This window comes from Cryptomeria japonica, chromosome 3 (genome assembly GCF_030272615.1).
Source record: "Cryptomeria japonica chromosome 3, Sugi_1.0, whole genome shotgun sequence".
Lineage (NCBI taxonomy): Eukaryota > Viridiplantae > Streptophyta > Pinopsida > Cupressales > Cupressaceae > Cryptomeria > Cryptomeria japonica.
The window spans coordinates 394,451,721-394,523,809 of NC_081407.1; the positions used below are offsets into that span (position 1 = coordinate 394,451,721).

The following is a 72,089-nucleotide window of genomic DNA, read 5'->3' on the forward strand; positions in this document are numbered from 1 at the left end:
CTTTGATAAATTTCTACTTTCTACCCTATAACCTTTTTTTTGTGAAGCTCATTTGGCTAGCGCCAAATATGCCGCTAGCCAAATGACTTCCATTGAAATTTTTTAACCTTTGATAAATTTCTACTCTATACCCTATAATTTGATAGCCACGACCATAAAAATTAAACCATATGACTCTTTAGGACATAATATGGTGTCTTAGGACACCATATGATCCCTTAGGTGTCGTTATGGGTTGTATAGTGTCCTAAGGGGTCATATGGTGTCCTATGACCACTTAGGACACCATATGACCCCTTAGGACACAATATGGTGTCGTTATGGGTCGTATGGACACCATATGACCCCTTAGGTGTCCTATGGGGCCATAGGACACCATATGACCCCTTAGGTGTCATTATGGGTCGTATGGTGTTGTAAGGGGTCATATGGTGTCCTATGACCCCTTAGGGCACCATATGACCCCTTAGGACACAATATGGTGTCATTATGGGTCGTATGGTTTCCTAAGGGGTCATATGGTGTCCTATGACCCCTTACGACACCATATGACCCCCTAGGACACAATACGGTGTCCTAGGGGGTCATATGGTGTCCTAAGGGGTCATATGGTGTCCTATGACCCCTTAGGACACCATATGACCCCATAGAACACAATACGGTGTTGTTATGGGTCGTATGGTGTCCTAAGGGGTCATATGGTGTCCTATGACCCCTTAGGACACCATATGACCCCTTAGGACACAATATGGTGTCTTTATGGGTCGTATGGACACCTAAGGGGTCATATGGTGTCCTATGGGGCCATAGGACACCATATGACCCCTTAGATGTCGTTATGGGTCATATGGTGTCGTAAGGGGTCATATGGTGTCCTATGACCCTTAGGACACCATATGACCCCCTAGGACACAATACAGTGTCGTTATGGATCGTATAGTGTCCTAAGGGGTCATATGGTGTCTTATGACCCCTTAGGACACCATATGACCCCTTAGGACACCATACGACCCATAACGACACCGAATGGACACCTAAGGGGTCATATGGTGTCCTATGGGGCCATAGGACACCATATGACCCCTTCTGTATCGTTATGGGTAGTATGCTGTCGTAAGGGGTCATATGGTGTCCTATGACACCTTAGGACACCATATGACCCCCTAGGACACAATATGGTGTCTTTATGGGTCGTATGGTGTCCTCTGACCCCTAGGACACCATATGACCCCATAGGACACAATACGGTGTCGTTATGGGTCATATGGTGTCCTAAGGGATCATATGGTGTCTTATGACCCCTTAAGACACCATATGACCCTTTAGGACACCATACGACCCATAACGACACCATATGGACAACTAAGGGGTCATACGGTGTCCTATGGGGCCATAGGACACCAAATGACCCCTTATGTGTCGTTATGGGTAGTATGGCGTCGTAAGGGGTTATATGGTGTCCTATGACCCCTTAAGACACCATATGACCCCTAGGACATAATACGGTGTCGTTATGGGTTGTATGGTGTCCTAAGGGGTCATATGGTGTCTTATGACCCCTTAGGACACCATACGACCCATAACGACACCGTATGGACACCTAAGGGGTCATATGGTGTCCTATGGGGCCATGGGACACCATATGACCCCTTATGTGTCGTTATGGGTAGTATGGTGTCGTAAGGGGTCATATGGTGTCATATGACCCCTTAGGACACCATATGACCCCCTAGGACACAATATGGTGTCGTTATGGGCGTATGGTGTCGTAAGGGGTCATATGGTGTCCTATGACCCCTAGGACACCATATGACCCCCTAGGACAGAATACGGTGTTGTTTTGGGTCATATGGTGTCCTAAGGGGTCATATGGTGTCTTATGATCCCTTAGGACACAATATGGTGTCGTTATGGGTTGTATGGTGTCCTAAGGGGTCATATGGTGTCCCTCTTAGGACACCATATGACCCCTTAGGACACAATATGGTGTCTTTATGGGTCATATGGATACCTAAGGGGTCATATGGTGTCCTATGGGGCCATAGGACACCATATGACCCCTTAGGTGTTGTTATGGGTCGTATGGTAACCTATGGTGTTGTTATGGGTCCTATGGTAACCTAAGAGGTCATATGGTGTCCTATGACCCCTTAGGACACCATATGACCCCTTAGGTGTCGTTAGGGGTCATTTTGTGTCCTAAGGGGTCATATGGTGTCCTATGCCCCTTAGGACCTAGAGAGAGGAGGGAGTGAGGAAAAAACCGAGGGAAAGAGGTGAGAGCTAGAGAGGGTAGGGATAAAGAAGAGTCTGTATCTATTCCACATTTGGCACGCGCCAAATAGGGGGAGTGCCAAATGTGTACATAGAACCCCCATCTCACCTCTCCCTTCTTTATCTCCCTTCCCTCATAGTTCCATCTCTCTCTATGAACTAGATCTCATATTCTCTCTCTCCCCTTACCTCTTCTCGAGCTCTTCATTCTTATAGATGCATACTCTTTTTTGTCCCTCCCCTTTCTAGCTCTCACAATTCCTTTATTCTACTATCCCTCGAGCTATCTCCCTCTTCATCCTTATTTGGCATGTGCCAAATGTGGAATATGGACCACATTTGGTGCGCGCCAAATGGAATATCCATTCATCACATTTGGCACATGCTAAATAGGGCGCTCACCATATTCAACGAGCGCCAAATGGCCCGCTTTGGGAAACACCAAACCTATGGTTTAGATTTGCCTTGGGCATCCAACCCAAAGGTTTGGACGACCATTTCAGGCTAGAGACGTGTTTTTGTCAGAACATTGAAAATTTTGACATATTTTTGGTCATGCTCTCCATCAGGTTTGCACGTGTTTCAATGAAGTTAAAAAAAAATATCGTGATAATCTTGAGCTCCCTCTTAGCTATCCAAAAATGTAATTTATTTCAAATTTTGATTTCGTTATGTCTTTCATCTATAATTTCTTTTGTTAGTGTGTCCATTTTCTGTCAAAAACCAACATGCACTATTTTGGGTATAGATTTTTACACGTTCATCAGATTTTGAAAAAAATTACATTTTTAGAAACCAGACTCCATTCTACACAATTTTTTTTAAAAAAGTTTTAATTTTTTATTTGTTTTCAATGATTTTAGGGGGGAGCACGCTCAAATTTCTATTTTTCAGGATGTGTCCACTTCGAAAATTAGTAAAAAATCATATACTCGTTAAAAATTAGCTGAAAATTCGGGCATAAACTACAAGGTGTTAGCTAATTTCTCACTGAAGCGATTTTAAAAATTCAAAAAAAAAAGTTAACATTTTAGGGGGGCTACAATAGACGCTATGTTAAGTTTTTTGCATAAATACAGGACCACTTTTTGTGGCCCCCCTTTTTGAAGCCCTTAATCTCCACCATTTTAAAAAAAATTTAGTAGTTTAGAAAGTAGACTCGAAGCACTCTGACTCTTGTTTTCGTTGCATCTTCAAATTTGGAGTGTAACTATCTTCAATTTGTCGTTGAAGTTCAAACTTTGTTGATTTCAGAAAAAAAGTGGCATCTTAAGACCCCCTTTTGGTACCACAACTTGGTGCACATACCCCAATATAGATTAAAAATATTAATTGTGTAATAATTTTGATGTAAAGTAGGATAAACTTTTAGAAAATTATAAAATATTAAGTTGTTTCTCTTTTTATTTTGAGATATATTTAAGATATCTATATTAGTTTATCATCCAATGCACTCATGATTTAATTGATTTAATTTTTTAGGTTCATTGATTCTCAATTTTGTATTTATATAACATAATAAAATGACATGATACATTACATCGATAAAGAGTTAAAATAGTTGCAATTCTCATTTTGACAAACTCAAATTTAACTGCATATTAAACTTAAAATCAATCAATCAATTACGAATTGGACACATATTGTATTTATATAACATTTTAAAATGACACGATACATTATATCAATAAAAAATCAAAATTGTTGCAATTCTCATTTTGACAAACTCAACTTTAACTACACCAAGATATTTGGCTATCAAGCTTAGAATCAATCGATTATTTTGTTGAAGTAACAAACTCAACTGATCATAATTGCACCTAGTACAAAACAAACCCTAGGGTCAAGGTCAACCCAAACAACAATGATCTTCATGTACCAAGTTACATTAGAACGTGTTCAACTTGTAAAAGCCTAGCAATCTCAAACTATTATTTAAGCTACGTCTAAATCACTAATTCATGCAAGCTCATAGAATGCATTCAACTTGTAAGAGTCTATTGAACTCAAACTATTATTCAATCTACCTTTAAATTACTAATTCATGTAAGCCCATAGAATGCATTCAATTTGTAAGAGTCTATTGATCTCAAACCATTATTCATTCTACCTCTGAATCACTAAATCATGTAAGCCCGTAGAATGCTTTCAACTTGTAAGAGTTTTGATCTCAAACTATTATTCAACCTACCTATAAATCACCAATTCATGTACATTTATACAATGCATTCAACATTTAAGAATCTATCGATCTCAAACTATTATTCAACCTATCTCGAAACCACCATTAGTACATGTCAGCTCATCTATTGACTAGACATCAAATACTTTACCTACCTATAAATTGTTGTGTAATGACTCGACTAGATACCCACTTTTATTCTAATATGAAAAACAAAAACTCCCCACTACACACAACACTTATCCTACAATATTCCATATAACCACATACTTGCAAAAGAAGCCAACAAGACTACTAATACAGACTGTCGCAGCGGACCAGAGCGCAGCAGCGAGATAAATCCTTATTTTCTGCCTAAACAAGTTCCCCTGTTTCACCCGCCCTTTTTCAACCAAATTCATGGCTAAAGAAACCCTAGAAGGGCTACCCAGATTCAGTGCTCTGTATCACCTTTTCAGGACTGAAAGCACTTTCATGTCCGCATTTTGTTTTGAATCGCTCCATTCTGAGCAGGCCCTGCACAGGCTGAACTCCGCTCTCAGGCAAGCCCCGCAAATGGCCGTGCGGGGTTGTCCATGGCATCGGCAACACAGAACAATACTCAAATGCCTTGCAACACAGAAATTTGCTGAATGCACATTCGCATCGCATTCCCAGCTCAGATTTGCAGAGTCTGCCTCGCAGCGCAAAGCGCTTTCTTTACTGCACAGCTCGCATCGCCTCCTGTTCTTTCTCCCCACCGCCATCGAAACCGGGCCTCCCTGCGCAGGGATTTTTGCAGTAAAGGGGGCCTGTGGAATGAATTTCAAGGCTTAAGGATGAAGAAATCGTGTGTCCTCGTTGAGTAAATATTTGAGAAACCCAATTGGTGTGGCTAGGAATTGAGCAGGTGGAGGAAATGGAAAGAAAATTATGAACTTGGTACCAAATGTATCGTACATTGACAGATCTGGTGTGAAAACAGATGTCACTAAAAGCACAAATTCCACATTTTGTGTGGCTTTCCTTAATCCCCGAAATTGCGTGACAGCGTGTGGGAATATCTCAGAGATGGAAGAGTGGTGAAGCCATAGGGTGAGGACATGTCGGCACCATATATTTCTTCTACTCCAAATGAGAGGCTGTGTTTTGATTCTGCTCCTAAAATATCTCTGCTATATACGGCCTGCCTGGTTTTAAATATTTAAAAGGCCTCTTCCAACCACAAGATTTTTTGGGATCTATTCTTCGGCCGCAGCTAATAAACGGATCTTTCGTATAGCATGATAGCAATGCATTAGTCAATCATAGTCGTTTATTACAAAATCGACGGTATAAAACGCTCGACTAACACGTGTGCTAGTCAATCTGTAATGTCTCTATAATGTAATTGATTCATTAGTTCATTATATCAAATTCATAATTGTTTTAATTATTCAGTATTGAATATGAGTTATAGGTTAAAAGTTCTTAGTGAAGACTTAAGGATTGAGGTGTATACATTCTATCAAATTAGTCCAAGGTACTATCCTTGTCTCGTCTTTTGTGATATTGGGGTCTCTCACTCAATAAGATTTGAATCTTGGTAGACTCATTCAAAACTATTCAACTTGTGATATATCTTTTTGAGGTTAGTTTTGGTCTTATAATTTTTTTTAATTTTACAAAGATCTTAAAAACAATTTATTTATTCATTTAATATTTTCTAATTAATTTATTTCGTTTAATAGAGAGAGGCACAACTTTTATCTAGTTTTAATAATCGTTGTTTATATGTAGCAAGGGGCCTTTTTTTTTTTTTTTTAACTTTTACATTAGAACAAAGATTGTTTATTAAAAAATACACATAAAGAATCGTTTCTCATAAGTCATATCAAAGAAACAACCAATCATATAATGACACATAAGATATTAAGATGTGTAATAACATATCACTGATGCACATGTTTTTGTCTAGTTTTCATTTGGGTGTTGTTGGACAACTCAACAAAGACATAGTTGATGTGGTTACATCATTGATGACTTGATTGCAAAGGATAGCTTCAAACACACAACTTGCCAATGGAGGTATAGTAAAAAAATTTGTGAAAAATTGACTTACCATTTAAAAGCTTGAAGGTGCAAAGTTAGCATGCAAGTTGATTAGATCCTCTCCTCTAGTGTAAAGGAGAAAAGTCTCATAATTATAATACATAATTTGGTTGTTTTGACATGTTTATTAACCTCAAGCTTGAACTTAACATTCATATATGTAATATACCTTTGTTCATAATTCAATTTATATCAATTTTTTCATCATGGATGAAATCATAACTATGATTATGTCTAAAGGTTGGATCATATGCATGATTTGGCCCCTAGTTTTCAAAATTCAAATTCTTGCTTTCGAAAGCTAATTTTTTTTAGATTATGTTGATGTAAGTCTAAAACATTTAAATTGCGTGTCATTTAAATGAATAATACAATTATTTTTTTCACAACAAGAATTAAGAGGATAATATACCATAAAGTAACACAATCATTTATCCTCTCACAAGAATTATACATCAATCTTCATCTATTAACATCCAACTTGAGTTATTTAAATCAAATTGATATTAATTGTGAACTTTGCAATAGAATCTCAACAAAGACATCTATCAAATATAGTTACACATATGCTTGTATCAAAGTCAAACAACACTCCGTGATAAATTAATTGCCTCTACTACCTCTTTTCAATATTATTAACTTAACCTAGAGGTTTGATCATGATAAATTAATTGCCTTTACTACCTCTTTTCAATATTATTAACTTAACCTAAAGGTTTGATTAAGTATAAAATAAGTTTCACACTTCAACACTCGCATGATAATTTCTAATCAGATTCTTTAACTATACATTAGCTAAACAATTATTACAAATATATATTTTTAAAATGAATAGAACCACATGAACTTAACCAAATCATAGGTGTGGTTCTATCCTAGACCAAGCTCAAACTCTTAGGTCTTAGTCATTGAAGATTTCTCATCATAATCTACATCAAGTCATAGATATAATTAAAATTACTTTATTATATATAATAATATATTATATATTTCTTCAAATAGAAGGAATTTCATTTAAAAATTAATTATTTTTTTATTTTTAAATTATTTCATTTTACAAAATAAATTATTTTCAAATAGTTGTAAAGTAAAATAAAATAGCTATAAATAAATTAAAATTAAATATTTCTTAAATAGTTATAAACTAAAATGAAGTGCGTATATTTATAATAATTAATAATACATTTATGATTTTTTATATAGATGTATTTAAACACGAAGGTTATAAAAAATTTAGACAAAAATTTCACATTTTAGTAGTAAATAAATAATCTAGGAAAAAAAAATTCATGAAGAATCACTTAATATCAAATCAAATCATGACAAGATAAAAACATTATTCAACAAGTACCATATCTAAGATATTAATTTTTTTAATTATTATCTAATAATAATTGTTGTTTGAATTAGTTGATTATTAATCTATTAGTAAAGCTCTATGGAAGTGAAAGTAAAATAGAAATAGTCAATGTAATTTGAATTATAATTGTAACCTTCAATTATATATATTGTGGGTTAAAATTATATGGTGTAATTTAAATTTAATTTTGATTTTGAGAAATGAAATTGTATTAAAAATAGTAAGATAAATTGTAATATTATTTAATTATCTTATAAGTAACAACTTATTAAATTAATGACGATGACCTAATTTAATTAAAAAAATTATTTTAATACGCTGCAAACAGACAAGAAGTTGGTGCCCTTTTTGGGCAAAGTATCAGATAAACAAATGCAAGGACTGTTCTAGTTTAAGGAGGAGAAGTTGTGGGCGGCAGCTCGACTCATGCTTGCGGAGGAGGTGGCTTATATCCGTCACCGATATCGAACTAACATGGAGGTATACTCTCTGCTTCTGGCGTGGGCCTGTGAGTTCGAACCGGAGGTGGAAAAGGTAAAACTCACATTGATCAAATTGATCGATGGGGAGTTTTTGATTAACCTAGATTCAATCTTGGAATGGGTGGTACAGCGAGTTGGCATTCGAATCAAGGAAGGGGACGACCAGGAGGAATTGCTTCCTTTTGTTCGTGGCCCGAAGGATGAAATCAAATACCAGTGTCGTAAACGTGCTCGTGTAGGGTGGGAAGCGATGAAACTCTTTGTGAAATTAACTAGAGTGGATGAAGTCCTGAAGGCTCTACATGTGGTGGCAAGGATGGATGTTGGTAGGGAATTGAGAGATAGACTTGAAGAAGGAAGGGCCATACAGCTACTGGCAAGCTTGGAGGGCAACCCTGACTTCGGGTGCCTAGACTGCATTCCAAAAATGAAAGCTGAAGCGGAAAAAGGGAAAGCATCGACCTCCGAGGAGGGAAGGAAGGAGGCAGCCCAGGGGGATAGTGAGTGAGCGGCCTATCGGCCAGTTTTTTTAAATTTGCTTCCAAATGATTTCATCTATTAGTTTTAATTCCAAAACTTTTATTACTACTGGAACATTTGGTTTGGATAACCAGCAAAGAACTAGTTATTCGTTTGTTGATATAAGTTGTAGGGTAGGGTAATTTACAAGTTTGGACTATGGGTAGTATGGGTTTCTACTTTTCTGCAGTTATGCATGGTGAATGACTGCAAATTTTGTATTTTGAAATCTCCGAAGCAATAGAATAAAAAAATATTTACCAATAAAAAAAAAATATTAATATTATAATAGCTAAAATATTATTATTGTAAAAATTATATTATTATTATAATACTAATAATATTATTTTAAAGTAAAATAAAGTAACTTAAAATAAATTAAAACTAGCAGTTGCAGGAGAAGTGCTTGCAACAAGTCGCCGATAGGGGCTGCTGAAATGCGGGAGCTTCTTTTGAAGGGAGTAGAGAAATTGTAAATAACAATTAAAATGAGGAAATTCAATGTATAATTGTGGAAAAGACAAGGAGGAACATAGTTTGGGAACAATAATGTTGTTGATGATTTGAATTATATTTTGTAAATATTTACAAGAGGCTGACAAGTATATCTTGAAGAACATATGAAGAGCAATCCGTCCGATGTGTAATCAATAACAGGAAGATGATGAGATTTGAAGATTAAAGCTTGCAGGGGGAAGAAACAAAATGAAGTGAGCGAAAGATATAAATAAAATGTTTTATTTGTGGTAAATTATTGAAAGTTGAAGTGCAAAGAGAGAGGAAAGGTTGTCGTTACCTTTCTTTTGTTTGTGGTGAGGAATGGGTGGTGGAAGTCTGGTTTGTTGTGGTGGAGATGGCTGCAAGTTGAACCTATCTGGTAGAAAGAACATATTAAAAAATTATTTGAAAGTAAACATATTTATCCATATTGGCAAGGCAATTGTGAAAAGCAAAGCACATGGATATGGCGAGGGTAGTTGGTCCAGCTATGCAGTTCAAACCATACAACGTGTGAAGGTAGGAAATCACTAAAAACTCTGGAGTAATAATATAAGAATATATATAGAAGTAACTGTTTTGTGGAATGAGCAATGCCTATTTGTATAAGAAAAGAAGCCAAACAATGCAAGCAATCTAAGTGTGCAATTTAAACTGCACAACCTGAAATTAGGGAGTTATATACTTACGAAAGTGAAGAGCTTGGACATCTTTGTTCCCTTTTATTTTCCTTCTACAATGGTGGTTGAATTAGAACCTTGATTGTTGCATGGATGAGAACTTTAATACTCCCAAAAAGTAGAAAATTAGCGATGTAGAAGGGGTTCATTATTAGAAAAACATTGATTGTAAAGAGACAATGCAGTTTTTGAAAATGTGTAGGGAAAAGGTAGGTTGAACTTACAAATTTGAAGGTAACTTTGTTGCTCTCCAATTAATTATATTTATAGTTTGATGGTAAGTTAACTTATAAAACTGAATAGCTTCCACGTGTTTGTTTTGTTTTGTTTTGCTTCTACATTGGTGGTTGAATTACAATGTTTATTTGGTGCATGGAAGACAAGTTTAATATTGTAAAAGAGTAGAAAATTAGAGATGTAGAAATGCTACATTATTGGAAAAACATTGATTGTAAACAAGGTGTGTTGTTTTTGAAAACGAGCATGTGAAAGCCAAGCTGAATTGATAACAATGCTGAGGTAGTGAACATATAAATGAATAGAGGAAGATTAGTGATGATATAGGTTTGAATCCCATTACTTGCTGTGTTTTTTTAGTTGCATTGTATACATGGAGCAGCTTGAATCTGTTTGTTTAGCTCGTCTCTATAATAGCAAACAGACGAGGTTAAAGATCATTGGTGAGACATTCTACAACGTAAGAGAGAAATTGGTTGGATCTGAAAAAAATAGTAAGGAATATACTTACAGTATTTGTAGAGATTAGAATAACTGATACAACATCTTTATAAGGAAAAAACTTTAAAATTTAGCATACCTTATTTTTGCTGCAACCAAAAGGAGTGGCAGAGGAGGAGTATAATGTTGCAACTTAGTTACCCAGTACAGGGAAAGGTAATGATGAACACTTTGTATTAAACTATTTCTTACAGTTGAAATGAAGACTAAACTAAAAATCGTCAAATGGATATTTAACCAGAATGGACAGCCTAACAGAAATAGATAGCTATACCTTTTTTGGAGACATTATAGGGAAATTGGATGGTGTAATTGTTAAATGTGGAACGAGTATGCAAAGAGAATGACAACATAGAAAATTGTTGGCATACCTGATAAGAGGAGGCAAAGGTTGAATGTTGTTGTGTGCAGAAATTGCAGGTGGATGAAGAAAAGTAGTGAGACAATAATTAAGATGGACCCTGCAAGAAAAGAAGCCACATTATTAATGAGATGCATAGTAAAAATGAAGAGACTGTAGAAATTTAAAAGGAAAAGGGAGGAGTGGAAGTGAAAGTGTGGAGTGGCATACCTGATGTTGTTGTTGATTAGAGTTGTTGGCTGGGGGGTGATGTAGAAATCTGATTGGAGAGAGCAACCAATCTATTTTCTTCTTTCTTTCTGATAGTTGTATAAGCATTGCTTTGTAATTTTGAGTACCTTCCAAAAGTGAAAGGCGGGTCTATTCTTAGATCATGAAGAGATTTCACTTGTGACAGTGCAGTGAAGGTCAGCCCTTGTTTTTCTGTCTTTCCAATATCGTCTATTGCTTTGTCCAAAGTGAGGCCTTGGGATTTGTAAATAGTAAGAGCCCAAGCCATTGAAATGGGGAGTTGAGTGCGGCTACCTCGAGTAATAGGAGGTATAGGCACAAACTTTGGATTTGCATTGTCTCAATGAGGTCCTATATAATTTTTGAACTCAACGACCATGTACTTTGGGAAGTCAGGAGGTTTAGAATTTGTATCATAGACAATGGATTTGATTTGTCCTAATGAGCCATTGACCAAACCAACTTGTATCCATAGATTAGCAATTAACATTACTTGTTCATTCACGGAGAGGAGTATTTCTGAAGGGAGCTGCTCATCATTATCATATGCAATTTTCGTTTGCCTTGGAACTTGGGTGAGACATCGTGCAATAGGCAAGTGCAATTGTTTTAACATTTTAGTATTGTGTGTTTGGCTGATGCATTTGTTGCAAATAAATGAATTGAACTGTCAAAGTGTTTGTTATGATCATCAACTAGTTTACTAGAGGATCGAGACATAAGAGCTTCCCAATTTGTTTGGAGCGCATTGGCATTTCTAATGTTCTGCAAGATTGCACAAAATTGTTGTTGGATATATGAGGCACCTTGTTGTCGGAAACTTGTATCTAAGGTAACCACAGTTTGGAAGGAGCGCCATAATGCAAGGGTTGTAGAATGTGATGCATACAAAGGCTTATCCATTACAGGAGGTAGTTGGTCAAGGTCCCCTACAAGGCTCATTGAGATACCTCCAAATGGTTCGTGTTGCTAGTGAGGGAATGCCTGACGCAATCTATTGTCAATTCTCAAAAGCAATTTAGGACCCAAAAAGCTCATCTCATCAATTAGTATATATTGTAATTCTTTGTATTGTTCTTGGAAGAACGTCAAAGATTGTCCTGTCAAAGGTTGCATATCTCTAAGGGGGGTGTGCAGGGCAGCATGGATTGTTGTTGCTTGGATATTATATGCAGAAACTCCGGTTGGGGCAAGTACAAGTAAAGGATTGTGCTCTAGATTTGCGGAAAGGTTAAGTCTGTTTCCAATGCATTGTATCAAATATGATTTGTCAGTGCCTACAGTCCATTGTATAATCATACAGAGAGGTGGTATGGGTTGATGAGATGCATAATGGGTAAGAATGAGGTCAAGTGCAAGTTTTTGTTTTGCCGCCAAGGGGAATGTAGCAGTGGTAGAAGAAGCTGGTTGGAGAAGGGTAGGCTGGCAATTTATTTCATTTGTGGAAATGAAGGTAACAGCAGTAAGATGAAGTGGATCAGTGGGATGAGGTTCAGTCCGATCAAAGTTAATATCGTAATCGCGTCTACCCAACATTTGGAGATCATTTATGTTGATTTTGTTAGAAGCGCCCATTTGTGAAAGGTACTCCCATTCATACTAGTCTTCATTGTGTGAATGCAAGAAATCATTATCATCAGAGTCTGCATCATTCTTTGTTGCGCATTCTTGTTCTATTCCATAAATATGCCAACGTGTGTAACCATGCATGTATAATAGCTTCCAATTTGTAATGATTTGGTCTGGTGATATACCTATATCTGTTGGAATATGACGAAAGGGTTTGTACAAGAGTAGCTCACTCCAACAATAGGATTCAAAGTTGTCATCAACCTCATTTGGAGAGGTTTTAAATTGTGGGTAAACATTGACAATTGCTTGTTTTTGCAGTTTTTGCCATTTATGCTTCTTACGTTGGTTGTTGTATGAAAATTGTTGTGTTGATTGTATCAACGAGACTTTTTCCAATTCAATAGGTCTTTTCATATAAGCAGAAATATAAGATTTGCAAAGTTCAGCATTGTCATTTTGATCAGTAATACGATGGAGGACCTTCCTGCAAACATTAAGGGAGACAAAATGACAACTACAACTGATCAATGGTAGTTTTTGCAACATATGGCAAGTTTCCTGTGCACTGATGTCTCGATCAGCAACTATCCCCATCATGAATTTTTGGTATGCTAGCAAGATGGTATCTTGCGTATTAGTTGTAGCAACTATTTTCTTTAGCATGTCAACATAGCCTTCCGATTTTTGTTCTGTTTTTGAAGCATATTTGGAGATATATTGCAAAACAACCATTTTGGAACAAACAGGCTGGCAATCAACATTTTCATGCCATATTGCCAGCATGATTGAGCTGTGAATATTTAAATGACTGTCATTTCTTGTTGGTTGATAACATGGCTTGCAGTCAGTATCAATAATCAGTGTTGAAAAATATTGCTCGGGCCAAGGGGCTCTATATCGACAATGGAGGGCTCGACCTCTTTTTTTAAGCAAGTATGAGTAGAGCATTTTGTATGCCGCTGAACAACATTGACGAGTTCCTCATAATCAGAGAGAGGGTTAGCAAATAGAATTTGGTTTGTATCAGCCATGCATGGATGAAACAGTGAAGTAGTGTGTAGTCTATTGTCTCGGGAAACTTGGTTGCAAGGATTCCATGTTGTAACATACCTATCAAAAAAGGACTTAGCTGATTGCACAACATCATAGTTAGACCAGTCTAAATTGTCCATATCAGGTGCATTCGACAACCACAAAAAGCCATGTATATGTGCGGAGCCACGATGTTGCCATTCGTACCTATACCAATGGTCTTTTGATTTCAAAACTTTGTCAATAATCTCCTCACGAAATATTGTGAATCTAAAATGTAAGAACAACGTTGTAGCGTGTGGATTGTGGAAAATATTTTGTATAAATTTTTTCTTTGTGGATTGGAATTCTGAAGAGGAGTTAGCTGGAAACAATTTATGTAGCTCTAGCCATTTTGTATCAATTGCACTCAATGTGAAGAACAATGTAGGTGCTCCCAATTGGTGTACCATTGTAGTGAGATCCTTGTGGGATCTATTACAATAAGCTCTTGTGCCTCGCAATGAAGCTGCAAAATACATTAATTGGTTTGGCAATTGATCGGAAGGTGTAGACTGCAACTGTTCACACAAAGCTTGCAATGTAGTTTGGATGGAGTCTTCTAAGTTGGTCCGTAGGAAAACTGAAGCTGACTGTTGGGAACGGTGTCTCATAATTAGATTGTAAAGATAATATCTGAACCTAACATGTTGTCCAAATCTTTGGTCATGATATCTTATCAAGTGCAAAGCATATTCGTGCAAGTGAACATGTTTTGTCCTTGGTTGGAGTGGCAGTGCAGATCCGCTTGGGAACAATGTTGGGAAAGCCATAGAAAACAAGCCTTCAGTGTTGTATTCATTAATGGGTGAGAAACTTATTTCAAGCCAAGCAGCAACATTTTGATCATCCTTATCTAGGTGCAATATCTTTTTAATGGCATCTAGTTCAGGGGTTGAACATGGCAACTTTGGGATGAACGATGATGTGGCCTGTAATTCAACTTCATCATCATTATAGAGTGGCTCTTGTGTTGGTGAAGGAGGATGTAGATCAAAGGAATTTGGAAGGGTATATAAAAAATTAGATATATCGGCAGATGTTTGTGGCAATAAATCAACAACTGCAGCGTCAATGATAACATCACTGTAGTACTGGTCATGTTGAATTTTGTAATTCAATGCGACCATAACATGGAACTTGTTTACATAACAGTCATATTGTTTCCCTTCGAGATTTGTCCTTCGAATAATCACAATCTCCAAATGTTGGAATTTGCATGGCAAAGTAGTTGCTATTTCTGAAATGTCTTGTGGGAAATTAATGGTGTGCCCTATATATTTGTATTGATCACCCCTGGCATGGCTAACTTGCAAAACAGGAGCACTCCTTGCTATAAGCATTTCTTCTACTTGTGAAAGCCATTTTAAAACCATGGGTTGTTCGCCAGGGTCCATATTGTTTGCAATAGAGAATCGATGAACACCCTTTTCGTTATAGCATCTTGAGAAAATGACATCAGGTTGAGTTAATTTGACATGCATACCAACATACTTTTCTTTGCAGATTGTACATATGTGTAGATGCGACAAGTCATCTATTCTTGTCTGGAAAGAAGCCAATGCATGTGTAAATGCAGAAGATCTAAAATGTTCCAAGATTGGTGTCATTGTAGCAATAGAAGTTGCATGTGTCTACTGATCAATTGGCAAAGGTTGCTTGTAGGGTTGTTCATATTGTGCAACTGACTGGGTGAGCACAGTTGAATGTGGCTGGAGCATATCTGAAGGATGGGTTGTAGATGAGCCTGGAAATATGTAAGGTATGGGAATACCTGTAGAGTGGGTTGCAACCAGATTTGGCAATGGCTACAAATAATTGGAATTCATGTTTTGATTAAGGTGTTTGTATCGCCGCTTTATAGAAATTTCTTCTCTATGTTTTGCATAGTAGAGCCTATTTTGTTCTTTGTTTCTAGCTTTTTTGAAATCAGATATTTGTGGAGCAGGCTCTTTGGAGATCTAAGAGAAATACAAGAATGGTGGTGTGTTAGAATGAGAAGCAATAAAGGGAAAAGAACAGGTGGAGGGATATTGAGTGTGCGACACATATGGTTGGAAGCATATTTGTGATGCAAGAATCTGAAATGCAGTGTAGAGTCTTCAATCGGTAGAACCCCACTTCCCTTCCAATGGTTCTAAACCCTCCTCCGCCAATTGAAGATGAAGGGAATTCTATTGTATGGATAGCCTAATGAGAAGGGGCATAGTCCGGTGAAGAGTGTTTGTGGAAGGGTGTATACGGGTGTGGTTGCATACTTATATGAATAGAAATGGTATACAAGGGCACACGTAAATGGTACAGTGCATTTATGGAAGGGAAGATATAAATGGGGTTGTTTAGATAAGTGGAAGGACATATGGACATACTTTTCTATGTATATACATATATATGCAGTGTAAAATAGTATATAGTTACATGTGTGCATATGTAAATACATAGATAGAGGAGCATATATATGTATATGCACATACACGCATGCATATATACCTACATAGATAGATATATAGATAAATAGGTAAATAGTCACATATATGTAGTTTAGGACAGTATATACTTACATATGTGAATATGCAGATAGATAAGTATGTTAACACATATATGTATATGCATATACACATATGTATATATACCAACATGCATATATGTGTGTGTGTGTGTGTGTGTGTGTGTACACAAAGAGATAGATATATATGTACAATGATTTATTTCAAGAAGGTAGTATACATGCAGTTTAGAATGCCAATCTCATGCCATTTGACGGGCAGGTTATAATAACAACCATTATTAAGCAACAACAATAATTTAACATAGGATGTTGCACAATACATATAACAGAGTTATCAGTATGGATAGAAGACAATCAAATCAATGCCTCTGTGAACAGTGGATTGGGGAGATTTTAAAAAAACTGAAAGAATTACATAATGGTGGGAAACCAGGATATAGACCACCAAATGTTTGAAGAAAGTAACCAATCTAAGATATATATAAACAAAGCTAAATAACAAGAAAATAATTTTTTTTTTGCCAAAACACTCAACACAGATGTTGATTCCTTAAGCAAACGTAAATAAAAACTATAAAATTTGTAGGGCTCATAAAAAACAACAACAACCTATCGGAGGGATTGAGGACTTCTTAGAACTAATAAGTTGAAAATAGATGGTAGCAAACACGGATGTGGGCAACCGTGTTTTTAATTTCCGTTTTTTTCCCTAAAATCCCATATGTCTACACCAAATTAGTAATTCACTATTTCACAAGGAAGTTAATTTTCCAACAAGTGCTTACAATATAACAAACTTATAATTGAGTAATTTGCAACCATTCTTATTTTTTATTTGGCAAGATTCAATCACAATGCAATAAAGTTGTAGTTCATAAGTTGGTTTAAATTCTAGCCCAATATGAAATAACGCAAATGGAATTTTAGACTATAGATGAAAGAATGCAAGTAGAATGTAAATGGGCATGAACAATCAGCGCAAAGCTAAACTTGTTGGGCTATAATTGGAAGGCTGAGTTTGGGTGTCTAAAATCCATGTAAGAACCTTTTAGTGGAATGCTTATTACAGTAAAAAAATGCATTGTGAGATGAAAGTTGTATGAAAATAATACTTACCATTATGGCTAACCAAGCAAACCAAAGATAAAGGAAAAACAATAATGGTAGGATGCATTTTAGACAATGGGCAAACTGGACAAATGGTAGTTAATCCTATTACGGTCTCTTCCATTTAGAAATTGTAACAACGATGGTGGGAACGTACAATCTAACAAAGCTTTACAGTGCAGAAGTCCTGTGAACTATGCTTGCAAGGTAGAATATAACAAAAGTGTATGATGGCAGAAATATGCAGTTCTATATGCATGAAAGGCAGTGAAGACGGTTTAGTCAGTAGAACCCCATTTCCCTTCCAATGGTTCTCCACCCTCCTCCGTCGACTGAACATGAAGGGGATCGCAACATACGTATGTATATAGATATATATGTAGTAAAAAACAATATATAGCTACATATGTGGATATGGAAATACATAGATAGAGGATATATACTCAGATCCACATCCATATATATATATATATATATATATATATGTGTGTGTGTGTGTGTGTGTGTGTGTGTGTGTGTGTGTGTGTGTGTGTGTTTGTGTGTACACAAATAAATTAATGTAAACGTATAAAGATTAATTCGAAGAAGTTAGCATTGTCATGATTTGAACTTTAATTCTGTTATGTAAATATGGAAGAGGTGGTAACAAAGCGTACATAGAATTGCAATTTGAATAGAAAAGAAAATCCATAGACATGCACATTGCGATTAAAACTGTGGAGATGTGTTTAAGTATAGAAATGCTGAATTATAAAGGCATCATATGTTTGTAGTGCTTTTTTATTCAAATTTTAAATAAGGGATATGAATGAACCATAATTGGAAAGAACAATGTTTATTTAGGTATGACAACGGACTACAGTACACATGTATATGAAGAGAAGTAAAAGTTAGTTCTTGGAAAATGAGATTGTGTTTTTTTTTTCAATCATCTTCAAAGAAAACTAGTAAATGGTTTTTTTTTGCAAGGAGAAAGTGAAGAGATTGTGGGGTGGGGACATTAAAATTGTGGGGCTTTATATATATACACATAGATACATCCATACATATGTATGTATACACATATATGTGCAGAGTGATATAATATGCAGTTACATATGTGCATAGGTAGATAGATATATATAGGAAGACATATTAATCTGTGTATACACAGATGCACATATACTTAGGCACACACAGACTGAGATAGATATAGATGCAAAGAAATACATTGATATATATATATAAAGGAAAATATTTGGACAAACTTGTACAGTGGTAACCTCAAGTTTAATTTTATTATGTAACAATAAAAAACAAGGCATAGAATTATAGCCAGAATTGCAATTGTAATAGTATAAAAGGGAGATGCATATTTATATGTATTCAAAGAGAGTCTTAAAACAATGTAGACAACTTGAGGTACTCTTTGAAATGTAATTTTGTAAATATGCACATAGCAACAAAGATTGTGTGTATATGTGGATACCAAAATGAAATGTTATTAATATTGACATAAAGTATTTTTTGAAGTGGAAGATTGTCACAATAAAAGCATGCATAGAAAAAGAGGTTGTGAATAAAAACAGACACAACAATTGACAGGCTTCATTGGCAAAAAAACATATCAGTTAAAGGTTTGAGCAAGCCATCTCAAAATGCAAAACAACACAATAGTAATATGTGGTTATATGCAGTAGTTCAATGTTTGAAATAACTACAAGAAAGTGTGGAGGAACAAAATATTGTCAAATTGTTTGTAAATACAAAAATATGAGCTTCATATAGTGTACGCAGACAAAGAGAAATCCTATTTTTTCCCCTACATTATAGAGTCATGTGATTGCACCCATTTTGGCAATCTCTGCAAGTAGATAGCTGGACTCAACTTCAAAATTGAGCCTTTGCACTTTGTTGATTGTTACTTTTATTCTACGCTCAGAGTTGTATGTGTTAGTAGACACCAAAACTGTAAAGCTATAGTGCTTGAACATAGCTTTATTAAGTATGTTGTGAGGTGTTTTTTTTGTTGTTAAGTCATATTGCAGTATGTATAGTTCCTTTGCAGATAGAGCCAAGAGTTCTATGCCAACCTCATCAAATGCATTAGCCCAAACATTGCCTGTTTGATCTTGTAGTTTCATCTGCAAGAGGTATTTGTAATTACATTCAGAGAATTGTGTTTGACACCTAGGGTAGAGCCACAAATTCTCAGCTAATTTACTAAATTTCTTTTTACATTCTTTACCGTTGAATTGTAATGGGCAAGCTATATAATAAAACCAGTCTTACTTTATGAAGCGCAAGACAACTGTAATAGTAGTCTCAATGGTTTCCGACACAATGCTAAGACGTTGCAAGATGGATGCAATTGACATTCTTTGATACTAGTTATTTTTGCTATGGACAATCGAAGAGTGTGGATCAAGGCATTGTTGTACAGGGTCTCTTAAACAGAGTGGGTCTGCTTCAGGAATAGAAGGGTTAATTTCAAAAGTTGTTGAGGCTGGAATATTAATGACTTTTCCATTGAAATAACCAACCCTTGCATTTTGAACAACAAAGATGACAAATGTTCCAGATGCATGCATGTTCTTCAAGTCACTGCCTAGTTGTTCTGATGGCGGGCCCCAAAGGTTAACATCTATTGTCAAAGTTGACATATCATTTATTTTTACTATTCTATTGTTTAGAGCCATCCTTTCTACAAATTACAGAAATCTCTCCAACATTGACAACAACACCAATAACATCAACCAAAGTATTGTTGGTAGTGGTGAGAACTTCATTAATAGGGGTGAAGTGAGTTTTTTTTTCTATCTCAACAGCATTAGTGGCAAACCGCTTCAAAACTGAAGTTTCAGTCATGATAATCTCAAGGTGGTTGTTAAGCTTATTGTATACTGTGTTTGCATCTTTTACAATACCTTTGGAAACAACATATGAAGCTCCTTTTTCAACTCGGTGATAGTGCAATTCTGATATTTCATCAAAGGAAGTGATTCTAATTTCACAACCCTCTTCGTCTATAATATCGAAACTAAAAACTTGGCCATTGCACTTTGGCGTGTTATATTGATGTATCTTCCTCTTATTTGTTACCCGACCTTTTATGGTCCAATTGTTTTGGTAAGGGTTCAAGCTTTTAATAGGGCTGATATTTTCAGAGGGAGCATTTGTGGAGAAGGCAAATCTGCATTGAATTTAAGAACACGTTTAGTGGAGGGTGGGGTTTCTCGACCCAACATTTGCTCTTCGTGTTCTTTAAAGAGGCATCTAGGTTTTCCAACTAAATGACAATCCGTTTTTTTCACATCTAGAGTGAATATAATGATGGTCCTGTAAAAGCAAGAAGGAGGTATGCTCAATTGCAGGAAATGTGTTTGTAAACAACATAGAAAGAGGTTCACATAAATGAGGGAAAACACATTATAGAAGCTACCTTGTGTTCCAAACATATCGACAAACATAGTTTGTCAACAAAAGAACAAAACCTATCTTCAATGTCTTTGCATGCAATAAGTCAGCATACTTGGGTGGTAAAATGGCTAACTGCATATACGTGCCATCTGACAAGACTATTTTATATCTGTCATTGTCATTTGGATCACCAGCCATTTTTTCAAATGACAAAAGCTGCAGCAATGGCGAAGGGATATCATCTCCAACATTCATAGATCGGATTGCATTTGGGGTAAGCTCGAGGTGATCGTTAAGGCCCTACAAGGAGAGGACAACAAGGTTGAATTTATAGATGAGGGAAGTTTCATAGCAGCAATGCAGACACGATAAAAGAAAACTATGTTTGGTGAGATATATATATATATATATATATATATATATATATATATATATATATATATATATATATATATATCCAATTTGGTGCCATTCTATATATCTATTCATGTAACAAGATAATAGAATGTCAGTCGTATTACAAGGTGCTGGAGCAGTTTTGAATAAAAGGATGTGTCACTGTATATTTCTATAAGTTAATGTGTTTGTGAGTTGTTTTTTTTTGTCAATGGATGGATAGAATATATGCGCAGACTATAAAACATGGGAATGATGACAACTATGTGGATGTAGCGAAACATGTATACAAGTGATGTTTTTTGTGTTGTTGAAATACCCAAAAAAATGCTCATATCTTTAAATTTGCGACAACATAGAATGGATTATCTTACCAAAGTATCTAGGGGAGGCTGCCACAATGGACCAGGAGAGCTAGTAGAAGATGGCATACTGCTTAATGCTCTTCACAATTGGAGGAAGTGATCTTTTGTGAGAGTAGACAACGTCTATAGGAAAATAAGCAGCATAAAACCTCCAAAGGAAAGTGCAACATAAAAAACAAACATTTATAAATATTGAGATTAATATATATGCAAATTATACATGCACACTTTGACAACCCAACAAATTCAAAGATTTGTTTCCTATTTTTCCAAGGCAACAAAATACAAAATTATAGACAGCCAAAAAAAGAGGTAACAAACACAAAATTATCAACCAAGCTGGTTTTTTAATTTTAAAATCTGCCTAGTTGACAAAAAAAGAGGTGAAAAATACAAATCTATCAGCTAAGTTGCTTCTTGGTTTTTAACACCGCCTAGTCAACCCAAACAAGCTTGGCAGTAAATACAAAACTTTCAATTGAGTCAGGTCTTGAGTTTTAAAGCTTGCCTACTAGGCCCAAGAAAAGGGGTCATAATTGAAAAAAGTGTAAAGATAGGTGGAGGCAAGAGACAAAAAATTATGAGTTAAGTTGATTCTTCAATAACCTTTTGAACAATGACTCACACCTTTGATGTATTCTAATCGGTGTGAAGCTGTCAACATTTTATCTTACATTTAAAAATCAATTTGAAACCCACAATGCCAAAGGAATACATTCTACCTATGAAAGATAAACAGAGCAACGAGCGAAGCTGAAGTGCAAGCAGGGCAAATCGTATCAATGTTCAACGCATAACCCATCAATGTTCAAGCCAACTCAAGAACAATGTCAAATTTATTTTGCTGCAAATTCACATAGAATGCACTACGTACAACTCGACACAATTCAACAAATTGATGAAATGGAATGATGTCTTTCTTGCAGGAGGAGGCCATAGAAAGAAAAATCAAATGACCATGAAAAACTGGGCTACATTAATTAGAGCATGGAAATTCGCTTTTGCAAGTATTTGAAGGCGTAGCCAAATCTAGCAGGAGCTCATGGATGCAAGAAATTTTCTGGCAGCACATTTTGTTGTGCATCTATTGCATCAAGCGCAATGTATCTATTACTCATGAACCTTGTAAGTCGCATTCCCATAAGGTCACCACTAACAAATTCTGTTGTTCCTCATTTCAAAAAAAAAACATTGGGACAATGACAATTTTCCAGGGATAAATGTCTCCACTAAAGCTGATAGATATAGGTATATTTACATATATATAAAGATATATATTTGCATGCATAGACATAGAAATCCATATGCATGTGTATGCAGAAACATAAATATGTATGTATATATATTCATATACATATAGATAGATATGTATGTATGCACATGGATATATAGATGCATAAGCATGTATATATATATGGCTACATGCATAAGCATAAAGCTATATATTTGCATGCACAGACATAGAAATCCATATGCATCTGTATGTAGAAACACAAATATGTATGTATGTAGATGGATATATAGATGCACAAAACCGCGATCGTTCTTTCCATGATCCGTCAGTCAGAAAAGCAAATAACAAGCACAAAAGTATCAGGCAAGATGGATGTTTAGTTTTTAAAATTGCCTACATGGCCAAAAGAAAGATGTAACAAATACGGAATATTCAACCAACATACAACTACTTTGAGCTGATTGCAAGGTGATTTCAGCAAGGAATGACAATTTCAAGGCATTTTGCTTGAATTTTGATGGGCAAAATTGCCCCCTAAACCTTAAATTTAGTCATTTTTGTTGTATTTGTTTGACAAGAGATAGGAGAGGAGACTTTGTATTATTTGACAATGAAAGAGCGCCGTAATAAGGTTCACAGTGGTGAGAGTAAGCATAACCATATATTTCATCTGATGTTGCAGATATTCTCACTCTGTGAGCAATCTTCTAGCCAGCATATTTTTTATCGTGAGCTATCATGGATTTCTCTTTGTTTAATCTCTACATTTCTAAAAAATCCATGAAGTGGGTCATTTTTTAATGATAGTGCATATTCTGAAAACCCTATGAGTGAGTCTCCTTTGTAATAACTGCATATTTCTAAAACTTCTAGAACTTTATTTACTTAATTTCAACATAAGTTAAATAAAAGTTGAAAGAATATGAAAAAAAAATCCTCAAGGGAGCAGTAATGGAGTTGAAGGAGAAACTTATATAAGTGTTAACATGAAAACAACCATTGATTCCTCTTTTTTCTAAACTGCAAATTCTAAAATCTATGAAGTGGGTCTACCCTATTGACTCTATAAAATCCATGAAGTGGGTCATTTTCAATGATAGTGCATATTCTGAAAACCCTATGAGTGAGTCTCCTTTGTAATAACTCCATATTTCAAAAACCTCTACAACTTGATCTACTTAATTTCAACATAAGATACAATAAAAGTTGAAAGAATACCAAAGAAAATCGTCAAGGCAGTGGTAAGGAAGTTGAAGGAGAAACTCATAGAAGTGTTAACATGAAAACAACCATAGATTCCTCTTTTTTCTAAACTGCAAATTCTAAATTCTATTAAGTAGGTCTGCCCTATTGACTCTATTAATTGCATCTTTCAACTTCCTTACCGCTACCTTGATGATTTTTTTCTTTGATATTCTTTCAACTTTTATTGTATCTTATGTTGAAATTAAGTAGATCAAGTTGTAGAGGTTTTTGAAAGATAGGTAATTTTGATTGATAGGTAACTCTCCAAAGATAAGCAGTTCTACATTGACACCACATATTTGCAAGAGTTGAGTATAGACTCCATGTTTGCAGATGATCAAATGTTTTTGAGCAGAATGTAAATTAATGAAAGATGTTTTGTTTTGCTTGAAAATATCCCATGATTGAGTTCACATGTCAATGTTACTATGTTATGCACACTATGCTTCCTTATCCTTATAATATTTCCATGAATGTTTATATGCCTGTCAATAAAATATATGCAACCAAATGTTACAATTAGTCTAACGCTTAAAAAATAGTAAGATCTATCAGCCAATGTTAATGAAGGATAGTATGAAAAATGATTGTTTTGTAGATTACATTTATTGAGTCTAATTAATGTTAATCCCATTCTAAAATGATGTGGACAGTTAAGAAAACAAATACGGTCAAATGTGCATGAATAGACAAGGGAAAATGTGGATGCATTAAAACTCATTAATGATATTAGTCATCAAACAAGTCACTGTATCTAGTGCACACACGCCAAATTACATATTATAATATTTGGAAATAACTTTATTTACAATGTGATTTCTCTGAGAGCGGGTCTCTTTGAATTGTTGTAGGTGGTGGTAGGCTTCAATCTACTATCTAGAATCTCCAGCATTAGCAAAGTGGCCAAGGGACATACATTCATTCAACGAAAGACCTCTGTCAACCAAGGTCTGAGGAATGGGAAATCCCTTAGTTTTAATGCTCAAGTAGTGATCTATTTCCGAGAGTATTCATTGAATATTTCAGAATATACCCTCTTTGAATGGAAGGTAACTCTGAAGAAGACATCAATAAGAGTTATCTTTGAACCAGTGAATTGACCATAACAACAAAATCAGGCAACCCTTGAAACCACAAAGGTTTTGTTTAAACTGGTAAATCCCTAATACTGAAGGGTGAGAAGCTCATTATTAAAATGAATAATGGTAAACCCAAGGCTAAGATAACGTTAAAAGTTTGTTAATAATCATCATTTTCAAAATATATATCCAAACTTGGCTCCCAACAAAGAACCATGTAGTAATGACATCAGTAAAAAAATGAAATAGGCATTTTTCCTTAAAACCCTTAGAAAAATCGAAACAAGAGCTTTCTGAGGGCCCATATACTTTTCAAAATATATATCCAAACTTGTTTCCCAACAAAGATCCTTGCAGTAATGACAGCAGTAAAAAAATGAAATAAGCATTTTTCCTTAAAACCCTTAAAAAATTGAAACAGACACTTTTTCTGAAGGCCCTTATCCGCCTAATAAACAAAGAGTTAAAACTCACAATAGATTGCAAGTATTCATAAAGTCTATGCAAAAGTATTGCTTACTTATACACCTCTCTGACGCTCACCCTGAAGTGCTAGAGGAGTGAAAGAACATAGCTGAAAACACGATGCAACCTCCTTCTCGCATCCAACACTCTACCCCTGATTTTTGACACCTGTTAGCAACCTGCAATTCACAAATTGCATCAAAGAAATCAAAAAAATACAAAAAACACAAACTCAACCCAAAAGCAAATAGCGTACAAACTTTGCCACAGATAACGACTAATCTACCCCTTGTCGCGACTGCTCCGCTCCAAACAACACCCACCTCCAAAACAAATTCGACCTCTGCGAATGGCACCGGCGGAAAACAGAGGTATTAATGTCCCCCCCGTAAATACAACGATGTTCAATGCAAATGAATTAACTTCACTCATAAACACTTCGAAGACGTGTTGCATACATCTCACGCAAAACATAATACTCCACTGACATGAACAGTGTCCAACGCGAATGAATTAACTCCACCAATAAATACTTGGAAGACGTGAAACCTTGCGAACGGGAACTTGTGTCGTCGACCGGAAGGTACTTTTCCCGACGGGCTGCCGGAATGTCGTCGATCGAAAGCGACTTTTTCCGATGGGCTACCGAAAGGCTGACAATTTTCCGGGCATAAATGCCCCCACTAAAAGCCTATCGGCTTAATTAGATATTTCTAAACTAAAATAAAAATCAATGACACATTTATGATTTTTTTTTTATTTAGACATATTTAAACAAAATGTTACATGAAGTATTAAATGTTACAAAATGTTATATGATTTTTATATTTCGATAGTAAATAAATAATATAAAAAAAGCTTTTCATTGAAGAATCAAGGAATTGTTAGTACTTCACACAACCAAATTCAATTAATGACACGTTAATGAAATTTTTATATTGATGTATTTAAACACAATATTACATGGAATTTATTAGATTTAAGACAAAATTTTTACCTTTGAATGATAAATAAATAATCTAAAAACACTTTTCATTGAGAAATCGAGAAATTATTCATGATGCTAAAAATTTTACACACAAAAGACACAAAATAGATTATCATATAAATTGTAGAAATATATTCACACTAACAATAATACATTCAACGTACAAGAACATCATATTCAACTTACAAGAACATCATCTCAAACTATTATTCACATATTTTAGATCATGCATACTCCTTTATCAATAGACTAAAATACTGGCATGAATTCATAACCAAGCATCTAACTGTTCCTGAAAATATATACATCTCCAAGCCCACAAGTCATTCATTCTAGTTTTACCTTATATGTTAGACAAATCTTTGTATTCAAGTGCCGAACAGTTTCTGTATGTCGAAGCAACATGTAAACTCTGTTACGTTATTCTTAATGCACTGTAAATGTAGGGCTGGCGGCCAAAAAAATAAAGTCTAGGAGGAGCATTCTGCCGAACCCTCTTCACACTGGTCAGCCATTTTCCAGTCCAGAGAAGAAACACCTGGACTGAGCCGAAACGATCAATTTCACTGGTATTCCAGTGCATTCTTCAACCCTCTTCAAGCGTGGCAAACTGCCCTCATTTTCGCAGACTGTAGCAGCGGACCAGAGCGCAGCAGCGAGATAAACCCTTATTTTCTGCTTAAACAAGTTCCCCTGTTTCACCCGCCCTTTTTCAACCAAATTCATGGCTAAAGAAACCGTACAAGGGCTACTCAGATTCAGCGCTCTGTACCACCTTTTCAGGACTGAAAGCACTTTCATGTCCGCATTTTGCCTCGAATCGCCCAATTCTGAGCAAGTCCTGCACAGGCGAAATTCCGCGCTCGGGCAAGCCCCGCAAATGGCCGTGCAGGTTTGTCCATGGCATCTGCAACACAGAACTGTTCTGAAATGCCTTGCAACCAAAAAATTTGCTGAATGCACCTTCGCATCGCATTCCCAGCACAGATTTGCACAGTCTGCCTCGCAGCGCAAAGCGCTGTCTTTACTGCACAACTCGCACCGCGTCCTGTTCTTTCTCCCCACCGCCATCGAAATCGGGCCTACCTGCTCAGGAATTTTTGCAGTAAAGGAGGTCTGTTGAATGAATTTGAAGGTGTAAAGGAAAAAAATTAGGACTCCATGCGGATTTTTGGTGGCCTGAGGAATGAATTTTAAGGCATGAGGATGAAGAAATTGGGCCTCACTGTTCACGGATTTTTGCAGTAAAGTGGGTTGTGAAATGAATTTTAGGCAGAAGGATGAAGAAATTGGGTGTCCTCGTTGAGTGTACGGCTGAGAAACCCAATTGATGTGGCCAGGAATTGAGCAGGTGGAGGAAATGGAAAGAAAACTATGAGCTTGGTACCAAATGCATCGTACATTGACAGATCTGGCAGTGTAAACAGATGTCATGAAAAGGAGAAATTTCACTTTTGTGTGGCTTTCCTTAATCCCCGAAATTGCCATTATTTCGTGACAGCGATGGCTGCTTTATTGGTTTCTGAGATATGGAAGAATGGTGAAGGACATGTCGGCGCACTCCGTATTTCTACTCCAAACGAGAGGCTGTGTTTTGATTCTGCTCTGAAAATATCTGTGTTATATACGGCCTGCCTGGTTTTAAATACTTAAAAAGGCCTCTTCCAACCACAAGATTTTTGGGGGGATATTTCATTCTGCTGCCAGCCAAACTAAACACAAACTACCTATATTTTAATAATAAATACTGCAACTAATAGTCTACAATGTACTTGGCTCACTAAATTCTGTACGTTACATCATGGAAGATTTGGATTTAAATAATAGTTTTAAAAAATTTAACTTTGTGTTCTTCAAATTTTGTGTGGATTATTTTAAATCTTTTTTAATTTTGTATAACAATTTATTAGTCAAATCTTTTATTTGAAAAAATTGTTTTTCTAATTCATGTGGTCAAATATGATGCCACATCAGCATGTCATTTTTGTTTAACACCAATAGTTATACATCACTATAGAGTTTATTTTGTCCACCTACAACAACATGCATAAGAATCCCCCTTCAACTAGTAATTTTTTTTATGGAAATTTGATTCATCATTTAGAAGCTTGAAGGTGCGAAGTTAGCATGTTTGTACATTAGGTCCTTTCTTCTAGTGCAAAGAAGAAAACTGCATAATTATAACACATAATTTCACATTTCAACACTCACATGGTAGGCTCTTAATGAGGCAAAGCTAGCTACGCATTGGCTAAACAATTTTTATAAGTATTAACTAGCACTTGTTCCAAAAGGAGGTGCAATAGTTATGTTAATAGTAAAATATAGTTAAATACTATACTAGCCTATATATATATATATATATATATATAGAAATATATATAAAGAAAGCCAAGAGATATCAAGGCTTTCATTTATTAATTTATTAACTTAAATTTTAAGTAAAAATTTGAAATGAAAGCCTCGATAGCTTTCAAATATCTTTATATTTGTTTCTATATATATATGCTAGTAGCATCTGCAGCGCAATTGTAAAGAAATTAAATTATAAAATATTTATTAATTTATAAGTGCAATATTTTATATTATATTAATTATTTAAATAATTAATAATTTATATTAAATGAATTATTTAAATAATTTTTAAATTAGTAAGGCTTGTTATTTGTCATTTAGTTGGTGTTCTTCCTGATCTCAATGCATTTCACCGCTCCACCGGAAATTCCCTCTGCCTCTACCGTACTCTAGCTTGGTAGTTTCCACCGCCTGTCCAGGGTTGAGCCCTGGGATTTGACGACGGACTTGAAAAGCCACCTACAGACACTTTACGCCCAATAATTCTGGATAACGCTTGCATCCTCTGTTTTACCGCGGCTGCTGGCACAGAGTTAGCCGATGCTTATTCCTCAGATACCGTCATTTATTCTTCTCCGAGAAAAGAAGTTTACGACCCGTGAGCCTTGTTCCTTCACGTGGCATTGCTCCGTCAGGCTTTCACCCATTGCGGAAAATTCCTCACTGCTGCCTCCCGTAGGAGTCTGGGCCGTGTCTCAGTCCCAGTGTGGCTGATCATCCTCTCAGACCAACTACTGATCGAAGCCTTGGTAAGCCATTGCCTCACCAACTAGCTAATCAGACGTGAGCCCCTCCTTGGGCGGATTCCTCCCTTTTGCTCCTCAGCCTACCTCATAGAGGTACTAATTCTATGGGGTATTAGCAACCGTTTCCAGCTGTTGTTCCCCTCCCAAGGGCAGGTTTTTGTTTAGGTTTATTTTTTAATAATATTTTTAATGGCATGGGTTACAATTCCATTTTGTTTTGTTTGAGTGCTTAATTTGGTTTAGTTTAGCATTAGGGTTAGGGTTATGGTTCAATTTGATTTATGATTTAGGTCTATTTGGCTTAGTGTTAGCGTTGGTGCTAGGGTTCAAATTGGTTTAGGGTTAGGGTTACAATTTAATAAGGTTTAGTGTTAGGGTTATCGTTGAATTTTGTTCACAATTGGAGTTCAATGTGGTTTAATATTGGGGTTGGTTTATGGTACAATTTTATTAATGGTTATAGTTTAATTTGGTTTAATGATCAATTAGTTTTAGGGTTGGGGTTCAATTTGATTTAGAGTTAGAGTTGAATTGGGAATAGGGTTCAAATATGGGTAGGGTTTATTACAATTGGGATGAAGGTTATATTTCAAATAGTCTTAGAGGTAGGGTTAGGATTAAGGTTTAATTAGAGTTATATTAAGACCCTAATTAGAATTAGTGTTGGCTTAGGATTATGGATAGTTTAATTATGATTCAATAAGGGTTTTATTACAGTCAAAATAATATGAGATATATATTTACATGTAGGGTTGGGATTTAAAAATTAACCCTTAATTTAATAAAGGTTAGGATTTAATTTTATTTAGTGTTGAATTGGGTTTATAGTTTGACGATTGAATTCGAGTAAATTGTGAAATAGTCAATTATAATTTTATATTGATATAAGTTTGTTGGTATAGTATGTATAATTTTATACTGGTTTAGGGTTAGAATTTGGTTTAGAGTTTAGTTAGGTTTAAGTTTATTCAATTGTCTTTCTAGTGTCAGTGTTAGGGTTTAATTAGGTTTAATCTTATAATTAGGGTTTGATTAGGTTCACAATTATGATTGAATATGTGTAAGGGTTTGATTTGGTATCTAGGATTAGGATAAGTTTCAATCTAGTCTTTTATTCAATTAGGTATAAGGTTAGAATTCAATTTGGATTTTGGTTTAGCTTTAAGGTTATGGTTTCATTAATTTTAGGGTTAGGGGTTAATTTGGCTTCATGTTTAATAATGTTAGGGGTTAGAGATCAATTTGGTTTAGTGTGAAATTATGTTTAAGGTTAGGTTAAATTTTGGTTTAGAATTAGGGTTAAGATTTGATTTGGTTTAAGGATATAGATGAATTTGGTCGTGTTAGGGTTTAAAAGGTAAATTTTGGTTTAGGATTAGGGTTAAGTTTCAATTTAGTTTAATATTCAATTAAGTTTGGGGTTATTTCATTTTTGTTTAGTGTTAGAGTCTAATTTGTTTTAGTGTGAGGATTCAACTTTGTTTAGGACTGTAATGGTGGGAAAATGGTGAATGACAGATCAAGAGGAAAACTACCCTTTCCCTCAAAGAGAGATGATAATTTCGCTATTGATTACCATTCAAGCACTTTTCACCATGTTAAATTAGAAAGAGGAGAGGATAATTCACTAGATTAAATCTCTCCACACAAAGATGGTAGATTGAATTTTGAATGAATTGGGAATGCTAAGTTGATCCCCTCTTCCTTGTTTGAAATGGAAAGGAATTGATTGAATTATGTAATGCGAAGGTGACAAAGAACTGATTATAACTTAAGATCGGAATATGGGATGAAGTTGTGCACCTGGATCTGACAGTAAAATGTCGAGACAAACTCACCCTGCAAATTTGAGGAAAAGTTGTCTGGATCATGGCGAGAACGTACATGGTCCTCCAAAAAATCCAGGAAATAAAAAAGGTTTTTCCGCCTCTGCAAATGAAGCCTAGATTTGAAAGTACAGTTGCGCACCTGCAACCTACACACATAAAAGAAAGAGAAATGGGTTGGGATTGGGGGTTTTCCTTTAGGTCCAACCCCAGTTTTGGAATTAACCAAGTAATGAAAGAAAGTACTTGCAAGTAGATGTAAATGAAAGACTGAATTGTAAATCACCTCAAGTAAGGTTGTGATAGCAATGTTTATAGAAGTGTTTTTGTGGAATTGTATGTTGAAATCAATCTCCTCTTCAATGGTTGAATCCTTGACTTGAATGCAACACCTAGCCTTGAAGGGATACTTGAGAATGCTCAATGCTGGAAAAGAATGCTTCAATGCTCTTGAATGCTTGATCACTTATGCAACTTGACACACTCCAATCTTATCCAACTTCAACTTATCCCACTTCAACTTATGCAAATGAGATAATGAATGCCCCTTAAATACATGTTACTAGTGGATTTGAATTTCGTCACGGGCTGACATCAGGGGAGTTTCTCGCCCAATGCACAACCAACAATGCAACCCTAGGAAGGGTCCTACCCCAAAATAGGGCAGGGACAGGGGCGCCATGCCCCTATCCTAGGAGGACAAGGGCGCCACACCCCTGTCCAAGGGGGGACAGTGGCGCCATGCTCCTATCCTACCCATTTCTTAGGGCAAAGTGTGGACGGGGTGACGCAGAGGCCAAGGAAGAAGTTGTTTCTGCAACCTGAGCAATCTCTGGTCTCCGATCAGGCTAGAGGATTCGAACTCGCATGTGTGAGGACCCTAATGTAGTCGAAAATTGCTAGGGTCGCAATTTTATGACACTACAAGGACTTAGTTTCAATTTGATTTATGGTTAGATTATTTAGTTTTATCTAGACTTCAATTTGGTTTATTCTTATGATTAGGAGGCAAATTGTTTTACTATTAGGGTTGAGATTATATATGGAATAAAGCAAAAATTTTAAATAATGTGGTTTAAAATAGTTTATCATATATCTTCATGTCATCTTCTATTCACCTTATGTTATATCATCTTTAAAAACCATACCCTAACCCTATCATTATCTTAATTTTTTTAATATATTGTTATTCATAGTGATTTAGGGTTCAATATTTTATAAATTTAGGGCTAGGATTCACTTTAGTTCAATGATAGGGTTACGATTTATTTTGGTTTCTTTGAGGGTTGTATTTGTTACAATGTTAGAGTTCAATTTGGTTGAAGATTAGGGTTTAATTTGATTTAGTGTTAAGGTTTGGGTAAAATTTTATTCATGGTTATAGTTCAATTTACTTTAATGCTCATTTAAGATTAGGGTTCGTATTTGGTTAGTGCTTATTTAAGATTGGGGTTCTATCTAGTTTTGTGTTTAATTAGGATAATGGGTAGAACTTAATTTGGTTTATGATTAGGGTTGATATTCAATTTGGTTTCTAGGGTTATAGTTCAATTTGGTTTAAAGCATTAAGGTTACGATTCAATTTGGTGTATAGTTTGGTTTGGTTTGGTTTGAATTTGGTTTATTGTAAGGTTTAGGGTTTAATTTATTTTATTGTTAGGGTTATCATTCAATTAGGTTTAGTGTTATAGTTAGGATTTAATTAAGTTCATATTGAAGGTTCAATATCATTTTATTTTAGGGTTAGGGCTTAATTTTTTGTAGGGTTGGGGTAAGGTTCAATTTGGTCTACTATATTATATTAGGTTTACGATTAGGGTTTAATTTGGGTCCAATATTACTATTAGCTTTAGGGTTCAATTAAATTTATAGTTAGGGTTCACTTTGGTTTAGTGTGAGGGTTAAGATTATAGATAGAATCAGTGTCATGATTGGAATTAAAAGACCAACCCTAATCTAATAATGGTTGAGTTCGATAATGCTCAATGTTCTTTAGTTTTCAATTATTTTTAGGGTTAGGGTTCAATATTATTTATTGAATGTTCAATTAGGTTTAGAGTTGTTCATTTTGGTCAATTTGGTTTGTTGTTAAGGTTATAATCCGATTTTGTTTAGAATTCAATTTGGTTTAGTGTTAGGTTTCAATATGGTTCAAAGTTAGGGTATATTTTTTAATTGCTTTACTATTAAGGTTAGGGCAAAATATTCTTTACTTGAATTTTATTTAGGGTTATGATTTTAAAATCTGGTTTACTGTTAGGATTAAGGTAAATCAACTGGCTTATGATTTGGACTTGGATTGGTTTAAGACTAGGGTTCACTTTGATTTAGTGTTGGGATTAGGGTTTGTTTTGTGCCATTTTTATTTCCTTGTGCATGGATTTATATCTCTTCATTTTTAGTACAGTCTCCTTGTATTTATTCCATAATGCGTATATCTTTACCAATCCCCTAGATTTATGTTTTGTAAAATAAAAGACTTTGGTTGTTGTGCACTTTGTGTTCTACAGTTTAGACACGTAGAAAATACATTAGTTCGAATGTTCCTAGTTTTTCTCAAATAGGCTTACGTTAGTGTTAGATCTGGTTTATGTTAAAGTTCATTGTAGTTTAAGATTAGTTTCTTTTTGGTTTAATGTTCAATGGTAAGGTTGAACTTTTTCTAGGAATAGGGTCGATTTGATATAGGGTTTAGGGTTAATTTTGTATATGTTCAAGTTTGAATTTGGTTTAGGGTAGAATTTTGTTTAGGATTAGAATTTCATTTGGTAAGTTTAGGTTTAGGATTTAATTCATATAATGTTTAATCCTTAGATTCAATGCTAGAACTAACACTAAAACCAATGAAGATATAATATTTTTTTGTGAAACATTGACTTACCATTTAGAAGCTTGAAGTTACAAAGCTAGCACACACGTTGATCAAATCCTCTCCTCTAGTATAAAGGAGAAAAGTGCATACTTGTAACACATAATTTGGCTCTTTTGGCATGTTTACTACCCTTGAGCTTTAACTTAACACTGTTGTATGTAATATATCTTTGTTCATAACTCAATTCATATTGATTTCTCCATCATGGATGAAATCATAATTGTGTTTACGTCCTAGCAATATTGGATCATATGCCTAATCTTGTCCTTACTTTTCAAAATTCAAATTCTTGCCTTCCAAAGCTGACAATTTTGACATTTGTTGATGTAGGTTTAAATTGTGTGTCTAGGGTAACACATTTAAAAGAATTATTCAGTGATATTTTCACAACAAGAATCAAGAGGATAATATACCATAAAGTAACATGAGCATTTTTTCTCTCACAAGAATTAGACATCAATCTTTATATATTAACATCCAACGCGAGTTATAATCAAATTGACATTAATTGTGAACTTTGCAATCAAATCTCAATACAAAGGCATCTATCAAATATTTTAACACATATGCGTGTACATCTCCTAGCACTCTTTTTCATCCTGAATCATAGCGTGTGATTCGAAACGTTGATGTTAACAAAATCTCATGCAGTGAATTCATAAACAAGACAATAATACATATGCTTGTGTCAAAGTTGAACAACACTTCATGATTAATTGATTAGCATTTATCGCCACTGCTATCTATTTTCAAACTATTAAATTAACCTACAGGTTTGATAAAGGATAAAAGAAATTTCACACTTCAACATTCACATAGTAAGCTCCTAATATAATTCTTTAACTATACATTAGCCAAACAAGTATTACAAGTATCAAAGATCTATTTTTAATATCACAAATACTTAATATTCTTATATTTATTATTTAATAATTATAAATATAATATTTGATATTTTAATTTAAATAGACATATTAATCAAAATATTTAATTATTTAATTTCTCATAAAATTAGAAGCAAAGTGGGAGTTGAAGGAGAGTGAAGCTGCAACTCCCTCTAGATTAGTCAATTCTTCTAGTGCATGCATTGTTCTCATAAAAGCCCCATCATAGTGAGGGCATTTTGCACGAAGGCGAAAACTAGTCAAACTTATATTCACTTATTGTTTCTTGATTCTATTGTTAATGCAATTTTTTATCATCAATGTTTCAAATCACACTTTTTGATTCATCATCAGAATGAACAAAAAATTATTTCATATCTTTAGAATTCTTGTTCATCCTCACGATAAACCATAGAATTAATCGAAACATTGATCAATCCAAAAACAATAGATGGATAACCTTAATTAAACTTATATTCTTTAATCCTCGGTTGGCAAAGAAAGAAAGGGCCCCATCAGCTATATAAGCATGTTGAAGGAAGGATGTTAGGGGAGAGGCTCACTTTTCAGGAAGTCTCCTAGAGAAAAAATCTATGGATATTATACCAGGTAGGGAATATATAGCTTCAAAGTTGGGGAGATCCTGACCCGGTTTTCGAATTTCCCATTTTGGTGTAAGAAAGGATAATGCTATCAAAGTTCATGAAATTGATTGTTCAAGCATTTAGTAAAATGATACACATTGAATTGAATGAAGGCTTTGGTCATAATTCTTACAAATAATATACAAGAATTCTTTACATACGATTAACAAGAATGATTAGATATAATGTCAATACAAGAGTCGATTTTATTTGTAAATGGCAACTTGACCTTGAAATTTTTTTCCAAAAGATCTATTCATCTAACCAAGTTGATGGGAGATAGACCACTTAGGGTCGCAGCTCCTTGAATTCATATTGTCTCCATTTTATGATAAATGCAAGTAGTTGACTATTAAGTCAAGTGCAATATCTTTCATATGATGGATTAGAGTGTGTGTTTGGAAAGTTGATGTAAACAAACGCACACAATCTAAATAAAAAAGAGTAACTTAACTATTATGAATTGTGGAAAACTAATTTATCTTTAATAACTTAACATATTTTGTATCATTTGATAGTTTTGTCAAGATGTCACTCTTTTAATGATGAAATTTTGTCATACAAATATTTTTCTTGCATACAAACTTAATCATAGATGCCCTTATCCTAATCATATGTTTCATATCCGTGAATAAGAATGTTACAAATGTTCATTATTTATGAGTTTTCCTTATAGAAAAATCTCACAATCTAAGTTTTATTGGAGACCTATTTTTCATAGACTGGAGTTAAACATCACACACTTAGTGTGCCAACATCTTATGTGGGTCCCACCTCTAAATTACATTTCCATTTTACTAAACCATTTTAGATGATACATTTGTGTTTGTCAAGCAGCAAATAAGTACCTCTCCTAAAAATAGATTATTTTGTTTAAAAGAAAACAAAATCTTTGATATGTATAGTATAATATATGTTTATATTACAAACTCTCTAATATTAAATAAAAAAATCTTAACACCTCTAAATAATATATAATAAATCCATATATATATATATATATATATATATATATATATATATATATATATATATATATATATCAAATCAAATTTAAGAAGGGCATTCAGATAGTCTCATGAATTGTGGAAATCTACTGACTTTAAACTCAACTTTAACTTCTTTAATTATAATTGTATTTAATTCAAATGAACTTTAAGATCAAAATCTATCCTGACCTTCATAGACCAAGTATCACTGAGATACATTCAACTTACAAAGAATAAAATCTCAAACTATTATTCATTTAGTGATATTCACTTAGCTATAAATTACCTATAAATCACTAAGTGATGCCAACTCATTTACCAACGAGACAAAAATACTTTCACCTGTCTCTGGAACAAGAGAATGAATTCTCACCCCAATAAAAACCAAGTGTTCCTCAAAATAAATACTTTTCCAAGCCCACAAGTCATTGATTCTTGTTTCTATGTTAGACAAATCTTGTATTCAAGTGCCGATCAGTTTCTCTATGTCTAAGATGAGCACTCTGCCGATCCCTCTTCCCCTTGCCCAGAAATTTCCAGTTCCAGAGAAGAGCACAACTGGGACTGAGCCAAAACGATCAATTTCACTGGTATTCCGCTGCATTCTTCAACCCTCTTCAAGCATGTCAAACTGCCCTCATTTTCGCAGAGTGACGCAGCAGACCAGAGCGCAGCAGCGAGATAAACTCTTATTTTCTGCCTAGACAAGTTCCTCTGTTTCAGCCGCCCTTTTTCAACCAAATTCATGGCTAAAGAAACCGTCCAAGGGCTACTCAGATTCAGCGCTCTGCACCACCTTTTCAGGACTGAAAGCACTTTCATGTCCGCATTTTGCCTTGAATCGCCCAATTCTGAGCAAGTCCTGCACAGACGAAATTTCGCCCTCGGGCAAGCCCCGCAAATGGCCGTGCGGGTTTGTCCATGGCATCTGCAACACAGAACAATCCTCAAATGCCTCGCAACCAAGAAATTTGCTGAATGCACCTTTGCATCGCATTCCCAGCACAGATTTGCACAGTCCGCCTCGCAGCGCAAAGCGCTGTCTTTACTGCACAGCTCGCACCGCATCTTGTTCTTCCTCCCCACCGCCGTTGAAATGGGTTTTCGTGTTTACAGATTTTTTTAGTAATGGGGGCTTGTGGAATGAATTTGAAGGCGTAAAGATGAAGAATTTGGGTGTCACTGCTCACGGATTTTTGCAGGAAAGGGGGCCTGCGGAATGAATTAAGGATGAAGAAATTGGGCCGCACTGCTCACTGATTTTTGCGGTAAAGGTGGCTGCTGAATGGATTTTAAGGCGAAAAGATGATGAAACCGGGTGTTGTTGACTAAACAGTTGAGAAGCCCAATTGGTGGGGCCAGGAATTGGTGTGGCCAGGAATTGGGCAGGTGGAGGAAATGGAAAGAAAATTATGAACTTGGTAACAAATGAATCGTACAATGACAAATCCGTGTGTAAACAGATGTCATGAAAAAGGAGAAATTGTGTGACAGCGATAGCTGCTTTTTTGGTGTTGGGAATATCTCAGAGATGGAAGAGTGGTGAAGCCATAGGGTGAGGACATGTCGGCACCATATATTTCTTCTACTCCAAATGAGAGGCTGTGTTTTGATTCTGCTATGAAAATATCTGTGCTCTATACGGCCTGCCTGGTTTTAAATACTTAAAAGGCCTCTTCCAAGTTCCAACCACAAGATTTTTGGGGATATTTCATTCTGCTGACAGCAAACTAAACACAAACTACGAATATATTTTTAATAATAAGTATTGCGAAAAATAGTCTACAATGTACTTGGCTCACTAAATTCTGTACGTTACATCATGGAAGATTTGGATTTTAAAAAATTAATTTTGTGTTCTTCAAATTTTGTGTGGATTATTTTAAATCTTTCTCAATTTTGTATAACAATTTATTAGTCAAATCTCTTATTTTTAAAATTTATGCGGTCAAATATGATGTCACATCAGCACCTTTTTTTTTGTTGAAGCGTTCAAAATGGTTCCAAAAAAAGTAACACAAATAGTTGTACATCACTATAGAGTTCATTTTGTTCACCTACAACATGTATAGGAATCTTCCTCCACCTAGTAATTTATTTATTTTTTATGGAAATTCAATTCATCATTTAGAAGCTCGAAGGTGCAAAGTTGGCATGTTTGTACATTAGGTCCTCTCTTTTAGTTCCAAGAAGAAAAGTGCATAATTATAAAACATAATTTCACACTTCAACACTCACATGATAGGCTCTTAATGAGGTTAAGCTAGCTATGCATTGGCTAAATGATTTCTACAAATATTAACTAGCACTTGCACCAAAAGGAGGTGCAATAGTTACCATGATAGTAAAATATAGTTAAATAATATATTGGAGGGTACAAGTCTAAGAATGTGAGTCTTGAGAATTGAATTTAATAGTGAGCGAAATCTAAGCTTTACATCAATATACTTTTTCAAAAGCAAGAGAGTTAAGGCTATCATACCTTTTCCATATTTCCTTTGCATTATTTGACTCTTCTTGAAAGATACATGCATTTTTCTTTTAAAAATTTGCGACTCGTGTTAATTCAAATAAGAAGAAGATGGTCATATTATGTTTTAAAGGGGTCATATCTTCTTTACTTAGATGATACTAGTCTTATTAGCATATTTAACAAATGAAAGCCTTTATTCCCACAAGGTCTGAATATGTGTCTATAACACCCCCTCAATGATTGGTATTATCTATCCAAGACCTTCATTGCATAAAAAGAATAAAATTTTTGAAGCGCCTTTCATAGGACCACATTTTTAGACTACTTAAAAATTATCCCTATTTTTATTGAACTCTTTTTTAAATGACAAGACCTAAGTTGTTACATTTTTGCTCTCCTTCCAACTAACATAGACTTATATTCTAGAGTCACAAAACAGGAAAATCATTATAAATCAACTGAATATTAAAAATCTTTTATTCTTCACCTAGAATTCTTTGTATAATTACTAATCTTTTTTTTTCTTGTCTAAAATTTGTAATCTACAATTATCTATAAAATCTTTATTCTTTCTATCGATTATCTTTAATAAAAATATTTAAATTGAATTTACTTTTCCACTCTATGATCAGATCATTTATACGACAATATCGAATATTGAATTTAGAAAAAAAAAAAAAAAAGACAAAAGACAAAAGACAAAAAAAAATTAATTTGGTGAAGAACATATTGGCTAAGCTCTTCAATAATTTTTTATTTTTTTTAACAATTAAAATAATTCTTTGTTACCATTGAACTCAAAATAGGCTTTTGCCATGATCCGCATAAGTACAAATTATTTTAAAAATATTAAATTCCACATAAATACAAATTATTTTAAAAATATTAAATTCCACATAAATACAAATTATTGGTAGAGAACACAACTTTAGTACTAGTCCTGGTGGATTAAAATCCAAAACATACAACACACACAAAGAATGCTACTCTGATGAGACAACTAGACATACAAATATCAAAGGAGGAAATCAACAAATTTTTTTTAATCAAAAAATAACTTTAATAAATCTTTCAAACTTAGATTACAAAATAAATGTTGGGGTGGAGGGAGAATGTCGACAACAAGATCCAAGAGATCTTGGTTAGGACTATTACTACTCATAATAATTTTTAATTGGAATCTTGTCTTTGGAAATAGGAATCCTTTCTTTCTAGTTTTTAATTTTTAGCTAACACCTTAAAGTTGAGGCTGAAAAATTTCCTCATCAATGTAACAATTATTTTAACCACATCTCATGCATCTATATTTTTTTGTATAAACTATTGCTTAAAAAAATGCAAGTAATTTTTTTAGCATGAATTGATGCAAGAAAAGTCATGAAATTATTCCCTTCCTAATTTTTTTCCATTATTATATATCCATGAAATCATCTATTTGTGAAATGTTTCTAAGAAATTCTCAGCAACAGTCCCTCTTCATGATACCATACCCTAAATAGTTCTTCAAAATTTGTTTAAAATATAAAATATCTAAAAAAATGATAGCTTAAATAAAATAAAATAAACATAATATATTATCAAAAATATCTACTTAATAGTATTCACATGTCTTTAATATTGAAACAATTAACTGGAAGTGACCAAAAACTAAAAAAAGATTGGAAGTCATAAAGAATCTTAATCCTAAAGATGATACACCAAATAATAAAGTTCAATTGACCTGAATTGAGCCTACAAAGGGCATTGATTTTTTTTTTATATTTTATTTTTTGTTGCTATGTACTTATTCACGATGGGCCTGTAATTGACATAACTCCATATATATTTGTTAAATGATACAAATTCTTATACAATCTAAACATAGAAAAAGAGGAATGTCAGATTGCAAATTACAAAAGAGTTTAGAATTTGTGAAAAATTCAATATTCATACCAAAAAAAAAATATGTTCTTGCAATCCCCAAAACTTAAGATAGTACAGAGGAGATTTCTACGATGTTGCAAAAAATAAAATCATTTTGGGATGTATGTGTATGTTTTATTACAGCGTTGAAATAATCCTTTCAATCTTGGTTTTCATTCTTTGCCTAATAGAAATAGGGACCGAATTTGCTTGGCATTCTCTACCATCCCTATGATTTTAGCGACATCCATTATATCATGCCTTGCATTGATTGATGCAATTCTCTTTTCACAAAAGCCAAGCATAATTGTAGGATCAAATCCAATGAATGCATCTCTATAAAACCGGTTCACATTCAAGTTCAAATGGAGAAATATACTCACTCTAGATATTTAGCTAAGATTTTAGGAGCACCCAATTCAAGATGAAACAAATGCCAATACCTAAAGGATTCGTGCTTGCTCAATACCTAAAGGACTCTTTCTACTCCTATCAAATCGAGAGCACTCGAGCCAACTAGAGGGTTAAGGGGTGAGCTTGTAAACAACCCCAAATTGATGCCCTGCAACAAAATAGCCACACAAAAAAAAAAAAAAATGGATGTTTTTCAGGTGTGAGGTTCCTAGGCATGACAGTCAGAAAGTTGTTTCCTGGCATGAGAACATTGACTTCCAATGGGCAATGCACACAATATATAGCCTATTGGCTTAATATCTATTTCTGAAGTGGATAGAACCACATAAGTTGAACCAAATCATAGGTGTGGTTCTATCCTAAACACTCAAATCCTTAGGTCTTAGTTGGATGCATAACCTAGATGTTGTGATTTCATGCTATTGTGTTGGTTGGTGTGGCAATAAACCCTTATCTTCAACTGACCAATGAACTTGTCTATTTGCATCATGCAATCAATTAACTTCATAATTATCTCAATGCAATATTTTTAATTGTGGTGAACAAATATGATATCTTTTTGCATACTTTATCCATATTCCCTTAAAGACATGGATGTTAGAATTACATACTACTTTGAGTAGAAGAATTGATTTCATACAAAACTATTGTTATTTAAAAAGTTACATTCGAAGCTCACAAATGACCCACAAATAATCGATTTTGAATCTTAGATTACTACATTGAGTTGAATATAATTCTTAAAAGAAAGGTCGCCAATTCAAATCTTGTAGGAGTAAGACATGTAGACCAAACTAACCTCCTAATTATAAACTTGAGAAACCCAATTGGTGTGGCTAGGAATTGAGGAGGTGGAGGAAATGGAAAGAAAATTATAAACTTGGTACCAAATGCATCGTACAATGTCAAATCGGGTGTGTAAACAGGAGAAAATCCAAATTTTTGTGTGGCTTTCCTTAATCCCCGAAATTGCGTGACAACAATGGATGGAAGAGTGGTGAAGCCACATTGTGAGGACATGTGGGCACCTTGTATTTCTACTCCAAATGAGAGGTTGTGTTTTGATCATGCTCTTCAAATATCTATGCTACATACGGCCTGGTTTTAAATACTTCAAACACCTCTTGATTTTTTGGGGATATTTCATTTTGCTGCCAGCCAAACCAACTAACTACATTTAATAATAATTATTACAAATAGTAATCCATAATGTACCTGGCTCGTTAAATTATGTCTGGTTACATCATCAATGATTTGGATTTGGATAATAGTTTCAAAACCTAATTTGTCAATGAATGTTGGGGAAGAGTATTAACTGTTCACTCTTTGGACATCTAATTTTTAAATTTTTAATAAAAAAAAATCAAAAAACAAATAATTAAAAGTTCACTAATAAATTTCATATGTATCAGTAGTCACTCATTTTTTTAACATTTTTGGATTGTAATTGGTCCATTTGTGCACCTTTATTGGTATCTATGGTGTGCGACTATTGAGAAATTTGTATATAAGTATTGGCAGTTTTGAGTGCACGGTTATTGGGGCATCTTTAAGCACGTATTGGGTGGCACTTTCAAATGTGTACTTTTGTACCCTTGCGTGCATAACGGATCCCACAACGTACATTGTTACTACCTAGAAGCCAAAAAAATAGTTATAAGTAGTTAATTGGCATGCGAAGACAACAACAAAAAAATCATCAAAATCTGATATACTCTTTAAAATTTGTTAGTGCGCGAAGTTAGCTATAATGGCTATTGGTATGCTTCCCCTATAAGGACTTATGGTGGTGTAGGCTAATTTTGCATTCTTCAAATTTTATGTGGATATTCCAAATCACTTTAAATTTTTTACAACAATTTACTTGTTAAATCTCCTATTTGAAAATTTTGTTTTCAAGTTCATGTGGTCAAATATGATGCCACATCAACATGCTTTTTTTATTGAGGTGTCCAAAATGGTCCCAAAAAAGTAAGACCAAAATTGTACACTAAATTATGTTTAATGGTGTGTTGATGTGGCATCATATAGCTGATTGCTTTTTAGAATCTAGAGGAATCTTTTTGGAGATAAGTATTGACATAACATTTTAGTGCATCATTATAGAGTTGCAATAACATGTATTGGAACCCCACTTCACCATACATCCCCCTCCACCCAATAATTTTTTTATTTATGAAAATTTGATTCATCATTTAACATATCATATGGATTAGGTGCTTTCCTCTAATGCAAAGAAGAAAAGTGCATAATTGTAACACATAAATTTATACTACAACACTCACATGGTAGGCTCTTAATGGGGCCTAGTTAGCTAGGCATTGGCTAGACAATTTCTACAAGTATTAAATATCTATTTCTAAAGTGGATAGAAGCACATAAGTTGAACCAAATCGCAGGTGTGGTTCTATAGTAGACCCTCAAACTATTAGGTCTTAGTCGTTGAAGGCTTTTTATCAATTATCTAGTTAGAGTTTAAGTAATCAAATTTTTGTCACAATAGTGTGGTAGTGAAAGTCCACAACAAGTTGATTTTAGGACAAGCCCTAATCTTTCTAAATTTTATTTAAGTACAAACTTTTTCTTTTCTTTTCTGAACTTGTCAATCTTAATTATTTCATGCTTAGCTCACACATATCCAAGTTTTTAAACTTTATTAACTTATCATTAATAAATTTAAATAGATAGAATTGTAAGGTTATTTTATTTTCCTACATTTTGGTGAACTTGATATTTCCATGCATATTCCTTAGAGTAGAATTTTGTTTTTTAATGATTTTTTTGTATCTTGGTGCACTAACTTTTTCTTACCATTTTTTAATTGATTTCTTTCTGTATATCTAGTGCTTTATTGAAGATTTGACACTTAATTATTATTATTTTGTAGATCAATCATTTTGTTCTTTACATTGTTAATCATGATTCTCATAAACCCTTATCTTTTGGCTTTCATTTATGCATGTATCAAGTATTTCAATATATTCTTACAATTTATTCCAGCCAATCCTTTGATTCTTGACATCATGTCCTACCATAATGATGGTGGTGCATAGACTTTATGAGTAGGCTACAATTGAAATCTAAACAAGTGAGGGATGGTCTAAATGTATTGGTAGTGACATTGGTCTTAAACATGGGTGTCCTCTATCTCTCACTTTGTTTGGCCTATACATTGACAAATTAGAAGAATTATAAAGAAAAATAGATGGGGGTGTGGGGTGGTAGGGGTGGAGGGGGTGGGTAGTATCCAATTGGTAGGGTACATGGTGAATCCACTCTCACATCGAACAATATTATCCCAATTTCAAAAAAAAATTGTGGTTTGAGAGAACATTTTAAGGCACTGGAAATTTTTATCAAGAGATGGAGATGCAAATGAATACTAGCAAGACCAAAGTCATTATTTTTAGTAAAAAAGAGAGAGAAAGAAAATAACTTATTTTTTGCAAGTAGCCTTTTGGAAATAGCAAAAGACCACAAATAATTTTGGAATGATTTTCACTACAAGCTCGGTTGGGAGACTTGTAGAGTGAAAAGAAAATAGGGAGGATGAAAAGCTTCTTACTAAGTCCAAAACAAGTGCAGGAAAGTTGAATTCCAAGATTGGAAAACCAAGAAAATCTATTTTGGTTTATTGGCCATGCTAGTTGTCCTTTACGATTGCAAAGTTTTAGGAAGTAGCATGTAAAATCACAAGTGGAGACATTTAGAAAGAATCTAAAAACATCTAATCACAAGCAACCTCAAAATGAAAACCATGGCCCCCTTTTGTAAGATTCTTTTGGCTGAAGTAGGAACCTTATCGTTAGAAGCAACAACGGGGTAAGTGCACCAAGTTGTGGTACCAAAAAGGTACCATTTTTTACCTTTTCATAAAAATGTGTCATTGGCATGAAAAGGTCGTCCAAACCTATGAGTTGGATGCCCAAGGCAAATCCAACCCAAAGGATTGGTATTCTCCCAATCAAACCATTTGGTGAGTGCCAAATATGGCGCTCGCCAAATGCAAAATTTTAAATTTTCACATTTGGCGCTCGCCAAATGTGAAAAGTTAATTTTTTGCATTTGGCGCATTGTCCATTGTGAAGGTTTTGTGAGTGTGTAGATTTTCCAATCTGGGCACAAGTTATATCCACCCCCGAAGGAGAATATATACATGAAATATAACATTTAAGTATAGCTCTATAGGGATTATAGTGTAGATTCTAGTTTTTAGAAGATCATATAAAATTTTAGACTTAGTCAAATTAAAATAATCAACATGCTCATATTAGCGATCTTTAGCTATGTATCTCACTCTCTTTATCTTCCCCAAACTCTAGACCTATCTCTCTCCCTCTCTTGTCTCTCTCACTTCTCTATCCTTGACTCTCTCCCTCTCTCTTCTCCCTCACTCTCTTATTGTTTCTCTCCCCTCCCACTCCTTTCTTTTGGTCACTACTTATCCCTTTTATCCTCTCTCTCCCCATATCTAGGGTTGTTCCTCCCTCACTATTCACCTCATTGTCTCTCCCTCCCTATATTATTACCCACCTTTCTCTCCCCCTCTAAGTTTCTCACTTATCTAATTGTCCACCCTCTAGTTCTCTCCCTCCCTCTCCACCTTTCTCTCCCCCTCTAGGTTTCTCACTTATCTAATTATCCACCCTCTAGTTCTCTCCCTCCCTCTCCACCTTTCTCTCCCTTCTCCTTACCTCTACCTATTTATTAACTCTCTCCCTCTCTTCTCTCTCTCTCTCTCTCTCTCTCTCTCTCTCTCTCCAAACCTATATATCTCTTCATTCTCTAGATCTCTCACTCCCTCCATGTCTACCTCTTTATCCATCTCCTCTTACTTATCTCTTTGTTCTTCTATATCTTCTATTCTCCCTCCCTCCCCTCTACAGGTCTCTACCTTCCTTTCTTCCTCTCTCCCTCTCTATCTCCATCTCCCACTCTCTCTTCTTATCTCTTCCTCTCTTATTCTCTATCTTCATTGTCTATGTCATTACCTCTCAATCCCACCCTTTCTCCTCTCTCTAGCTTTCTCCCTCCCTTCCTCTCCACCTATCTACCTTTGCATATAGGTCTCGTTACCCACCTCTCTTTATCCCCCTCTATCTATCTCACTCCTCTCTGGCCATCTAGGTCTCTCACCTATCCATATTCCCCCTCTATAGTTCTCTATGTTCCTCTCTACCTCTCTCTCCCTCCTCCTTAACCCTATCCCTTTATGAACTCCCTCCTTTTCTCTTCCTTCCCTAACCTCTTTATCTCCTCCTTTCATAGGTCTCTCACTCCCTCCATGTCTACCACTCCATCCATCCCCTCTTACTCCTCTCTTTGTTCTTCTATCTCTTCTCTTCTCTTCTCTTCTCCTTCCCTCCCCTCTCTAGGTCTCTCCCTTCATTTCTTCCCCTCTCCCTCTCTACCTCCCCATCCATACATACATACCCCCATATATATCTCACTCGCCACCTTTTTATTCTCTCTTCCTCTTTTATTCTCCCTCTCTCTATATTATAGGTCATCAACTCTCTCTCACCTCTCTAGGTTTACCACTTCCTTCTTCTCCACCTATCTACCTCTGCATCATGTCTCATTACTCACCTCTCTCTCCTCCCCTCTATCTCTCTCATTCCTCTCTCTTGTCATCTAGGTCTCTCATCTCTCTTTCCCAATATAGTTCTCTCACCTATCTATTTGTCCCCTCTCTAGTTCTCTCCCTCTCTCTTCACCTCTATCTCCCTCCCCCTTTACCCCTATTTATTTTTTAACTCTCTCCTCCTCTTCTCTCTTTCCCCTCACCTCTCTATCTTCTCCTTCCCTAGGTCTTGTAGTCCATCCATGTCTACCTCTCCCTCAATCCCCTCATACTCTTCTCTCTTTATTCTTTCATCTCTCCTCTTATCCGTCCCTCCCATTTATAGGCATCTCCATTCTTTTCTTCCCCTCTCCCTCTCTATCTCCCTTTCCCTCTTTATCCCCATCTCTCTCTCCCTTCCCTGCTAATTCTTATTCTCTTTTTACCGTCTACATCATCAGCTTTCCATCACACCCTCTCTACCCCTCTCTAGGTTTCTTGTAGTACCTCTCATCATTTGAACTCATTAGACTCATACTTTATTATTGTTTGTTTTCAGTGGATACATTACCATGATGTGTTATTCAGATTTATATGACATTATTTCATGCTTTATCTGGATATGAGATGCATAATTTATTTGCAGTATTTCAATACTTGTGATTTATGGCATTTTATGGATTATTGCTATGTACTGACACTTTAATTTATCTATGCAATGTGAAATTATATGTTGCGTGTCTGCGAGTGTATTGGATGCAAGGGGACGATTTTCTTTCACTCACTCCGGTGAGATAGGAACGTCGCGATTCTCCTTTATCGGTGTGTATACCGTGTTTTCTATATTGTATATATGCATGTGTGGTTCGATGTTGCAGGATATTGCAGGTACAAGTACCGAGTAGGTACGGGGTATCGTCTCCACCTGGCTTCACAGGTCTGAGCGTGCCTTATATTGTCCGATGGAAGTGGAGGAGGTATTAGTTGACCCTATTTTACTCAGTTAGACTCTTGTGAGTGTTGTCGGTTGGTCGTCCTGTCAGTTTGTTCGACCTTTGTGTATTGTCGTTTGACTTTTTCTGAGTCTTTGCTTGGGGTTTGTTCAGTTTGTGTGTTTTAGTGGATTTAATTAATTAATTAAATTTATGGAGTTATCTCATAGTAAGTATTTTTGAATTATGTATTTTATGCATAGAGATTATAAATTTAATTAATTAAAAGAAGTTATTAAATTAAGTTGCAAGCTGCATGATATTAGAAATATATTTTATTTAAATTTTAGTGAAAAAATAAATTAGATTAATTTCATTTAATGTTTCCTAAAATTTTAAGTAAATAAATGAATAAAAGAATAATTAGAATTAAAGTATTGCTTTGATTCCTTTTTTGGGGAAATTAATTAATTTGCATGAGAAAAGAAAAGAAAAAAAACGGTTTTTGCTTATTGCATGTAATTTATTCCTTTGTTAGGAATTAGAAAAGAAAAATAAAATTGCTTTTAATTACTAAAATTAAAGATTAGGGTTTTTTGGGAAAAATATATGCAGCCTATAATTTTAGTTTAAAAGGGGAATATATCTTTTTATCACGGGAAAGAGGCAAGGATTTTGGTGAAGAAAAATTATTCGAAGCTTGTTGAAGGATTTAATCTCTCCTACAAAGTTCTTCCACGAAAGCTATATCAGGTTGGTCGGCTTCTTCTGGTTGTTTTTAAAGAAAATATTTCTATTTCTTCCCTCTTTCTGAATGATGTGTGTGTTAAAATATTTGTCAATTTCAAAATTCTTTCTGGTTATTCTTGTTCTTGGCTAAAGTCCATTTTTTAAGTTAGTTTCTAGTTTATGGAAAGAAGTTGTTTCCTGCGTGTTTGTAGAAATTTGGGAAAAGTTATTCTGGCAAATTTTGCCAAGATGTTTTATTGTGCATGAAAATTGCAAGATTTGGGAGAAATGGGTTTTGCCAGAGAAAATGTCCTTTGGTTTGGTATTGGATTCGATATTTTGCTATGGTTGTTCTTTATGTATGTTTGTGCATCTCTGTATATTTAGTTGTAAAATTAATTGGGAATTAAATCTAGTAGTTTTTTAAGTGTATGGGAAAATTTGTATTAATTAGATTCCCTAGAAATAAATTATATTGAAAAATAAAATTAAATATTTGTTTGGGTTATTGAAATTTTAATATTTTAAGTTATTTAAATTTAATGTTTTATTTAGGTTATTGAATTTTAAAAAATAAAAATAAAAAGTCCACAGGGTTGAGCTTAACTGGCTAAAACACTAGGTTCTCACTGTGGAGACCCAAGTTCAACTCCCAATAGGGACATCTGAAGTGAAATTCTAAGTTGTGACTCTTGGTCTTCCATAGGATGGGGAAGGTCTTGGGGTCAATCTAATGGAACTCTAAGTTGTGACTCTTGGCCTTCTATAGGATGAGAAGGTCTTGGGGTCAATCTAATCAAACATAATAATAATAATTCAAAGATATGTAATGGGGATGGGGCCCCCTACTGTGTCCCCACTAGTTCATAGCTCCAGTCAAAAGCTATTCAGGCTTTGGCCAATTACCAATTAAAAAAAATTAAAAAATTAAAAAATTAAAAAAATACAACTTTCGGTAGTTACTACCGACGATAGTATAGCTATCGGCGGTAGTACCTGCTACTGCAAGGTAGCAATGCTACCAACGGTAGCAGTACTACCGGCGATAGTATCTGCTACCACAAGGTAGCAGTGCTACCTACGGTAGTACCTGCTACCATGCGGTAGCAGTGCTACGGGCGGTAGCAGGGGTTAAACTAATTTCACTGATTCCTGGATAAATTTCGTGCAAACCGAAATATGGTATTTCAGATTTCCGTGCAGGGTTATAATTTTAGATTCTATATTTATGCTTGGAAATACTTTAGGAGATTAATTTTTATGTGATTGATTTAACCTTATTAGACAAATGACAAAATTGATTTCCTTGTACTAATATAGTTTTGATTAAGTAAAAACAGGTATTTGAAAGGTACCCGAACCTTTTACAAAGCAAGAGAACAGAAAAGCATAAAAAAGTGCCTGATCACTTCAAAAAGTCAAAATGAACCCACCGGATGGGCACAACTTAAAACATCATTACATAATTACATAAAACTCAGAACAGACAGCAACAGGAAAGCAAAAGACAACAAAGAGACAGAACCAAGGACAACTACTGGAACTAAATACTATTCAGGATCTCCTCAGTGTGAACAACCATTTGTTTCATGTTGTTTGCCGAGGTCTTCATATCCTCCAGCTCACGACCTTCGATGTCGACCTTATTCTTTGTGTTGGCTCTGGTCCTCCTTTCATGACCCTTCTTGTTCACCTGCTCTTTATCACCTTCCTTCTCTGCATTGTTCTCGTACCTGTTGATAAAGATGTTCATATTGTCCACTGAAGATTTAAGAATTTGGAAATTTTGATCAGCAATCAGCTTGACATTGTGCTCCAGCTTGTCAATTCTGCTGCCAAAATCTTTCAGTTTGTTGTCCATTTCCTTTCTATCTCCCATCTCATTGACCTTTTTCTCCGTGGCTAAGATTTTTCCAACCATACATTCAATAGCTTGCGCATTATGCAAAACGGCCACTAACTCTTTAACATGCTCCGCCAAGGGCTTGTCACCAACTGTAATTCTTGCCATGGCTTGTGTATTTGTTTTCAAGCTATTAATATCCTTCACCAGAGTAGTGATGGTCTCACAGAAGGCCTTAATGGTATCTTTGTCACCACTATCACTTTGACCCCCTTTTTCTCGTTATGCAGTCTAGTGGTATAAACGGTCTCCACGGTTTCCAAATTATCCTTAACCGGGTTACCCTCCCCTTCTTTGTCCTGACTATCAATCCTCTTATTATCATCATCCTCCTCCTCAGACTCAACCAGAACATAATTGAGATCAGAATTGCTACCCTTTTTAGTGTTCTTTTTTTTAGCCTTCTTTCTAGAGGCTTTCCCTTTCCTCTTTTTAATAGGTTTTTCCTCAAGGGAATCCATTTCAGAGTCCGACATTTCAGATTCCACAATAATCCTCCTCTTCTTAGCCCTAATCCGCCATTTTTCGCTAGTTTCTTCCGACTCTCCCTCGATCTCAGAATCAAAGTTGAAACCACTATCCTTACTTTCCGTAGTCTCATCTCTGGCATTTTTGCCTTTAATAGGCTTTTCAATGCACTTCCCCTTTAGCATTTTGTAAACCAGGACCATGAGCCCCTGGTGGAGGGCATGATTGCCTTTAGGGTCCTTCTGGATCTCCTTTATAGTATGATCCATTGAACAGGCCAGGTAATAGGGAAGGCTAACCCTTTCACCATGACGGAAATGGTTAAGAAGGACAAAGTGATGCCCATAAGCCCTGGTAAACCTACCATCTAAGGTAATATATTCAATAGAAGTGAATAAGACAAACCTCCATGGCCTACAAATTCTCTTCGGGGAGTGGTAGGAGTTGTCAATTTTGATCATCTTTCTTCTCTCACCATCCATAACAGGAAACTTGTCTCCAGCCTTATCTGATATCCCTCTGTCCCTATAAAATTTCATACCCTCGGTAGTCATCCCCGTGGCCTCAGTGATAACCTCTTCGTCTACATTCATCATATGTGATCCAATCAGAACTTTTCCATTTTTCCATTTCTTTATGAAGTAGTTGGTAATTGTGGGGTCCTTCCCATTCAGTCGTTCCATGAAAACATTGAGCCCCCCCTGCTGAAGGATACTCCAGACTTCTTCGTTCTTTCTCCATTCAACGCATGAAGCAGGTTCAACTCTCTTCTTGTTTCCTCCCATTTTTCCAGCACCTTCCTTGCAATGCCTTCTCCCGTTTTGATAACTTTTCCTCTGGTTTCTGTGGTTATTTTGTAAGAGCGCCCATAATCCATGCCAAATAATGATGATATGACACCTATTTAATAGCTCATTATCTTCAAGCAAGCCCTGCATAGAAAAAGGCGGAAAGGTCATTAGAATTAATGATTAAAAGTACCACGTTGCCTTGTATAGCTTCGGTCCTGATTGAGTAAGGATTTCATTTCACTTGCAATCTCCTTTTCACCATAACTAGTGATGATGTTTTTCGATTGGCAAGCCAAGTTGGCTGCCTAATTAGCACAAGAGTTGGCCTCCCTATAAACATGTGTAAAAACACACATTTCAAACTCTTCGCTGATTTTCCTTATTGCTTTAATAGCATTACTAATCGACCATGATGACGGGAATTTCTTATTTAAACAGTTGATAATGTTTAAGGAGTCTCCTTCACACCAAACTTTAGTGCATTTGGCTTCTTTGGCAAGGATAATCCCATGATAAGCCGCCATGGCTTCGGCAACATGGTTGGTTTGTTTTCCTATAGGAATACATTTTATGATTTTACATATTCCCCATTCATCCCTTAGGACTACTCCACATCCTGCAACCCTCGGGTTTCCCTTAGAGGCCCCATCAAAATTGATTTTCATCCATCCCCTAGGTGGGTTGGTCCATATCACTCCCTCTCTAGGGTTACTCTGGATATTCTCTTGAGCTTTTAATCTCCATTTTTTATAGACAAGTTGATCCTCCTTAGTGTTAGGATTATCAATACCACCTATAATATTCATATTTTCCACTATGCTTCTTCTTATTTTTTCAAACACAATGTTAGCCTTAGTGTACTTTTCTCTGAAAATCTTGTCATTTCTCTCTTTCCATATACCCTAGCACATGTGTGGTAAAGCAATTCTCCATAGCAAGGTAGTAGTTATGTTTTTTGAAGGATGATGCCATGACTTGAAAATCTCTTGAATCAAGTTGGGGAAGCTCCAACTAATATTGAATTGATCCAGACAACTTCCCCAAACATCAGTTGAGAAGGGGCAATGAAAGAGCATATGATTTATTGTCTCTTCATTTTGCTTATAGAGTGTACAAAAACTTGGTATGCTAATACCTCTTTTTCTTATATTCTCTATTGTTAGAATTTTGTCTTGGAGGGCTATCCAAAAGAAAATGTTGATCTTGGGGGTAAGGCCTTTCACCCAAGCTTTAGCCTAGCAAGGACTTTCCATGTTATTGTATTGTTGATGATAAAGAGATGCCACTGTAAAAGTACCACTAGCAGTGAGTTTCCAAATTAACTGGTCTTCTTCTTCAATCCTCACCATTGAGTTCATGACTTTGTTCAAACTACCCAAAGACTGATCCACTTGAGATAAGTCTTTCCACTGTCCATCTTTCCAATAATCCTCCACCTTGGTTCCAAATCTTTCCTTGCATTGGTTCTGATATCTGTTCCACTCAAGGTTTTCATTTAAAGGGGTCTCCATAAGCCAAGGATCCTCCCAAAACTGAATAAGATTCCCTTTCCCCAACTTCCATTTTGTACCTTTGATAATTAAGTCTCTAGTCTTAGAGATATTTTTCCAAATATTGGATCCAATTGGGATAATCTCCACTTTGAGGAAACTTTGAAGATTTGGACATTGGCTTTTATATTTGTTGTCCCATATTTTTTTCCACTCTCCTTGATTTCTATATCCTCTCCAAATCTGCTTAGCCATAAGGTATTCATTTATGTCTCTTATTCTTCTAAGGCCCAGACTGCCTTTATTCATAGGCTTACAGACCTTCTCCCAAGCAATTAAGTTCATTCTCTTCTTCTCCTCAACCCCTATCCATAAAAAGGATCTTTGTATTTTTTCAATGGCCTCAACATACTTAGTAGAAATCCTAAACAGACTGATGGCATAGAGAGGGATACTTTGAAGAGTGGTTTTTAGCATTTGAACCTTACCTGCTTGACTAAGTAGAGCTCCCTTCCATCCAGACAGCTTTTTATGGAATTTATCCACCAAGGCTCCCCAAAAGGTATCTGGAGGATCCTAACCTAAAGGGAGCCCCAAATAGGAGGCAGGCAAGCTACCAATTTGGCCACCCAGAATGTTACTAATTTTAATCCTCCTTCTCTCCGGGGTGTTGATAAAATAAACAAAGCTTTTAGACCAGTTTATAAGCTGACTAGTAGCCTCTCCATAGATATCCAAAGCTCTTTTTAGTCTTCTAGCGTCCTTCACAGTGGCTTTTCCCATTATTATAGAATCATCAACAAACTGCTGATGAAGGCATATTTGATCTATTGAAGAAGGTTTCAAACCACAAAACTCCCTTTTCTCAACCAGATTTCCAATACATCTCCCCAAACATTCCGCCATGATGATAAAGATCACTGGAGATAGGGGGTCCCCTTGCCTGAGACCTCTTGAGGCTTTAAAGAAAGGAGAGGGGGAGCCATTCATTAGCACAGAGAAAGTGGTCGAAGAAACAAGTTGTCTGATAAGTCCAACACTCCTAGGATTAAAACCAAAAGCTGAAAGAACATCCATCATAAAATCCCAATCCACTCTATCATAGGCTTTAGAGAGGTCAAGCTTCAGAAAAAAACCTTCATTTTTAGAAAAGGCCAGAGAATGGATATTTTCATGAACAGAGATGATAGAATCCAAAATTTGCCTCCACGAGACAAAACCACTTTGTTGAGGCGAGATAATGGAAGGAAGCAATTTGAGAATTCTAGAGGTAAGGACCTTAGAGATAATCTTGTAGAGAGAGTTGCATAAGCTTATAGGTCTGAAAAGATCCATTGAATCAGCCCCCATCTTTTTGGGTATAAGAGCTATAAAAGTACCATTAACTTCTTTCAACAGTTTTCTAGCACCAAAAAACTCTTTCACAGCTCTTGTAACATCATCTCCAATAATATGCCAGTACATTTGGAAGAAGAACATGGGAAAGCCATCCGGACCTGGCGTTAACAACTGTCAGAATTTCATCATGGGAGGGAATGGCAGTTAAACGGTCATTGTGCTCTTCCCCCAGAGTGGTAGGTATACTGTCAAGAAGTTCCCTTTGGGCCTGTTTATTCAGATTCTAATCCTTAGCATGTAGATTAGAGAAAAAATCCATTGCAGTCTTGCTCATGGAATCATCATCTTCAACACATTTGCCATTTACTTTAATTTGTACAATTCTATTTATAGCCTTATGTCTAAGTGTGGACATATGGAAGTATTTAGTGTTCCTATCCCCCTCCTTTAACCAGACATTTCTCGATCTTTATTTCCAGTAGGTTTCCTCTTTAGCTATTATTTCATGATATCTCATCAGAATAGCATCTTCAGTATTTCTAGACATATAGGTATAACCATTGTGTTGTATCTCATCCTGGATCTCCTTGAGTTCTAAGAGGGTCGATGATTTTGAGGTAAAGATGTTCCAAAAGCAGTCCTTATTCCACTTCTTGACATTATCTTTAACATTCTTCAGCTTTTTGACCACTTTATACATGGCATTGCCTTCAATACTGACCTGCCGCCAGTCCTTAATCTTACTTTCCAGATCCGGGTGTCTAGTCCACATTTTTTCAAATCTATAAGGGAAATGTCTCCTTCTATTTTTTACTTCAACCGTTAGGGTTATAGGGTAATGATCTGATCCTGCCCTTATGTGAGATGATAAAGAACATTCATGAAGATTAAACCAGTCTAAGGAAAGTAGAGCTCTATCCAGTCTGACTTGAATCAAAATCTCACCACTTCTTCGATTAGTCCAGTTGTATTTGACTCCTTGCAACTCCAGATCATGAATGGCATTATTGTTTATAAAGTCCATTAGGTCCAATCTACTATCCAGATTAGCATGACTCCCTCCCTTTTTCTCATTTTCCTTCAGGAGAGTGTTGAAATCTCCCATAATTGTCCAACTGTCCTCAACAAATCTTCTTCTCAGCCCAGTGAGATATCTCCACATCTCGCTACGACCAATCTTAGTGTTAGGAACATAAACATTTGTTAGGACCCACGTAGTGCAATTCTTAATGTTCTTAAATCTAATACAGGCCAGGTTGTTGTCCTGAATTAACACCTCTCCTTCTATATTGTTTTTGTTCCATAATGTAACAATTCCTCCTGAGGCACCTTCTGAACTACCTCCGCTGACTCCTCCATTTTTGAAAATATTCAAACTTTCAACTTTATCTTTCACCATCTTAGTTTCTTGAATCAAAAAAATGTCAGGGTTTTTGTCTCTAATCATATTTCTAACTAAATTATGTTTATGAGGACTATTAAGTCCCCTAATATTCCAGGAGATGATTTTCATGGATTTTTAGAAATACCTGCCTCAAAGATGGTTCTTTGGGTACCATCTGCTAAATTCCTGCTTGTTTCTAATGTTCCTTTTTTGGCATTTGAGTGTCTTCCTGGAGAAGTGTGTTGCGCTCCCACATCACCAAGCCTGCTTCTGGTGTTTCTAGTTAGTGTGCTATTTACTGGGTTATTGTTACTCTTTTTCTTTTGCTTGTTCTTTCTTTTATCCTCTGCAACTTCTTCATCCCCTTGCTTTGATTCATTCTTCCCCAGTGCCTTTTTTATGTCCTCTTCATCTCCCCATTTTGGATCTTGTTCCTCTGAATTAGCCAGCTTTCCCTTTACTGGGGTGGTTAATGAGATTTCCGATAGCCCTTGGCCCAAAATGGTGTCAGGTTGGGCTTCTTGGAACCAGTCTATTTCTTTATCTTGATCTTGAGATTTTGAGACAAGGTTGAAGTTATCTCCTTCCTCTTTATTATCTGTGGGATGTTATCTGTTTTCTCTACCTCTGTCTTGTCCTCTTTCTGATCCTCTTGCTGAGTGTTGTCTTTTTCTTTGTGTACAACACCCTGTTCCAACATCTGAATCTTTGGTTCATTACCCACTTCACTAGTGATTTCTTCCTCCATCCTTACCATCTGGGACTGCTTCTCCTAATTAGGGTCATTGGAATCCCGAACTTTTAGTGGCTTGTTCACTTTTTTCCAAACCTTAGTTTGGGTATGGGGTTTATCCTCTTTAGATGGACATTTTTTTGCCTAGTGTTCGACTTTTATACAATGATAACAGGCGAAAGGGATTGTTTCATAAACAATGTTCTGCTTCCACTTCCCTAGTTTTGATTCTATCTCTATTTCCTCTAGCAAGTTCGTGTTAGGTCCAACTCCAACACAAATCCTTGCATAGATCAGCCTTCTTCTAGAAGCCGTGATCTGATCAATGGCGATTAGCTCCCCAAAGGTATTGGCAATTCCTGCAAAAACGTCTTCCTCCCAGAATTCCATTGGGAGCCCAGGGAGTTTGACCCACACCGGGACTTGGGCCAAAAAATTCTTTCCTTTCGCTACATTAGGGTACCACTTCTGGATGTACATGATGTATTTGCCTATTGCCCAAGATCCACTACAAAGAATGTTTCTTCTATCCTCATCCCAATAAAAGGAGAAGGATAGACAACCTTTGTTCATTGCTACCACATCTACCTGACCTTTCAGGTTCCACTTTCTTTTTACAAATCCATGAACTATTTCTATGTTAGGTCTAGATCCAAAGAAATAACCAATCAAAGTGTTTTCCATTCTAGCGATGTTTTGATCAATGATTTGGTCAGGAACAACGATAGCAAACTTGCCCTGAGACACATTCGATGAGTTTTTAACAGGAGGCGATGAGGACTTACCTTTGGGCTTGACCCCAAACAACGAGGACCACTTACGTGTCTGTCCATTGGGTCCCCCTTTAGGGTCCGTTGACAAAAGAACCTTTTCCGGATGATCTTTACCTTCCACCGTGTTCTCTGAAACGCAAGTCAATTGCTGTCCTTGGGCTCCTTCCGAGTTGTTGTCTTTTGTTTTTGAAGTTTGAACCTACCCTTTCCCGCTCTCTAGTGCTAACTGCTCTTCACATGGTGTTGATCCTCCCCCTGGGTCCCCCAAGTTCACGAGATCATCGGGGTCCTTACCATCTAAACCTTCTCCTTCCGCAAGAATCTCTGAATCATCTGTCGCATGTTGTCCCGATGTCGATCCAGAATTCCCGCTCGAATTTGAATCCTCGAACCGCCCGCCTTCCATCCTTTCTTTTTGCTGAAGTATTTGTACTAATATAGTTGTATTCTCTTATTTTCTGGAAAATCTTTAATTGCAAGTTATTTATGCTTTTGGTTGTTTAAAGAAAAGATTGTCTGTATTAGGATCTTTTGTAAATGGTATTTGCGGTCAAGCTTAATTTCGTTGCAATTCTAGTTGAGTTGTCATTATGTCATATGTTGTTATATCTCCTTGATCAATTGTTGTTGTATAACCTCGTTGATGTGAGCCATTGTGTGTTTTGTTTCAAATGGTCAATCTTGGGTTAGTGATTGTGTATTCTTCACCTGTGGTTTGTCAAGATTAGATATGGTTGTTTGTTTCGCCATAGAGTTCTCATAGAGAGAGACATTTCCTATTAGTGTCCTATGAGAAAGTGGCTTTCGAGCTAGGGTCACGCCCGAAGTGGATGGTAGGATAACCCCTTAAAAGTCAATTAAGAAGTGATAACCTAATAATTGATTAGGGGATGGGTAGATTAAATATTAATTAAGATAATGTGCCTCGCACATGGTTGAGTGCATGTATAGGCTCAAGATGTGACCTAAGAAGGCCTGGAATGGCAAACTTACCACCTTGTCTTCACGAAAGGATTGGTAGGGTCCGCATGAGGCTTAGATGCAGCCAGAGGTTCGGGAGAGGTTACCAGGATAACCCAGGATGGGGGTCGGGACCTATGGAAGCCTACCAGGGTAACCACCGTAAGCCATGCGATGACACTCTCTCCTTAGAGTCACTAGTGTTTGTGAGTTGAGTCACATGGATGTTTGCGGAGTCTTGTAGTTCTTTCATACTTGTCTTATTTTGCTTGTTTGAGGGTTTTCTACTATCTCCTAGCATGGTGGGGTGGTTCCATTTTGGGATTACATGGTCGGGTGGTAGTGCCACTTCCCATCGGATGTTCTGGATTGTATCTTCAGGCGAGGAAAGGCTTCGTTGGTGTTTCTTGGTTCGTGGTTCATGTACCAACTCATGTTCGTGATCATTGTTCAGTTGAGACCTTGTGGTCATTGTATCAAACTTTTATGTAACCTTGATATTGTAACTTTTGGATTCCGTGGTATTTTTGGAAGCCATGTATTTATGGATATTGTAATATTATGTCAGTGGAATGTATGTTAATTCAGTTGCTTTGATCTTTTGTATAAATGAAATGTGGATAAATAAATGCATTGGAATACTTTGGTTCTTTTATTATGGAATTTAGATGTATGTGTAGGTTTTAATCTTAAGTATTTAATTTATCTAAATAAATGGACAATTGGATTAACCATGGTGTTAATATAATCTACGAATTAATCTTCATTGATAACCCTTAGGAAATCATGTGTTAGACTTCCGATGTGTTATTAAATGTGCAATGGTTATAATTAATGCACTTAATCTTTTTTTAAAAAAATATTTCACCCTTTAGTTGCCTAGTTGTGTTGTTTTCCTTTAAGGTTCCTAGCGGGGCATTACATTTCTCCCTCATTCCCTCTCCACCTCTCTACATCTCCATCCATATCTCATTACCAACATCTCTCTCTCTCTCTCTCTCTCTCTCTCTCTCTCTCTCTCTCTCTCTCTCTCTCTCTCTCTCCCTCTCTAGGTCTATCATGCCTCTCTCCCCCTCTAGGTATCTTATATCTCTATATAATCCATATGGGTATGTGCAGGAGCATGGTGGGCCATATGACCCCTTAGGAACCAATTACTATCTATCTTAGGACACCATATGACCTCTTAGGACAACATATGGTGTTGTTACAAGTCGTATGGTGTCCTAAGGGGTCATATGGTGTCATTATGGGTCATACGGTGTCCTAAGGGGTCATATGGTGTTCTATGACCCCTTAGGATACCATATGATCCCTTAGAACACCATATGAGCCCTAACGACACCATATGGTGTCCTAAGGGGTAATTGGTGTTTTATGACCCCTAAGGACATCATATGACCCCTTAGGACACCATATGACCCGTAACGATACCATATGACCCCTAATGATACCATATAGAGTCCTAAGAGACCATATGGTATTCTATGACCCCTTGTGACACCATATGACCCCTAACGACACCATATTGTGTCTTGAAGGGTCATATGGTGTCACAAGTGGTCATGTCATGTATTAGGATGTTAAAAGGGGTCATATGGTGTCCTAGGGGGTCATAGAACACCATATGACCCCTGAGGATACCATATGACCTCTTAGGACACCATATGGTGTCGTTAGGGGTCATATGGTGTCCTAAGGGGTCATGTGGTATTCTATGACTCATTAAGATGCCATATGACCCCTAAGGATATGGTGTCGTTAGGGGTCATATGGTGTCCTAAGGGGTCATGTGGTATTCTATGACTCATTAAGATGCCATATGACCCCTAAGGATATGGTGTTATTAGGGGTCATATGGTGTCTTAAGGGGTCATATGATGTTCTATGACCCCTTAGGACACCATATGACCCCTAAGACCACCATATGGTGTCTTGAGGGGTCATATGGTGTCCTAAGGGGTCATATGGTGTTCTATGACCCCTTAGGACACCATATGACTCCTAACAACATCATATGGTGTCCTAAGGGGTCATATGGTGTCCTAATGGATCATAGAATACCATATGACCCCTTAGGACACTATATGACCCCTAACGACACCATATGACATATCCTAAGGGGTCATATGGTGTCTTAAGGGGTCATAGAACACCATATGACCCCTAAGGACACCATATGACCCCTTAGGACACCATTATATGGTGTCATTAGGGGTCATATTGTGTCTTAATGGGTCATATGGTGTTCTATGGTATCGTTAGGGGTCATATGGTGTCCTAAGGGGTCATAGAACACCATATGACCCATTAAGACACAATATGACCCCTAATGACACCATATAATCCCTTACGACACCATATGAACCCTCAGGACACCATATGGTGGTCTTAGGGGTCATATGGTTTCCTAAGGGGTCATAGAACACCATATGACCCCTTATGACCCCTTAGGACACCATATGACCCCTAACGACACCATGGTGTCATTAGGGGTCATATGGTGTCCTAAGGGATCATATGGCATCCTAATGGGTCATAGAATACCATATGACCCCTAACAACACCATATGGTGTCCTAAGGGGTCATATGGTGTCTTGAGGGCTCATATGGTATTCTATGACCCCCTAGGACACCATATGACCCCTTTTAACATCCTGGTACATGACATGACCACTTGTGACACCATATGACCCCTCAAGACACAATATGGTGTCGTTAGGGGTCATATGCTATCCTAAGGGGTCATATGGTGTTGTTAGGGATCATATGGTGTCTTAAGGGGTCATATGATATTCTATGACCCATTAGGACACCATATGACCCCTAACGACACCATATGGTGTCATTAAGGGTCATATGGTGTCCTAAGGGGTCATATGGTATCGTTAGGGGTCATAGAACCCTTAAGACACCATATGACCCCTAATATCACCAAATGGTATCCTAAGGGGTCATGTGATGTCGTTAGGGGTCATATGGTCTCCTAAGGAGTCATATGGTGTTCTATGACCCCGTAGGACACCATATGACCCCTTAGGACACCATATGGTGTCGTGAGGGGTCATATAGTGTCTATGGGATCATTTAATGTCCTAAGGGAACATAGAATACCATATGACCCCTTAGGACACCATATGGTGTTTTTAGGGGTCATATGGTGTCCTAAGGGCTCATATAGTGTCCCAAGGGGTCATAGAACACTATATGACCCCTTAGGACACTATATGTTGTCATTAGGGGTCATATGGTGTCCTAAGGGGTCATAGACCATATGACCCCTTAGGACACCATATATTATCATTAGGGATTATATGGTGTTGTTTGGGGTCATATGGTGTCCTAAGGGGTCATATAACACCATATGACCCCTTAGGACACCATCTGACCCCTTAGGACACCATTTGGTGTTGTTAGGGGTCATATGGTGTCCTAAGAGGTTATAGAACACCATATGACCCCATAGGACACCATATAACCTCTAACGACACCATATGACCCCTTAGCACACCATATGGTGTCATTAGGGGTCATATGGTGTCATGTGGGGTCATATGTGTCCTAGGGGGTCATAGAACACCATATGACCCCTTAGGACATCATATGACCTGTTAGGAAACCATATGACCCCTTTGGACACCATATGTGTTGTTAGGGTTCATATGGTGTTCTAAGGGGTCATAAAACACCATATGACTCTCATTTATCTTCCTTACTCTCTTATTCTCTCTCTCCATTCTCTAGGTCACCATCTCTCTCTCTCTATTCTTAAGGGGTCATATGGTGTCATATGACCCCTTAGGACACCATATGGTGTCATTATGGGTCGTATGGTGTCTTAAGCGGTCATTAGGTGTCTTATGACCCCTTAGGACACCATATGACCCCTTAGGTGTTGTTAGGGGTCATATTGCATCCTAAGGGGTTATATGGTGTCCTATGAACCCCTAGGACACCATATGATCCCTTAGGTGTTGTTAGGGGTAATATTGTGTCCTAAGGGGTCATAGGGTGTCCTATGACCCCTTAAGACACCATATGATCCCATAGGACACCATAAAGTGTCATTATGGGTCATATGGTGTTCTAAGGAGTCATGTGGTGTCAAATGAAGGACACCACATGGTGTCATTATGGGTCATATGGTGTGCTAAGGGGTCATATGGTGTTGTATGACCCCTTAGGATACCATATGGTGTTGTTATGAGCTATATGGTGTTTTAAGGGGTCATATGGTGTCCTATGACTCCCTAAGGGGCTGTTAGAGGTCATATTATGTCCTATGACCCTTTAGGACACCATATGACCCCTTACACGTTGTTAGGGTTCATATTGTGTCCTAAGGGGCCATATGGTATCCTATGACCCCTTAGAACACTATATGACCCCTTAGGTGTTGTTAGGGGTCATATTATGTTCTAAAGGGTCATATGGTGTCCTATGACCCCTTAGGACACCATATGACCCCTTAGCACACCATATAGTGTCAATATGGGTCATATGGTGTCCTCAGGGGTCATCTAGTGTCCTATGACCCCTTAGGACATCCTGAGGACACCATATGACCCATATTGACACTATATGGTGTGCTAAGGGGTCATGTGGTGTCCTATGACACCTTATGACACCATATGGTATCATTATGGGTTGTGTGGTGTCCTATGACCCCTTAGATGTCGTTAAGGGTCATATTGTGTCCTAAGGGGTCATATGGTGACCCCTTAGGACACCATATGACCCATTAGGTTTCATTAGGGGTCATATTATGTCCTAAGGGGTCATATGGTGTCCTATGACCATTTAGGACACCATATGACCCCCGAGGACATCATATGGTGTCGTTTTGGGTTGTATTGTGTCCTAAGGGGTCATATGGTATTATGTTCTAAGGGGTCATATGGTGTCTTGTGACCCCTTAGGAAACCACTTGGTGTCGTTATGGGTCGTATGGTATCCTAAGGGGTTATATAGTGTCCTATGAACCCTTAGGACACCATATGACCACTTAGGACACCATATGGTGTCGTTATGGGTCGTATGGTGTGCTAAGGGGTCATATGGTGTTCTATGACCCCTTAGGACAACATATGGTGTCATTATAAGTTGTTTGGTGTGATAAATGGCCATATGGTGTCCTATGACCCCGTAAGGGGTTGTTAAGGGTCATAGTGTCCTAAGGGGTCATCTTGTGTCCTATGACCCCTTACGACACCATATGACCCCTTAGGATACAATATGGTGTCGTTATGGGTCGTATGGTGTCCTAAGGGGTCAAATGGTGTCCTATGACCCCTTAGGACATAATATGGTGCCATTATGGGTCGTATGGTGTTCTAAGGTGTCATATGATGTCCTATGACACCATATGACCCCTTAGGTGTTGTTAGGGATCATATTGTGTCCTAATAGGTCATATGGTGTGTTATGACCCCTTGGGACACAATATGACCCCTTAGGACACCTTATGTTGTCATTATGGGTCGTATGGTGTCCTAAGGGGTCATATGGTGTCCTAAGGGATCATAGGACATCATAGGACCATAATGACACCATATGGTGTACTAGGGGGTCATATGGTTTCCTAAGGGGTCATAGGACACCATACAAACCATACTAACACCATATGGTGTACTAAGGGGTCATATGGTGTCCTAAGGGGTCATAGGACACCATATGACCCCTTAGGACACAGTATGACCCCTAACAACACCTAAGGGGTCATATGGTGTCCTATGACCCCTTAGGACACCATATGGTGTCGTTATGGGTCGTATGGTGTCCTAAGGGGTCATATGTGTCTTGACCACTCAGGACACAATATGGTGTCGTTATGGGTCGTATGGTAACCTAAGAGGTCATATGGTGTCCTATGACCCCTTAGGACACCATATGACCCCATAGGTATCGTTAGGGGTCATATGGTGTCCTATGACCCCTTAGGACACCATAGGATCCATTACGTGTCGTTAGGGGTCATAATATACGGGGAAAGAGAGATGAGAGACCTCAATGACAAGAGAGAGGATTGAGACAGATAGAGGGGGCGAGAGAGAGGTGAGTAATGAGACTTGATGTAGAGGTAGATAGGTGGAGAAGAAGTAAGTGAGAAACCTTGAGAGGGGAGAGAGAAAGTTGATGACATAGAATGTAGAGAGAGAATACAAGAGGAAGAGAGAATAAAAAAGTGGGGGAGTGAGATATATATGGGGGTATGTATGGATGGGGAGATAGAGAGGGAGAGGGGAAGAAAGGAAGAGAGATACCTAGAGAGGGGAGGGAGGGAGAATATAAGAGATAGAAGAAAAAAGAGAGGAGTAGGAGGGGATAGATGGAGAGGAAGACATGAAGTGAGAGACCTATGGAAGGAAGAGATAAAGAGGTTAGGGGAGGAAGAGAAGAGGAGGGAGTTCATAAAGGGATAGGGTTAAGGAGGAGGGAGAGATAGAGAGGGAGAGAGAGAACTATAGAGGGGACATATAGATAGGTGAGAGACCTAGATTGCAAGAGCGGAGTGAGATAGATAGAGGGGGATAAACAGATGTGGGTAACGAAACCTATATGAAAAGGTAGATAGGTGGTGAGGAAGGGAGGGAGAAACCTAGAGAGGGGAGAGAGGGCGGGTTGGAGAGTTAATGAACTAGACAATGAAGATAGAGAATAAGAGAGGAAGAGAGATAATGAGAGAGTGGGGGAAGGAGATATAAATGGAGAGGGGAATAAAGGAAGGGAGAGATCGAGAGAGGGAAGGGAGAGAGAAGAGAAGAGATAGAAGAACAAAGAGATGAGTAAGAGGGGATGGATGGAGAGGTAGAAATAGAGGGAGCGAGAGACCTAGAGAATGAGGAGATGGATCTAGGTTTGGAGAGAGAGAAGAGAGGGAGAGTGTTCATAAATAGATAGGGGCAAGGGAAAGGGAGAGAAAGGTGGAGAGGGAGGGAGAGAAATAGAGGGCGAACAATTAGATAAGTGAGAAAAATAGAGGGGGAGAGAGAGGTGGGTAATAATATAGGGAGGGGAGAGAGATAATAAGAGGGTGAGAGAGAAGAGAGAGGAAGGGAGTCAAGGATATAAATTAGGGTACAAGTAAGGGATTAAAGGTAGAGAGGGTGGGATATACCTAGAGAGGAGAGAGAGAAGTGAGAGAGACAAGAGAGGGATAGAGATAGGTGTAGAGTTTAGGGAAGATATAAATAGTGAGATACGGATCTAAAGAATGCTAATAGGAGCATGTTGATTACTGAAATTTGACTAAGTATGAAATTCAATATGACCCTCTAAAAACTAGAATCTACATTATAACTCCTATAGAGTTGAAACCACTCTCAAACATCCTACCAATATATACATGAAATATAACTTAAAGTGACTTATTCTTAAATGTTATATTTCATGTATATATTCTCCTCTCAAGATGGGTATAACTTGTGCCCAAGTTGAAAAATTTGCATCACAAAACCTTCAAATTGGACAATGCAAGACATTTGGCTCGCACCAAATGAAAAAAGTTGACTTTTCGCATTTGGCGCACGCCACATTTGGCGGGTGCCAAATGGGAAAAGTCAATTTTTTTCATTTGGCGAGCACCAAATAGGGCGAGCGACATATTTGGCACTCACCAAATGGTCTGCATTGGAAACCACCAACCCTTTGGGTTGGATTGTACTTGGGCATCCAACCCAAAGGGTTGGACGACCATTTCAGGCTTGAGACGTTAGTGTTAGATTTGGTTTATATTAAAGTTCATTGTAGTTTAAGATTAGTTTATTTTTGGTTTAATGTTCAATGGTAAGGTTGAACTTTTTCTAGGATTAGGGTCGATTTCATATAGGGTTTAGGGTTAATTTTGTATATGTTCAAGTTTGAATTTGGTTTAGGGTAGAATTTTGTTTAGGATTAGAATTCCATTTGGTAAGTTTAGGTTTAGGGTTTAATTCATGTAATGTTTAATCCTTAGATTCAATGCTAGATCTAACACTAAAGCCAATGAAGATATAGTATTTTTTTTGTGAAAATTTGACTTACCATTTAGAAGCTTGAAGTTACAAAGCTAGCACACACGTTGATCAAATCCTCTCCTCTAGTATAAAGGAGAAAAGTGCATACTTGTCACACATAATTGGCTCTTTTGGCATGTTTACTAATCTCGAGCTTGAACTTAACATTGTTGTATGTAATATATCTTTGTTCATAACTCAATTCATATTGATTTCTCCATCATGGATGAAATCATAATCGTGTTTATGTCCTGGCAAGATTGGATCATATGCCTAATTTTGTCCTTACTTTTCAAAATTCAAATTCTTGCCTTCCAAAGCTAACAATTTTGACATTTGAACTGATGTAGGTTTAAATTGTGTGTCTAGGGTAACACATTTAAATGAACTATTCAGTGATATTTTCACAACAAGAATCAAGAGGATAATATACCATTACGTAACATGAGCATTTTTTCTCTCACAAGAATTAGACATAAATCTTTATATATTAACATCCAACACGAGTTATAATCAAATTGACATTAATTGTGAAGTTTGCAATCAAATCTCAATACAAAAGCATCTATCAAATATTTTAACACATATGTGTGTACATCTCCTAGCACTCTTTTTCATCCTGAATCATAGCGTGTGATTCAAAATGTTGATGCTAACAAAATCTCATGCAGTGAATTCATAAACAAGACAATAATACATATGCTTGTGTCAAAGTTGAACAACACTTCATGATTAATTGATTAACATTTATCACCACTGCTATCTATTTTCAAACTATTAAATTAACCTACAGGTTTGATAAAGGATTATAGAAATTTCACACTTCAACATTCACATAGTAAGCTCCTAATTTAATTCTTTAACTATACATTAGCTAAACAATTATTACAAGTATCAAAGATCTATTTTTAATATCACAAATCCTTAATATTCTTATATTTATTATTTAATAATTATAAATATAATATTTGATATCTTAATTTAAATAGACATATGAATCAAAATGTTTAATTATTTAATTGCTCATAAAATTAGAAGCAAAGTGAGAGTTGAAGGAGAGTGAAGTTGCAACTCCCTCTAAATTAGTCAATTCTTCTAGTGCATGCATTGTTCTCATAAAAAGCCCAATCATAGTGAGGGCATTTTGCACGAAGGCGAAAACTAGTCAAACTTATATTCACTTATTGTTTCTTGATTCTATTGTAATGAAGGCTTTGGTAATAATTCTTACAAATAATATATAAGAATTCTTTACATATGATTAAACAAGAATGATTAGATATAATGTTAATACAAGAGTCGATTTTATTTGTAAATGGCAACTTGACGAAAACTTTTTACAGTAGAGATCTATTCATCTAACCAAGTTGATGGGAGATAGACCACTTAGGATTGCAGCTCCTTGAATTCATATTGTCTCTATTTTATGATAAATGCAAGGAGTTGACTATTATGTCAAGTGCAATAGCTTTCATATGATGGATTAGAGAGTGTGTTTGGAAAGTTAATGTAAACAAACACACAATATAAATAAAAAAGAGTAAGAAAAACTATTATGAATTGTGGAAAACTAATATATTTGATAACTTGACTATTTTGTATCATTTGATAGTTTTGTCAAGATGTCACTCTTTTAACGATAAAATTTTGTCATACAAATATTTATCTTGCATACAAACTTAATCATAGATGCCCTTATCCTAATCATGTGTTTCATAACCGTGAATAAGAATGTTATAAGTGCTCATTATTTATGAATTTCCTTATGAAAAAATCTCGCAATCTAAGTTTTATTGAAGACCTATTTTTCATAGACTGAAGTTAAACATCACACACTTAATGTGCCAAGATCTCTAAATTACATTTCCATTTTACTAAACCATTTTAGATGATACATTTGTGTTTATCAAGCAACAAATAAGTACCTCTCCTAAATGTCTAAGATGAGCACTCTGCCGAACCCTCTTCAACCTGGTCAGCCATTTTCCAGTCCAGAGAAGAACACAACCTGGACTGAGCCAAAACGATCAATTTCACTGGTATTCCGCAGCATTCTTCAACCTTCTTCAAGCCTGGCAAACTGCCCTCATTTTCGCAGAGTGACGCAGCAGACCAGAGCGCAGCAGCGAGATAAACTCTTATTTTCTGCCTACATAAGTTACCCTGTTTCAGCCGCCCTTTTTCAACCAAATTCATGGCTAAAGAAACCGTACAAGGGCTACTCAGATTCAGCGCCTTGCACCACCTTTCCAGGACTGAAAGCACTTTCATGTCCGCATTCTGCCTTGAATCGCCCAATTCTGAGCAAGTCCTGCACAGACGAAATTCCGCCCTTGGGCAAGCCCCGCAAATGGCCGTGCGGGTTTGTCCATGGCATCTGCAACACAGAACAATCCTCAAATGCCTCGCAACCAAGAAATTTGCTGAATGCACCTTTGCATCGCATTCCCAGCACAGATTTGCACAGTCCGCCTCGCAGCGCAAAGCGCTGTCTTTACTGCACATCTCGCACCGCATCTTGTTCTTCCTCCCCACCGCCATTGAAATGGGTTTCCGTACTTACCGATTTTTTCAGTAATGAGGGCTTGTGGAATGAATTTGAAGGCGTAAAGATGAAGAATTTGGGTGTCACTGCTCACGGATTTTTGCAGGAGAGGGGGCCTGCGGAATGAATTAAGGATGAAGAAATTGGGCCGCACTGCTCACTGATTTTTGCAGTAAAGGTGGCTGTTGAATGGATTTTAAGGCGAAAAGATGAAGAAACCGGCTGTTGTTGACTAAACATGTTGAGAAGCCCAATTGGTGGGGCCAGGAATTGGTGTGGCCAGGAATTGGGCAGGTGGAGGAAATGGAAAGAAAATTATGAACTTGGTAACAAATGAATCGTACAATGACAAATCTGTGTGTAAACAGATGTCATGAAAAAGGAGATATTCCACATTTTGTGTGGCTTTCCTTAATCCCCGAAATTGCGTGACAGCCATAGCTGCTTTTTGGGTGGTGGGAATATCTCGGCACCATAGGGTGAGGACATGTCGGCACCATATATTTCTTCTCCTCCAAATGGGAGGCTGTGTTTTGATTCTGCTCTGAAAATATCTGTGCTATATACGGCCTGCCTGATTTTAAATACTTAAAAGGCCTCTTCCAACCACAAGATTTTTGCGGATATTTCATTCTGGTGACATCAAACTAAACACAAACTACGAATATTTTAATAATAAGTATTGCGAAAAATAGTCCATAATGTACTTGGCTCACTAAATTCAAATAAGAAGAAGATGCACATATTATGTTTTAAAAGGGTCATATCTTCTTTACTTATATCTTCTTTACTTAGATGATACTAGTCTTATTAGCATATTTAACAAATGAAAGCCTTTATTCCCACAAGGTCTGAATGGTCATCATATGTGTCTATAACGCCCCCTCAATGATTGGTATTATCTATCCAAGACCTTCATTTCATAAAATTAAATTAAATTTTGAAACCCCTTTCATAGGACCACATTTTTAGACTACTTAAAATTTATCCCTATTTTTATTGAACTCTTTTTTAAATGACAAGACCTAAGCTGTCACATTTTTGCTCTCCTTCCAACTAACATAGACTTATATTCTAGAGTCACAAAATAGAAAAATCATTATAAATCAACTAAATATTAAAAATATTTTATTCTTCACCTAAAATTCTTTGTATAATTACTAATCTTTTTTTTTTCTTGTCTAAAATTTGTAATCTACAATTATCTATAAAATCTTTATTCTTTCTATTGATTATCTTTAATAAAAAGATTTAAATTGAATTTACTTTTCCACTCTATGACTGGATCATTTATACTACAATATCTAATATCGAATTTAGAAAAAAAACAGACAAAAAACTTTAATTTGGTGAAGAACATATTCTTCGCTAAGCTCTTCAATAATTTAAAATTTATTTTTAAAACAATTCAAATCATTATTTGTTACCATTGAACTCAAAAGAGGCTTTTGCCATGATCCACATAAGTACAAATTATTTTAAAAATATAAATGTCCACATAAATACAAATTATTGGTAGAGAACACAACTTTAGTACTAGTATGTTGGATTAAAATCCAAAACATACAACACACACAAAGAATGCTACTATGACGAGACAACTAGACATACAAAAATTAAAGGAGGAAATCAACAAATTTTTATTAATCAAAAAATAACTTTAATAAATATTTCAAACTTAGATTACAAAATAAATGTTGGGGTGGAGGGGGAATGTTGGCAACAATATCCGAGAGATCTTGGTTAGGACTATTACTACTCATAAGAATTAATTCTCTACAATATTTCTAACACTCATGATGTAAACATAATTATGTTAAACGATAAATTGGAATCTTGTCTTTGGAAATAGGAATCCATTCTTTCTAGTTTTTAATTTTTAGCTAACACCTTTAAGTTGAGGCTGAAAATTTCCTCATCAATGTAACAATTATTTTAACCACACTATATTTTTTTGTATAAACCGTTGCTTAAAAAAATGCAACTAATTATTTTAGCATGAGTTATGCAAGAAAAGTCATGAAATTGTCCCCTTCCTAAAAATTTTCCCATTATTATATATCCAGACCATCTATTTGTGAAATGTTTCTAAGCAATTCTTAGCAACAGTCCCTCTTCATGATACCATACCCTAAATATTAGTTCAAAATTTATTTGACAGATAAAATATCTAAAAAAATGATAGCTAAAATCAAATAAAATAAACATAATATATTATCAAAAATATTTACTTAATAGTATTCACATGTCTTTAATTTTGAAAAAATGACCAAAAACTAAAAAAATATTAGAAGTCACAAAGAATGTTAATCCTAAATATGATACACCAAATAATAAAGTTCAATTGAGTTGAATTGAGCCTGCAAAGGGCATTGATTTTTTTATTATATTTTATTTTTTTGTTGCTTTGTACTTATTCACAATGGGCTTGTAATTGACATAATTCCACATATATTTGTCAAATGATACAAATTCTTATATAATCTAAACATAGAAAAAGAGGAATGTCAGATAGCAAATTACAAAAGAGTTTAGAATTTATGAAAAATTCAATA

The 72,089-nt window shown here is 36.1% G+C and overlaps 4 protein-coding genes across 4 annotated transcripts; all 4 read right to left on the minus strand.

Moving 5' to 3' along the window:
- Positions 1-13,824: 13,824 nt before the first annotated feature.
- Positions 13,825-15,435, minus strand: LOC131047921 (uncharacterized). The gene has a single exon (XM_057981739.2). It carries the CDS (start codon positions 15,433-15,435, stop codon positions 13,825-13,827), a length of 1,611 nt encoding a protein of 536 aa, XP_057837722.2.
- Positions 15,436-26,921: 11,486 nt separating this feature from the next.
- On the minus strand, positions 26,922-28,386 carry LOC131047882 (uncharacterized). The gene has a single exon (XM_057981690.2). The coding sequence runs from the start codon at positions 28,311-28,313 to the stop codon at positions 27,333-27,335; it is 981 nt and encodes a 326-aa protein (XP_057837673.1). The 5' UTR covers positions 28,314-28,386; the 3' UTR covers positions 26,922-27,332.
- Positions 28,387-37,375: 8,989 nt separating this feature from the next.
- On the minus strand, positions 37,376-38,596 carry LOC131047883 (B-box zinc finger protein 32-like). The gene has a single exon (XM_057981691.2). It carries the CDS (start codon positions 38,207-38,209, stop codon positions 37,631-37,633), a length of 579 nt encoding a protein of 192 aa, XP_057837674.2. The 5' UTR covers positions 38,210-38,596; the 3' UTR covers positions 37,376-37,630.
- Positions 38,597-68,805: 30,209 nt separating this feature from the next.
- LOC131047884 (B-box zinc finger protein 32) lies at positions 68,806-69,898 on the minus strand. Its single transcript, XM_057981692.2, has one exon. It carries the CDS (start codon positions 69,528-69,530, stop codon positions 68,928-68,930), a length of 603 nt encoding a protein of 200 aa, XP_057837675.2. The 5' UTR covers positions 69,531-69,898; the 3' UTR covers positions 68,806-68,927.
- Positions 69,899-72,089: the final 2,191 nt, after the last annotated feature.

Excerpts from the sequence above, each read along its gene's own strand:
- LOC131047921 (XM_057981739.2), bottom strand. The coding sequence starts at position 15,435 with ATGGACCCTGGCGAACAACCCATGGTTTTAAAATGGCTTTCACAAGTA.
- LOC131047882 (XM_057981690.2), bottom strand. The coding sequence starts at position 28,313 with ATGGCAATTTCGGGGATTAAGGAAAGCCACACAAAAGTGAAATTTCTC.
- LOC131047883 (XM_057981691.2), bottom strand. The coding sequence starts at position 38,209 with ATGCGGTGCGAGCTGTGCAGTAAAGACAGCGCTTTGCGCTGCGAGGCG.
- LOC131047884 (XM_057981692.2), bottom strand. The coding sequence starts at position 69,530 with ATGGCGGTGGGGAGGAAGAACAAGATGCGGTGCGAGATGTGCAGTAAA.